Source organism: Arachis hypogaea, chromosome 16 (genome assembly GCF_003086295.3).
Source record: "Arachis hypogaea cultivar Tifrunner chromosome 16, arahy.Tifrunner.gnm2.J5K5, whole genome shotgun sequence".
NCBI classification, from domain to species: Eukaryota; Viridiplantae; Streptophyta; class Magnoliopsida; order Fabales; family Fabaceae; genus Arachis; species Arachis hypogaea.
In genome coordinates this window covers 128,191,491-128,263,579 of record NC_092051.1, presented here as the reverse complement: position 1 = coordinate 128,263,579, position 72,089 = coordinate 128,191,491, and the positions used below count along the sequence as shown (strand labels likewise).

General features: G+C 36.7%; 2 protein-coding genes and 1 non-coding gene across 3 annotated transcripts; all 3 read left to right on the top strand.

Annotated features, from left to right (window-relative positions):
- The first annotated feature begins 10,348 nt into the window (after window positions 1-10,348).
- Window positions 10,349-12,119, top strand: LOC112754948 (small ribosomal subunit protein mL103 (rPPR7)-like). Its single transcript, XM_025802782.3, has one exon. The coding sequence runs from the start codon at window positions 10,483-10,485 to the stop codon at window positions 11,701-11,703; it is 1,221 nt and encodes a 406-aa protein (XP_025658567.1). The 5' UTR covers window positions 10,349-10,482; the 3' UTR covers window positions 11,704-12,119.
- Window positions 12,120-30,291: 18,172 nt separating this feature from the next.
- Window positions 30,292-41,393, top strand: LOC112754947 (uncharacterized). Its single transcript, XM_025802781.3, has 13 exons — window positions 30,292-30,781; window positions 31,216-31,365; window positions 31,717-31,887; window positions 32,234-32,377; window positions 33,076-33,181; window positions 33,304-33,452; window positions 33,681-33,806; window positions 35,040-35,183; window positions 35,471-35,558; window positions 36,317-36,690; window positions 37,022-37,345; window positions 39,317-39,547; window positions 40,884-41,393. The coding sequence occupies exons 1-13, from the start codon at window positions 30,497-30,499 to the stop codon at window positions 41,016-41,018; spliced, it is 2,427 nt and encodes an 808-aa protein (XP_025658566.1). The 5' UTR covers window positions 30,292-30,496; the 3' UTR covers window positions 41,019-41,393.
- A 12,384-nt stretch (window positions 41,394-53,777) lies between these two features.
- On the top strand, window positions 53,778-53,885 carry LOC112761040 (small nucleolar RNA R71). Its single transcript, XR_003181447.1, has one exon. It is a non-coding gene; the product is annotated as a small nucleolar RNA R71 (small nucleolar RNA).
- The last annotated feature ends 18,204 nt before the right edge of the window (window positions 53,886-72,089 follow it).

The window sequence follows — 72,089 nt, the reverse complement described above, 5'->3', positions numbered from 1 at the left end:
ATAGAGGTGGATCAAGCTAAAGTGGAAGTAATTGAAAAATTACCACTACCTGCTAATGTTAAGGCAATCAGAAGCTTTCTGGGGCATGCAGAATTCTACAGAAGGTTTATAAAGGATTTTTCAAAAATTGCAAAACCCCTGAGCAATCTGCTAGCTGCTGACACACCATTCGTGTTTGACACAGAGTGTCTGCAGGCGTTTGAGACTCTGAAAGCTAAGCTGGTCACAGCACTAATTATTTTTGCACCAGACTGGACTTTACCATTTGAACTAATGTGTGATGCCAGTGACCACGCCATTGGTGCAGTACTGGGGCAGAGGCATGACAAGCTTCTGCATGTCATTTATTATGCTAGCCGTGTTTTAAATGATGCCCAAAAAAATTACACAACCACAGAAAAAGAATTGCTTGCAGTGGTTTATGCCATTGACAAGTTTAGATCATACTTAGTAGGATCAAAAGTGATTGTGTACACTGACCATGCTGCTCTTAAATATCTACTCACAAAGCAGGATTCAAAACCCAGGCTCATAAGATGGGTGTTGCTTCTGCAAGAGTTTGATATAGAAATAAGAGATAGAAAAGGGACAGAGAACCAAGTGGCTGATCATCTGTCCCGGATAGAACCAGCAGAAGGGGAGTTTCCCCCCTCTATTGAGATCTCTGAGACCTTTCCGGATGAGCATTTGTTTGCCATTCAGGAAACACCATGGTTTGCAGACATTGCAAACTATAAAGCTGCAAGGTTCATACCCAAAGAGTACAGCAGGCAACAAAAGAAAAACTTAATTACTTATGCAAAGTACTACTTGTGGGATGAACCCTATCTCTTTAAGAGATGTGCAGACGGAATAATCCATAGGTGTGTGCCTAGAGAAGAAGCACAGAGGATCTTATGGCATTGCCATGGATCACAATATGGAGGCCATTTCGGAGGTGAGCGAACAGCCACCAAGGTCCTCCAATGTGGCTTCTACTGGCCTACACTCTATAGGGATTTCCGAGAGTTTGTACGTAACTGTGATAGTTGCCAAAGAGCTGGTAATCTGCCTCATGGTTACGCCATGCCTCAACAGGAAATCTTAGAGATTGAGTTGTTTGATGTATGGGGAATTGACTTCATGGGACCTTTCCCACTATCATACTCAAACACTTATATTCTGGTGGCAGTCGACTATGTATCAAAATGGGTAGAGGCCGTTGCCACACCCACCAATGATACTAAAACAGTGTTGAAGTTCCTCCAGAAACACATCTTCAGCAGGTTTGGTGTCCCTAGAGTACTAATCAGTGATGGGGGAACTTACTTCTGCAACAAACAACTTTACTTTGCCATGGTCCGGTATGGGATTCGCCACAAGGTGGCGACTCCATATCATCCACAGACAAATGGGCAAGCTGAAGTTTCTAACAGAGAACTAAAAAGAATCCTGGAACGGACTGTAAGTACCCATAGAAAGGATTGGGCAAGAAGCTTGGATGATGCTCTGTGGGCTTACAGAACAGCATTCAAGACTCCTATAGGGACCTCTCCATACCAGCTTGTGCATGGTAAGGCCTGTCATCTGCCCGTGGAACTGGAACATAAGGTCTACTGGGCAACCAGATTCCTAAACTTTGATGCCAAATTAATTGGAGAAAAAAGATTGCTCCAGCTGAATGAGCTAGAGGAATTCAGATTCACTCCTTTCGAAAATGCCAAGCTTTATAAAGAGAAATAAAAAAGGTGGCATGACAGAAAGCTGTCATCTAGAATCTTTGAATCAGGACAAAAGGTTCTATTGTTTAACTCTAGGCTCAGGCTATTCTCCGGGAAACTGAAATCCTGGTGGAGGGGACTATATGTGATTACAAGTGTATCATCATATGGTTATGTGGAGCTTCAAGACATTGATTCTGATAAGAAGTTCATTGTTAATGGACAGAGAATCAAGCACTATCTTGAAGGCAATGTTGAGCAAGAGTGCTCAAGGCTGAGGCTAGATTAAAAGCTCAGCAAGGTCCAGCTAAAGACAATAAAGAAGCGCTTGCTGGGAGGCAACCCAGCCATTAGCAAAACTTTTTCTGTTATTTTATTTTATTTTATTCTTTATTTTATTTATTTTTAAATATATGAGTTTAATATTAACAAGGTAAAGAATCAATTGCATAAGACCACAGGGTTACAGAAGAATTCAGAGCACAAAACAGGAAAAAGAAGCTCACTGGTAAGAAAACGCCAGTAAGAGGCACAATTGGGCGTTAAACACCCAAAAGGAGCATCTACTGGGCATTTAACGCCAGTAAAGATAGCCATCTGGGCGTTAAACGCCAGAAAGAAGCAGCTTCTGGGTGTTTAACGCCAGATTTACAGTATCCTAGGCGTTCAGAAAAACGCCCAGTGACAAAGGGGTTTCTGGCGTTTAACGCCAGCTAGAAGCAACAGCTGGGCGTTAAACGCCCAAAACAAGCACCAACTAGGCGTTAAACGCCCAAAACATGCAGCAGTTGGGCGTTTAACGCCAGGATTGTGGGGAGTAGGCAATTTCGTTTTCAATTCAAAATTTTTCCATTTTTTATGTTTCAATTCATGATTTCTTGCACAAACATGTTACAAATCCTAATTTTTCAAATCCTTTTTCAAAAGATATCAAATGTATCTTAATTCATAAACTCTTTTTCTTAATCCTCTTCAAATTATTTTCAAATCCTTTTCACAACAAATCTATCTCTTTTCCTTCTAAAATCTTTTCAACTCATAAATATCTTTTTCAAATCTTCACATTTTTTTTAAATCCAGATTTATCTTTTTTCAAATATCTTTCATATCTTTTCAATTTTAAATCACATCTTCTCCTATCATACTTATCTTTTCCAAATCACTTTTTCTATCATATCTTTTTCAAATAATTTTCGAAACCCACCCCCCTTCCCTTTAAATATTGGTTCGGCCTCTCCCCCTCTCCTCCACAAGTTGCGCTTGGCTCTCCCTCTTTTCCTTTCCTTTCCTTTCTTTTGCTTGAGGACAAGCAAACCTCTAAGTTTGGTGTGTTTATCCGTGATCACCAAACCAATACCCACTAAGATCATGGCTCCAAAGGGTGCCCCAAACCAACTCAAAAGAGGAGATCTCAAACCAGTCGCCAGAGGCTGGCTGGACTTCATTGGGCGCTCTATACTGCCCACTAGCAACCGCTCTGAAGTCACCATCAGAAGATCAGTGATGATTCATTGCATTATGCTGGAAAAAGAAGTGGAAGTTCATCAGCTGATTGCTTGTGAGCTTTACAAAATTGCAAACAAGAACTCCAAAGATGCCAAATTGGCCTATCCAAGCTTAGTTTCTCTGTTATGTAAAGATGCTAGGATAAAGATGGGAGTAGATAAGTATATCTCAGTTAAGCAATCAATCACCAAAAAGTCTATGGAAAGACAACAAGTGCAGGACGACCCCATCAAGAGAAAAGCAGAGGAGTTCCTCCCGGAAATCCCTCAAATTGAATACTGGGAACGCCTAGAAGCATCTGTCACCAAGTTGCAAGAAGCTATGGATCAACTGAAGGAAGAACAGCAAAATCAAAACAGCATGCTCTGCAAATTGCTTAGAGAACAAGAAGAGCAAGGGCGTGAACTGAAGGAATTAAAGCGTCAGAAACTATCTCTTGAAGGGCCAAGTACTCCACAGGCTAAAGAGGCATCCACCTCCCAAATTCAAGGTTGTTGAGTTCTAATCTTAACCTTAACTCTGTGATAATTGTTCTTATTTGAGTTTTACCTTAGAAGTTATATATGAGTAGTAGTAATTAGTATCTATATTTTGATTTTATCTCCAATTAAGCTATAATTTATTTTTCTCATCGTCATTAAATATGAATAAAATAGCAGATTTTCTTTAGAATAAGGAGGCAATATTTTTCGAGTTTTTAATAAGAAAAATTCTAATTATTTACATGTGGTGGCAATGCTTTTTGTCTTCTGAATGAATGCTTAAACAGTGCATATGTCTTCTGAATTTGATGTTTATGAATGTTATGTTGGCTCTTGAAAGAATGATGAAAAAGGAGAAATATTATTTGATAATCTGAAAAATCATAAAAAATAATTCTTGAAGCAAGAAAAAGCAGTGAATACAAAAGCTTGCAGAAAAAAATGGCGAAAATAAAAGAAAAAGAAAAAGAGAAAGCAAGCAGAAAAAGCCAATAGCCCTTAAAACCAAAAGGCAAGGGTAATAAAAAGGATCCAAGGCTTTGAGCATCAGTGGATAGGAGGGCCTAAAGGAATCAAATCCTGGCCTAAGCGGCTAAACCAAGCTGTCCCTAACCATGTGCTTGTGGCGTGAAGGTGTCAAGTGAAAACTTGAGACTGAGCGGTTGAAGTCAAGGTCCAAACCAAAAAGAAGAGAGTGCTTAAGAACCCTGGACACCTCTAACTGGAGACTTTAGCAAAGCTGAGTCACAATCTGAAAAGGTTCACCCAATTATGTGTCTGTGGCATTTATGTATCCGGTGGTAATACTGGAAAACAAAGTGCTTAGGGCCACGGCCAAGTCTTATAAAGTAGCTGTGTTCAAGAATCAACATACTGAACTAGGAGAATCAATAACACTATCTAAATTCTAAGTTCCTATAGATGCCAATCATTCTGAGCTTCAATGGATAAAGTGAGATGCCAAAACTGTTCGGAAGCAAAAAGCTACTAGTCCCGCTCATCTAATTAGAATCTAAGCTGCACTCAAAAAACTCTGAGATATTATTGCTTCTTGACTTATTTATATTCTATTTTATTTGTCTAGTTTCTTGGGGACAAGCAACAGTTTAAGTTTGGTGTTGTGATGAGCGGATATTTTATACGCTTTTTGGGGATAATTTCATGTAGTTTTTAGTATGTTTTAGTTAGTTTTTAGTATATTTTCATTAGTTTCTAGGAAAAATTCATATTTCTGGACTTTACTATGAGTTTGTGTATTTTTCTGTAATTTCAGGTATTTTCTGGCTGAAATTGAGGGAGCTGAGCAAAAATCTGATTCAGGCTGAAAAAGGACTGCTGATGCTATTGGATTCTGACCTTTCTACACTTGGAATGGATTTTCTTGAGCTACAAAAGTCCAATTGGTGCGCTCTCAATTGCGTTGGAAAGTAGACATCCAGGGCTTTCCAGAAATATATAATAGTCCATACTTTGCTCAAGGATAGATGACGTAAACTGGCGTTCAACACCAGTTCCATGTTGCAGTCTGGCGTTAAACGCCAGAAACAGGTTACAAGTTGGAGTTAAACGCCCAAAACAGGTTACAACCTGGTGTTTAACTCCAGAAACAGCCTAAGCACGTGTAAAGCTTAAGTCTTAGCCCCAGCACACACCAAGTGGGCCCCAGAAGTGGATTTATGCACTATCTATCATAGTTTACTCATTCTCTGCAAACCTAGATTACTAGCTTACTATTTAAACAACTTTTAGATGATTATTTTGTACCTCATGACATTTTAGATCTGAACTTTGTACTCTTTGACGGCATGAGTCTCTAAACTCCATTGTTGGGGGTGAGGAGCTCTGCTGTGTCTCGATGAATTAATACAAGTATTTCTGTTTTCTATTCAAACACGCTTGTTTCTATCTAAGATGTTCATTCGCACTTCAATATGATGGATGTGATGATCCGTGACACTCATCACCATTCTCAACCTATGAATGCGTGTCTGACAACCACCTCCGTTCTACCTTCGATTGAATGAGTATCTCTTGGATTCTTTAATCAGAATCTTCGTGGTATAAGCTAGAATCCATTGGCAGCATTCTTGAGAATCCGGAAAGTCTAAACCTTGTCTGTGGTATTCCGAGTAGGATTCAGGGATTGAATGACTGTGACGAGCTTCAAACTCACAAGGGTTGGGCGTAGTGACAGACGCAAAAGGATTAATGGATCCTATTCCAGCATGAGTGAGAACCCACAGATGATTAGCCGTCCGGTGACAGCACACCTAGACCATTTTCACTGAGAGGACGGATGGTAGCCATTGACAACGGTGATCCACCAACACACAGCTTGCCATAGGAAGAACCTTGCGTGCGTGAAGAAGAAGACAGGGAGAAAGTAGAGATTCAGAAGACAAAGCATCTCCAAAACTCCAACAAATTCTCCATTACTGCATAACAAGTATTTAATTCATGCTCTTTTATTTTTCGCAATCCAAACTGATAATCATAATTAATCTCCTGACTAAGATTTACAAGGTAACCATAGATTGCTTCAAGCCAACAATCTCCGTGGGATCGACCCTTACTCACATAAGGTATTACTTGGACGACCTAGTGCACTTGCTGGTTAGTTGTGTGGAGTTGTGAAAAGTGTGAATTACAATTTCGTGCACCAGGCCATCACCAGTAAAGATTAGATTTGAATCCCCTGAATTCCTAGAAAGGATTTAAGGTGATATACGTGGACCTATTCATCCACCATGTGGATCTTTTAGATATTTTATGGTCGTGATAGACGTATTTTCAAGATTGTCACATGTGTGCTTATTGTCTTCTCGCAACCTGGCATTTGCGAGATTACTGGCTCAAATTATTCGATTAAAAGCACAATTTCCAGAAAATCCAATCAAAGCAATTCGTCTTGATAATGCTGGTGAATTTACTTCTCAAGCTTTTGATGCATATTGTATGGCTAATGGAATAAGTGTTGAACATCCCGTAGCTCATGTTCACACACAAAATGGGTTAGCAGAATCACTTATTAAACGCCTCCAATTAATTGTTAGACCCTTACTTATGAGAACAAATCTCCCAACTTCGGTTTGGGGCATACTATTTTACATGCCGCAACACTTATTCGTTTGAGGCCAACGAGTTACCATCAGTTCTCTCCTATGCAATTAACCTTTGGCCAGCAGCTAAATGTTTCTCATTTAAGAATATTTGGGTGTGCGATATATGTTCCCATCGCACCACCTAATCGCACCAAAATGGGACCCCAAAGAAAATTGGAGATATATGTTGGATATGATTCTCCCTCTATAGTGAGGTATCTTGAGATACAAACTGGAGATGTATTTAAAGCCCGGTTTGCAGATTATCATTTTGATGAATCAAAATTTCCAACATTAGGAGGAGAGAATAAGCTTCCTGAAAAGGAACTTAACTGGAATGCATCATCCTTGATGCATTTAGATCCTCGATCAGGGCAATGTAAACTAGAAGTTCAAAAGATTATATATTTGCAAAGAATAGCAAATGAATTGCCTGATGCATTTTCTGATACAAAGAGGATAACCAAATCTTATATACCAGTGGAAAATTCCCCAATTCGAATTGATGTCCTAGTTGGACAAATTGCCACCGAAGCAAATACACGCCAGAAGCGTGGCAGGCCTGTCAGTTCCAAATACAAAAATCCTTGAAAGCGAAAAGAGGTAAATATTATTCCTGTTGAAAAAGACATAGTAGAGACACCTGCAGTTGTCCAAAATTCTGATATAGTTTTAACGCCAGAAGACGTTCAAGTACCTGAAAATTGTGAAAATGACGATATCTCGATAAATTATGTCTTTACAGGAGAGAAATGGGACCGAAATAAGACAATTGTCAATGAAATATTTGCATATAATTTGGCATTAAATATCATGCATGAAAGTAAAGATCTTGGGCCAAGATCATTCGAAGAATGTCGACAAAAGAATGATTGGCCAAAATGGAAAAAAGCCATGAAGGCTGAATTAGACTCACTTGCAAAACGTGAAGTCTTTGGACCTGTAGTCCGTACACCAGAAGATGTAAAACCTGTTGGATACAGGTGGGTATTTGTGAGAAAATGAAATGAGAAAAATGATGTTGTGTGCTACAAAGCCCGACTTGTGGCACAAGATTTTTCACAAAGGCCCGGTATAGATTATGAAGAAACGTATTCCCCTGTAGTGGATGCGATAACATTGTGTTATTTGGTCAGTTTATCTGCATATCATAAAATGCATATGCATTTAATGGATGTGGTAACAGCCTATTTATATGGCTCATTAGATCGTGATATCTATATGAAAGTTCCTGAAGAACTGAAGATATCTAAACCATCTAATGAATATTCACAGGGGTTATACTCAGTTAAATTGCAAAGATCTTTATATGGTCTAAAGCAATCTGGATGAATGTGGTATAATCGTCTTACTGAGTATTTGGCCAAAAACGGATTCAAGAATGATGATATATGTCCGTGTGTTTTCATAAAGAAAACTGCATATAGATTCATTATAATTGCTGTGTACGTTGATGATTTAAATATCATTGGAACTCCTGAAGAGATTCCAACAATTATAAAAACTCTAAAAGAAGAGTTTGAGATGAAAGATCTTGGAAGGACTAAATTTTGTATCGGCCTGCAGATCGAGCATATAAAAAATGGGATCTTTATTCATCAAACAACATACACAGAGAAGATCTTGAAAAGATTTTATATGGATAAGTCACATTCCATGAGTACCCCAATGATTGTAAGATCTTTGGATGTGGAGAAGGATCAATTCCGTCCTAAAGAAGAGAATGAAGATATCCTTGGTCCTGAAGTACCATATCTTAGTGCCATTGGAGCGCTAATATATCTTGCTAATAATACACGACCTGATATATCATTTGATCTAAATTTACTAGCAAGACATAGTTCCTCTCCAACCAGAAGACATTGGAGTGAAGTCAAACAAATCTTTCGATATCTTCATGGAACGGTTGATATGGGATTGTTTTATCCCTATGGATCCAAGTCACAATTAGTTGGCTATGCAAATGCTGGATATTTGTCTGATCCACATAAAGGGAGATCTCAAACAGGATATCTGTTCACATATGGTGGTATAGCTATATCATGGAGGTCCACAAAACAGACGATAGCAGCAACATCCTCTAATCATGCTGAAATACTCGCGATACATGAAGCTAGTCGCGAGTGTTTTGGGCTCAGGAGTTTGATTCAATATATTCTGTCATCATGTGGACTGATTTATCATAAGATAGCTCCAACTGTCCTGTTTGAAGATAATACAACATGTATTGCTCAACTTAAAGACGGATATATCAAAGGTGATAGAACAAAGCATATTTCTCCAAAATTCTTCTTCACTCATGATCTTCAAAATCAAGGGACAATTGATGTCCAACAGATCCGCTCAAGTGACAATCTGGCAGATTTATTTACAAAGTCACTCCTAAAATCCTCCTTTGAAAGATTGGTACATGAGATTGGGATGCACCGATTTCGAGACATCAACTGATGACGACAAGAGGGGGAGACTGTACTCTTTTTTCTTTGGTCAGGTTTTTTTCCATTGAATTTTTCTCGACAAGGTTTTTAATGAAGCAGTACCCATCACCAAAGGATATTGTACTCTTTTTCCTTCACTAAGGTTTTTTCCCACTGAGTTTTTCTTTAGTAATGTTTTAACGAGGCAATAATCCTAAATGGTTATCCAAAGGGGAGTGTTGTGATAAGATCTTATGTGGATGCCCATTTCCAATGAAACTTAATTTATCAAGGATGACTCCATTTATTGTAGTTTGAAAAGATGCCATCACGTGCACATATAAATAGAGGCTTAAATCTCTGAATAAAGACACAAGCAATAGAAACAGAAACACTCTTATCTCTCGTACAAACTCTCTTTTTTCTCTCTTTTGAGTATACGTTACTACATATATAATACTAGTAAATATATTAATTACTTTTATTATTATAGTGAGATAATTATATTGGTAAATATCAATATTAGATCTTCTATTTATATTTTATATTATCTTTCTTTTTTATTCTATAACAATAACAAAAAATTGACGTTTAATTGTATTCACAATAAAAGAATTATTCAATTTTTTTAAAATATAAAACTTAAAAGAATAAAATTCTAAGTTATATGTTATTACTTAAATTACTATATAAATATTTTAATTTATTAGTTAAATAATTAAAAGATTAATTATATTCTATAATAATAAAATATAATTATAAAATTATTATCATATTATATATATTTTATTCCATCAATAAATTTTTTAGATTTGTCACTAGGAAAAGTCTAGGGGCTAACAATTTTGTGTTTTTTGGTCAGCACTTAACCATAAAAAAAAAGTGAATGATTTCTCACTATTAGATATAATCTCACACCATTAAAAACACTATTGATGACCAATTAATGGTTACAAAATACCAAAGTTGTTGGCTCCCTAACATTACTCTTGTCACTATATTATCTTATAAAGAGCACAAAAATATATACCAATTTATATATAAAACTTTATTAAAATTTCCGTAACTATGAATATAAATTATTTTTGGTGCTAACAAAAAATAATAATATTTACCAACCAAGTAAAAAAAAAAAATATTAATCATGGCTTCATGGACATGTTCACCACCATTTGCATGCCCGGGGCGGTGTAAGATTGCGAGGTTGCAAGCTTGCAATGCACTGGTGAGAATTACTACTTACTAGGGATAAAACTGTAATTCTGTGTTGGTCAGAATGCCACCTAATGCCGCTGCCGCACTCGCAGGCCTCCGCCGACTCTGCACCACCACGGACGCCGCCACAATCACAATCTCGAGAGCAAAATCCCAACTCCGAAGCGAGTTTGACCCGGACAAGGCCCTGCAGATCTACTCCTCCGTGTCGAAGCACTACTCCTCCCCAGTAACCTCCCGCTACGCCCTCGACCTCACTATCCGCCGCCTCGCCAAGTGCCGCCGCCACTCCGACATTGTGGACCTCATCGAGTCCCAAAAGTCTGACCCCAAGGTGGCCTCGGAGCCCTTCCTCTCCACCCTCATCCGCTCCTATGGCATCGCCGGCATGTTCGACCGTGCCCTTCAGACCTACCACCAAATGGACACCTTCGGCACCCCTCGAACCTCCGTCTCCTTCAACGCCCTACTCACTGCCTGCGTCAACTGCGCCCTCTACCACAACGCCCCCCACCTGTTCGACGAAATTCCCAAGCAGTACGGCGTCGTTCCAGACAAGGTCTCCTATGGCATTCTTGCCAAGTCCTTTTGCCGAATTGGTGACCCTGCAAAGGCCCTCCAGGTCTTGAAGGACGCTCAGGGAAACGGCGTCGAGATCACGGCGGTTACTTATACCACAATCTTGGATGTTCTGTTCAGGAAGGGGAAGATTGATGAGGCTGAGAAGCTGTGGAGGCTGATGGAGGAGAAGGGTTGTGTGGATGTAACTGCCTATAACATGAAGCTTAAGTTTCTGACTGCCGGCGGTGGCGGCTTGCCGGAGAAGGTGAATGGTTTAATTGATGAAATGGTGAAGGCACGGTTTATGCCTGATACAATCAGTTATAATTACTTGATGACTTGTTATTTCAAGAATGGGATGGTGGAGGAAGCCAAGGAGGTTTATGGTGGACTACGTGGGAAGCAATGTCGTCCGAATGCTGCGATGTTTAGGACCGTGGTGTATTTTTTGTGCAGGAATGAGGATTTTGAGGGTGGGTACAGGGTTTTTAAGGAGAGTGCCAAGGTGAACAAGATTCCGGATTTCAACACCATGAAGATTTTGGTTGAAGGGTTGGTGAAGAAAGGGAAGAAGGAGGAGGCGAAGAAGCTGATTGGAACAGTTAAGAAGAGGTTTCCTTGTAACATGTTGAAAGCATGGGCTAAGGTCGAGAGGAACCTCAACTTGGTTTCTGATGATGGTGCTGATAGTGTTGAGTCTAAAAAGGATTCGGAGTCATAGGTAACAACCAAGGTCTATTGTGGAAATTATTTTTGGTTGTTCATGGCTTGGGTTGTATTGTGGTTAAAAGGAGCATTTCAAGGTCATCCATGCTTCATTTCATACTCTGGCTGCAGTAATTAATATTTGATATTACATGGAGCTTAATCTTGACTTTCATAGTTGGAGTTTAAATGTTTAATAGCTGCAAACAAGGTAACTTCTTCGGGGAGGGGCCTTGACAATTGACATTTGATTTTCTGATGAATTAATTTCACTTTGCTTCTTCCAATAGGTTTGTTTTTTGCTCTTCTGGCATTGAGTTATTATGACTTCTGACAATGTACTCAAATCTAGCATAATTTCTGGAGATTGTATATGTAAGGCAGCAATTTTCATGATAAATATTCGACAAAAGCCAGTTCTATTTTTAGCTACACACTATTTGCTGTAGAACTTTAAGTTTACCTATTGTTCATGTTCATAAAAATTGGAGGGCATGTTATTTTCCGAGTTTCAAACCTGATCAAAGTGTCTTCATCAATATGGGGTGGAATGGTGCTCTTTTAATATTATTTAAAATTGATAACAATGTCCCTCATTTATTGCTTCTATTGTATTAGTTGATAGGTTTTGTAGAAGGCAATAAAGAAGATAGTAAATGATGAAACACTAATTTGATAGCAAAAGTTAAGGTTCTTGATTGTTTTTGCATTTATCGCATCAAAAATGCTATTTGCACACTAAAATCAGCCACTAAAATCAATCATCGTGTATTTGTGTATATATACATGTATAATTTAACTAATTTTTAATATGTATTTTGTATTTTTATGTGTATTTTATTTTGGTGGCTGATTTTAGTAGTTGATTTTGGTGTAAACTTAACATGTTGTTATCGCATATATCATCTTGCTTTAAAAATTCTACAATTCAGGTTTCCCCTTTAGCTTTCCTTTTCTTACCTTTGTCTATGCAATTATCTCAGCATCTTTTTAACTATATTTTACTTGGTTATTATTCTAATTTGCTTCCAGTAGTATCTGACTGTCTGATTGACTTACAGTTTCTTCTAGTGAAAAATTTGAAGAATCCAATAGATGTTTGGAATGGAACTTCAAAGTTTAGTTGTTGGGAATGTCTCTGGTGGGGGAAAGAATAATCTGGTTTTTAAAGGACTATACAAAAATATTCCAAATGAATGGTTTAGATTGCATTCGTACTGAATTTGTTAGAAATACTAGTTTTGATCCAAAATTAAATGTATTTGCAGATTGGCTCCAACATGGTCTGATTGGATCAACCCTGTAATGACCTTGTTTTTTTTTGGACAAATTGATGAATGGTTTTTTCTTTTGTTTTTGCACTTTGCAACATGGACACACCCACAACCCACCCAAATAGAAAGTTCTGGTTCAATTACTACCCACTATCCAATTATTATCTATGTCCTCTACAATTTCATCTTTTACCTTTTCATATGTATAAATTCTGGGGAAGTTAAGACCAAAAAAAATAAAAAAAAAATTCTGAAAAAGCTTCAAAGACATAAAAATGTTAATAACAAAGGAGATTGATTTGAAAAATTAAATTATTTTTATTATTATTATTATTATTATAATAATAATAATAATAATATGCGTAATAATAATAATAACAAAAATAATAATGAGGGCGACATCTAATAATAATAATAATAATAATAATACCTGTTACGGTAGGTAATTGGAGATTAATGGGCTGGATTCGTTGGGTTGGCCCAATCGCAATCGTCTGAAGGAGGAAGTCTCTGACTAGGTTTGTGTCTGGGAGCCTCCGTCCGACTTGTATGTGTGAAGGAATGGGGGTGGTACCTGCAAAGACACTCCGATACCTAAGTCAGCAAGAGTCTAAGCAAGTTTTGAGGAGTTAAGTCCCATTTTGGTCCCTGAGATTGGCGAGTTGCACTGATTTAGTCCTCCAGATCCCGATTACACTAAATTAGTCCCCCAGATTTGAAAAAATGCACCACGTTAGTCCTTAGGCTATTTTCCGTCACTGGAGGACTGACGCCGTTAGTGACGTGGCCAAATATTGCCACGCTAGACACTAGGAAACGGCGTCGTTTCTAATTTGGCGCTAAAAAAACCCCTTTGAGCGACGTCGTTTGTATGCGATGGAAAACAAAACATTTGCTTCCCTCTTTTGTCTCCACTCTTCGTCTTCAACTCCTCCATGAGTGACTCAAAATAGGAACGAGTAACTGCAATAGGATTCCCGGAGACTGCTGGATCACGAGTGAACACCGTACAGTTGTCTGAGGAGGTACTTTGCCGCTACAAGGAGCTTTTGTTCCGTCACCAAGGTTAGTGAAGAGATTAAAATTTTATTTTTTCAAATTTTAGGGAATGCGTTGATGGTTGTTGATCATAGTTTATTGCTTTGTATATTATTTTTCCCTAAGGTTTGTAGTGAAATTTGGGCTAGGGTTTTATTTCGATATTGTCTGCCACTGTTTTTTTGGGGTTTGTCTTCATGCTCTGTTCCGATGGTGGATAAATGTGTTTTATTTTGATATATCTCTCTGTCATGTATAATGTAGTTGATGAAAACTATCTTAAAGGGATCATTATGTGGACCTGGTGCTGAAAAGAAATTTTTTTGAATCATGCAGATGGATGTGCACTTAGATATTATGTTCCACCATGGGAGAAAGTTTCAGAAAGATGAAAATGGGATGACTATATATTCTCCTGATAAGAAGGCATGCGTTTGTGACATTGATGTAGATACTTTAGATGTTTTTTGGGTTAGAAATTATTATAAAAAACTAGGATATGATAGGATAGGAGAATGTTGGTGGCATGTTCCCGGGAGGAGTTTAGACAGTGGGTTAAGAGCTCTGAATTGTGATGATGAGTTGAGAGAGATGTGTTTCATGGGTGAAAAGAATGATGGGCTGGTTGATGTTTACTTTGAGCATACAGTTTCAACACCAGAAATTCTTGAGGGAAATGAGATTGTGGTGTATGTTAAGGGTGACTATGATGATTTGAGAGAGGTTAGTGATGAACCTGACAATGAACCCCTACAAGACAAGATCCCAAACCAAACTAATATACCCACTGCCCGTGCTGATGAGACTCTATTCACCAACAACAATGAACCAATGCATAATACCTCACCACCCAAGAGCACAGAACCAACAGATCCTGGTGCTAATAACCCAACACCCCAAAAATATAATCCCACTACCACATCCAACTCTAATCCTAGCCAAGCTACTACTGCAAAGCCTGTTAGCAAGACTCCTCCAGTTATCCCAAAAACTAAACCCAATTCAAATGCCAACCCAAATCTGAAATCCAATAATACATCATCCTCCAAGGCCAATGCCAACCCGAAGAATGCCTCCAAGCCCAAGCCCAAGCCCAACCGGAATTCTGTGTCTAAGCCCAAACTAAATCCAAAGCCCAAAATCACTACTAAAGCCTATTGCACAAGGTCTGCTTCAAAAGTGAGGAAGGTACAGCAACATGACAAGAAAAAATAAGTGCTGAGGTTGTCTTCTTCTGAAGATGAACACACCACGGAGGACAGTTCATATGATCCTGGGATAGATGATAGCTCAAGTGATGATGATGTCGTTGGAAAAAAATGTGAGCCCAAGAGAAGAGAGTCTGGGTTGAAGCATGCACCTGCTGAGGGACTAGCAAAGTCTAAGAGAAAGTTTCTTAACGATGATGATGCATTGGTGGTGGATGATGAGGAGTGTGAGGTGGACTTAAGTTTCTTAGAAGTCCTTGTCACAGGAGATAAAAACTTGGACAATGCTTTGGATCCTGGAGCAGAGTCTGATGGGGCCAACTTTTGGCACTCGAAGGAAATGAAGACTCCTCCTCCTTCGGAAGATGAATTTTCTGAAGAAGAGCCAGATGATGTATTCCTGGTATTTAGAGATGGTATTCGGTTCGGTGATTTAAAACTTGAGGTGGGATGAAATTTAATACAAAGTCTGAGTTCAGAGAGGCAGTGAGAGAGTTTACAATTCAAGAAGGTAGGCGGATTCAATTTATTAAGAACGATGCTGTGAGATGCGGGGCTGTCTGTAAGGCTGAGGAGTGCAAGTGGGTGGTATATGCCTCACGGGATCATGAGGAGACATGTTGGCAGATAAAAACTTTCAATGACGACCACACATGTGCTAGAGAAGCCACCAACCGAGCTGCAAATAGGAACTGGTTGACTAACAAGTTAGTGAAGAAGGTTAGGAAATATCCTAACTTCAGACAATGTGAGGCAGCTGTCTACTTCAAGTCTAAGTGTGATCTAGTGTTAAATAGGAATTTAATTTCTAGAGCCTTGGCAGACGCTAGGTGTATGGAGATGAGAAGGCCCAGAATGCAATGGTCAGGGACTACGGAGAAACACTCTTGAAGTGTAATCCGGGTTCAACAGTTAGAATTGGAACCATCCCACAACCAGATGGAGAGGTGATCTTTCAGAGGATGTATGTATGTCTTAGTGGGTGCAAGAATGGTTTTAAGGCATGGTGTAGGCGACTGATTGGTTTAGATGGGGCATTCCTTAAAACACAAACTGGAGGCCAGATTTTATCCGCAGTGGGTCAGGATGCAAATCATCACATCTATGTTATAGCATGGGCAATTGTGGATGTCGAGAACACGGAGAATTGGAGGTGGTTTCTAGAGCTACTCCATGAGGACCTCGGAGACTATAAAGAAAACAAATAGTGCTTCGTGAGCGACATGCAAAAGGTAAACCCTACCCTTTCATAGTATACTCTATTATTACAACAGTTCTTAAGGTGTAGCCTATTGCTAGTTAAGGTAAATTGTTCGTTAAGGTGTTGACATGTTGGTCTGAATACCTGTGTACTGACTGAGGGAAATATTTGTGTACAGTATTCTTTATTGGTAATATGACATAGGGACAGAAATAGGGAACGATTTCAATGTAGGGGACCACTTCAGGTTCATTAAACAAATGTTAGGGACTATTATGGGTTAATATTTGTATCTCAGGGACTATTATGTGTCACGAATTGAATCTCAGGGACTATTATGTATCACGAATTGTAGTGGTTTCCCGCGAAGAAGATATGATAATAATCAGCTGAATCTTGATTATATATACCCAAATTTTTAGTGGTTTTTATTGAACATCTGCTGTGCAGTGCAGTTTTGCAGCTGTTGCCGAACCGCTGCTGCCGAACCGCAGCTCACCTCCACCACGATTCTATCAATTTGCGGCGAGTTCGACCATGGATGCTACTTTACCGCCGCAATCCTCCGCCTGTGTTGTAGTGAAAGGAGTTGACCCAATCACCACTGGATCATGGCGCCAACATTGTTCTCATAAGGAATTGCTCTCAGTAGAGACCAATCATTTCTGAATAGCAAGGGTGAATTTGACCTGGCTCAGGATTATCATGCAATTTCCTTAGTTGGTACCTTTTCCTTCCAATAGTTGGTGATCCATGGCTCCGATCTTCAGATTGTCGACTTTCGTGATCGTTAGATTGCACCTCTTAGTATCTCTAAGGTAGAGGACCATTCCTTTAACTCACAGACAATTATCTCTCCAAGCTCTGAATGCAATGCCACATCTCCTATACCATCTTAGAATTATAGTTACAAATGTCTATGAAGTGTTGTCTATTACCATGATTTGTAACACATCGCTCCCACTCCTTGTGTAATGCAATTTTGTTAAGAATCTTTATAGGATTTGTTTGGTGTGACATCAATCATTCACACACTACCACGACTCAACCTACCATGACTCTGAATAGATGACTCACTTCAACATGAGATGAATGATAAGATATCCACTCTATCTTCATGTACTTCCTGAACAGGTTCCGACATGAGTATTGCAACAAGTCCTTGTAGACATGCCAAATAATGTTTGGAGTATTTTTCATCTTCCGAAAAAATGATAACCACATTCTTAGAATTATATCCAATCAGTGACCTATTGCTAACGATATACAAATTGTACTTTAATTTTTGACAAATATCTTAATCATGGCTATACATATATGAGATAAAATAAATGTCAAGATAATAAAATTAACCGCAAAGTCGGCTGTAGTGCCATATCGCGTTCAGCCTATTGATGTCCGGATCACGTGCATCTGCAAGTGTCATATTCGTCTTACTCAATAATATGGTCAGAAAGAGATAAAAGAGATGAGAAAGTGGTGAAAAAATTGGAAATGAGATTCAAAAAGTCGTTGTAAATGACATCTATATACATGCGTTACCTAATCTTATCTCATTTACAGTGTAAACGATATAAGCTTGCATTGTAAACGACATACATACAAGCTACTGTAAATAGATATGTGCAAGCTTATATCGTTTACACTGTAAACGAAATTAGTAATTCTATGCATTTTCATAATAATTTTTAAAATTATTTATTTCAGTAAATAAAAAATTTATTTAATTTATTTAAATAAAAAATTCTGATAAGTTCTTAATAATAAATAAAAATTAATAAAGATAAAAATATTAGTTAAAAATAGAATAAATAAAATAAAAGAAAAATAGTGTATTTTATGGATTTCAATTGTTTACTAACTCTTTTCTTTTCTCTTCTTTTTGATACTAATTTTTTTTAAGAAAAGAAGTTGTATAGATAATTTTTATATATACTTTTTACTTTTTGATAAAAATAATTAATAATAAATAATTTTTTATATTTAAAAAGAATAAATATGAGTGGACTACTTTTTAATTACTTAATTTAGTATTTTTATTACTTTTCTTTTTACTTAAAAAGAAAAGCTTTGCATACAAGTTATTAGTGCTTGTAAGCATTACAAGTTTATTAACCACTAACCTCCCAAAATGCGCTGCAAGTGTTACGTCACTTACACGCGCTATATAAAGATCCCGCGTATATATAACTACCAAATTTAAAAGATTTGTTTCCTTCTTCGTTCTCCTTATTTCCAGATTTGCTCGTTCTTCTTCTCGCGCGTCTTTCCCTGCTTTTTTCGATCGTTCTTTTCCCCTCCTTTCTCACTGGTTTGTTCTTCGTCATTTACGTTAGTTCCTCTCTCTGTAACTCCATCTTCATTTTCTATTCGATTTTTTTGTTTTCTGAAATCAAAGTTTGAACTCGTTTTGAAGATAATGGATGATTCAACCTCAGATTGTCAGCTGAATCAGGGCGAAGTGGATTATGAATTTGAATCTAACGAAGTTCCTGAGGTTTGAATTACATACGATTACTCTAAATTTTATTGCAGTAATTTGTATAGCATTGTGTAGCTGAATAATTCGTGAACATTGACTGTGAAACTAACGTGTGAACATAAATCTGTGGATTGAATCTAATGTATTAGTTTTGATTAATTATCTGGAATTTATAGCAGACGCTCGAGTGTAGATCAGAACTTTTTGGGTGTATTTTTGTGGGAAGTGTGGGTGTATTTACAGTTTATGGCTTTTTCTGTTATTTTAGCTGAGTTGTCGTTCGGGTGTATTATATTAGACATGATTGAGTGTGTTTTTAGTTTTTGACATGGTGTATTCTGCAGCCTGTGTATTTACAGTTTATGATTTTTTTGTTATTTTAACCGAGTTGTTGTCGTTCGCGTGTATTATATCAGACATGATTGGGTGTATTTTTATTTTTTGACATGGTGTATTCTGCAGCCTGTGTATTTACAGTTTATGGCTTTTATTGTCATTTTAGTTGAGTTGTTGCTGTTCGGATGTATTATATCAGCAATGATTGGGTGTATTTTTAGTTTTTGACATGGTGTATTCTGCAGCCTCTCTCTGTTGTTGATGACCAGTTTGTTCTGAAGGTTAGAATGACCTTTACCACCCTTGAAGATGCTGGAAAATTTTACAGGAACTACGTCAAGGCTGCAGGTTTTTCTACAAGAGTTCAGAGCACAAATAGAAAGGAAAACGAGATTAAGAATCAATTGATTACATGTAGCAGTGAGGGAAAATGGAAATCTAAAATATCTCCGACCGAGAAGACAAATCCGACAGCCGGTTTAAACTGTCCTGCAAGAATTTATATACACACATTGAAGGATGTTGGTACTTGGATCATTTTAAAGGTTGTGCTGGATCATTCACACCTTTGCTGTCCAAGTAAAGCAGAGATGCTCAAACAGCACAGGGAACTAAGCATGTCCATTCGTCGTACAATAGAGAATAACGAGGAGGCTGGTATCAGACCAAGCAAAACTTACCAATCATTTGTTGCGGCTGCCGGGGGTCACTGCGAGTTAAATTTTATTGAAAAGGATGTGAGAAATTACATTACCAGAGAAGTGCGAAATGTTTCCGAACAAGAAGATTCAAAGGAATTCGGGAAATATTTGTTAAGAATGAAAGAGAAGAATTAGAATTTCTTTTTTGAGCTTGAACTCGAGGAGGATCAATCAATTAACCTGGCTTTTTGGGTCGATGCAAGAAGTAGAGCTGTCTTTGAGTATTTCGGAGATGTTATTTCATTTGACGCCACCTACAATACAAACAGGTAACAAACTGTCCCTGTTTATGATGCTAAATTAATGTATTTTTATGAATCCGCAGCAGAGGTGTATATTGGGTGTTTTTGGGTGTATACAAAGCATTTGTTGGGTGTACCTAATGATTTTCCATTCTGCACTATGGTAATTTGTTTCAGGTATAATTTGGTTTGTGGTTCTTTTGTCGGGGTGAATCACCACGGTCAGTCAACACTTCTCTGATGCTCTTTGATAAAAAACGAAGAAATTGAATCATTCAAATGGTTATTTCAATGTTGGCTTCGTTGCATGGGAGGAAATGCTCCGAAAGGGTTTCTGATAAGAGCTGGAAGATTGATGATTTAGAAGTTATAGTAAACTCTCGTTGCAAGTATAGTTACTAAACCAAGCAATCAACCTTTCTTACAAACGTTTTGGTTGTCACAAGTAACAAACCCCTAAATAAATTGATAACCGAAGTATTTAAACCTCGGGTCATCTTCTCAAGGAACTGCAGGGAAGTATGTTTTTATTAGTGGTTATGAAGATTGTAAATTGGGATTTTTAAGATGAGGAACAAGTAACTTAAATTGCAATTGAATTAAGTAAAAGACTGTAAAATAAATAAATAACTGTAAAATAAACTTTTGGCAATGTATGAGAAATTAGAAGTCCTATCCTAGTTACCCTTATCAATGATGATTAAAGTTGAATCTTAATTCCACTCAGTTAGTATTTACTTAAAGTGAAGAAAAGTCAAGTGACTAATTAGTTAGATCCTCAAATCCTAGTTAATCCCTAAGGAAAGATTGGGATTGTTGAAGTTCAATTCAATTAGCAAAGATAACAATTATCAATCATATTTGAGTTTGATAACTCCTGAGTTACTGATTTCTTAACCAAGACCAAAAGGGAAAAGTAAATCTACCGGAATAAAAATGTCTTCAGATGGAAAGCAACAGCGATATAAATAAAAGAAACAATTGTAAACTGAAATACCTCAAATAACATTAATTCAAAAGAGTAATCTGTAACATAGAAGAATTCATAAATTAGATTGAAAAGATTAATAAGAAGGAATTTTGAACCTGATAGAAAGAGATAATCCTGGAAGCGAATAAAATCCTAAATATAAATCCTAAAAGAGAGAGGAGAGAGCCTCCCCCTCAAAACTACATCTAAATCATGAATACTAACTAATTGGAGACTCCCTTCTGAATGGATACATTCTCCCACTTCATAACCTCTGATCTGTGCCTTCTGGACTTGGATTTAGGCCGAAAAAGGCTTCAAAAATCGCTGGGAGCATTTTCTGTAATTTCTGGTGCGTGGCCTCTGTCACGCGTCCGCGTGGGTCACGCGGTCGCGTCATTGGGAGTTTTTCCTTGTCACGCGGTCGCGTCAGTCATGCGTCCGCGTCATATGCGTTTCGCTCAAGGCGCGCGATCGCGTCAATCACGCGGTCGCGTCGCTGTTGATTCGCGCTGGCATGCGGCCGCGTCGTCCATGCGATCGCGTCGTTGCCAGTTTCTTCAAAAACTCCGTTTTATGCTTTCCTTCCAATTTTGTATGTTTCCTTTCCATCCATTAAGTCATTCCTGCCTTAGAAGATCTGAAACTACTCAACACACGAATCACGGCATCGAATGGAAATAAAGGGTAATCAAAATAATTATTTGTAAGCATAGGAAACATGTTTTTCACATACATCACATAATAAGGGAGGGAAAGTAAAACCATGCAATTAATATGAATAAGTGGGTGAAGGATTGAATAAATCACTCAAATTAAGCACAAAATATATCATAAAATATGGGTTTATCAGTTTCTCACTGATCAATGTGCATCAATGAAAAGGGCTTTAGAGGCTTGTATGCCAACAACAATTCACCGTTGGTGTATTTGGCACATCATGAAGAAGATTCCAAGCAAATTAAATGGGTACAAGGGACATGCAGAAATTGAACAAGAAATGAGCCAAGTTGTTTGGAACTCTCATAGTAAAGACTCATTTGATAGTAATTGGAATGATTTTCTGCTGAATTTCGGTCTTATGGACAACAAGTGGCTTTCAGGTAATGTTTGTTTAAAATCTGCAGCAGAGGTGTAAATTGAATTTTTTTTCGGGTGTATTTATAGTCTGTGTTTGGGTGTATTCTGCAGATCTCTATGAAGACCGTCATATATGGGTTCCAATCTATCTGGATCACCACTTCTGGGCAGGGATGAGAAGCACACAAAGGAGCGAGAGCATGCATTCATTTTTTAACAAGTTTATTACCCGGAACAGCTCGCTTATTCAATTCGTCAAACAATACGATAATTGCCTCGGAAGCAGGGAGCAAGCAGAGAGAGAATTAGATGCTGCAGATTTTTATACGGTCATACCGTGTGCAACTAAATCCTCCATTGAAGCTCAGTTTCAAGATGTGTACACTCATCAAAAGTTTAGGGAAGTCCAAGCACAATTCAGAGGAAAGGCGAATTGCATCACTAGATTAACAAATTCCGCTCTAGGCTATTCAGTATACGAAGTCGGAGAACAAGTTTCCAGCTCAATATTCAACAAGTTTGTGGTTACTTACGACTCAGTAGCAGCCGAGGTAAAATGCCAATGCTTATTATTCAAGTCGAGAGGGATAATGTGCCGTCACGCACTAAGCGTGTTAAGCTTTGAACGAGTAAGCCAAGTGTCACCTAGATATATACTGGAACGATGGAGCAAGAAGGTAAAGAGGCGACACACACACATCAAGAGCAGCCACGACGAGCCACTGTTGGAGCCAAGAAGCAAGAGGTTTGACCAATTGGTTTTTCGTTCGCAAAATATTTGCGAATTTGCATCCGAATCGGAGGAGCTGACTGCAATTCTGCACCGTACGTACGATAATGTCATGGTTGAGATGGAATCATTGAAAGCCAAAAGGAAGGGCACATCTTCTTTATCTCACGAAGATGCCAACTTGGAATCCGTTAACGAGCTTCAAAGCCCTCCAAGGATTCGAACAAGAGGACGTCCCAAAAATAGGCTAGGTTCAAAGTTGGACAAAGAGATTGCAAATGCCTCAAAGAAGAAGAAAACGAAAGCTTTAAACGAGGTAAAAGTGATGTTCTTTAAATATGTGGCGATTGAGTTTAATTTTATCATTAACAGTTTAGCTAATATGTGAGTTTGTTATATTTAGATAAACCTGTTTGATGCTGCATCAGTGGTGCATTCAAATTCCAGCCAATATCAAGGACATGTTATGAATTATCAGTTCAGGGTACCAGCAGCAGTGGATAATTCTTTGGGTGTATAGTTAAAGAATATGGGTGTAAAAGCACTGTTCTTTTGAGTGTATTTTTGTGAATTTTTTTGTGTTTCACATTTTACATATATATACATATATATACTTCAGAACCTTATTTTTATGTTATAAAATATTGTTTGTTTGTTTTTTATTACGGTTTAAGGGTTTAGGGTTTTAGGGGTTAGGGTTTAAGTTTTAGGGTTTATGGTTTAATGGATTTAGGGTTTAGGTTTTAAGTGTTTAGGGTTCAGGGTTTTAGGGATAAAGCATCAGATGGATAAATTTTTGGGTGTATATTCAACTTTCTTTAGGTGTAAAAAATGGCAGGTTATGTGTGTAAAAAATGGCAGGTTATGGGTGTATATTTGGTTTGATGTTTTCCTTTATATTATAGTACCTGTAATTCATACATTTTGAATACAGCAGACAGAGTTTAATTATTGAAAGAAATTTCACCATAAACTGGATTATAATTGGGAAATTTTTACAGCATGTGTTCAATTTGTTACAGGACTATATAACATTTACATTAAGTAGTGTCAACATCCTCAGAATCTATCTGACAATATGGACTCAATAACAACGAGGATGACTTGGACAGTCTTATTGCATTACTTCCCCTAATGGCTTCAGCTATGTCTAGATTCATGTCATGGAATAGAATTCGGGAAGCATATTCTACTCTAGAGTGGTCCACCTCGTCCTACAGTAAAAAAGAATATTCTGTTTAATCAACCATGTTAATTGAGTAATGTAATACAGAGTTATTTAGTTTTAAACATATTTACTTGGGTCCAATTGTCCCACTCATACTTCCGCCTTTTAATGTTTGCGGGCTCAAATATCTCAAGCCACTTCATTACGTAGATAGCACAGTCATAGCTGAAAACAGAAAAATAAATTATAAATTACATATAGGAAAGTTTAATTTTCAGAGTGAAAGATTTATACCTTGTCTTTTGGCCCGAGATGTGAAGGTATGGTGCTACAATTTCTCTGTCCTTGTCCCTTGATTTCAGAGGTGCCCCCCAGCATATACTTTAATTCGTGAAATTACGTATCCCTTAAAACACAAAACAAATCAGTAATACATGAATAATTTTAATAAAGGGATACGCCCAAAGGAGCACATAGTTACATCTTATATTGAACAGAAATACGCCCAACTATATATACAGAACACAGAACCAACTTACAACAAATGTATTCAGCGCAGTTCTCTCATCGGAAGGAGATTTTGTGTGATATGGGTCGACTATATAAAATTTCCTCTTTCTTGTATCAGCAAACCATAACCACCAATGTTGTGAATGGCAAAGAGGTGCAAATATCTGAAATATGTTCAGATTAAACACTGTTTTAGTTTATTTGGCACATAAGTAAAAAATGGTAATAAGTAGTTTTAGAAATGAAAACTTACATAACAATGTGATTTTAATTTTTGAAGGTCCAAGAAGGGTATAAACATTGGGTAGTCTTCCACCCTGAAATGCTTATTGTTTTTAGGCTGTAAGAATATCCCTTGTGGATGATTTTCAAGGGCCATGTTCTGCAAAAATTGTGAACAACCAAATGAATACAGAAAATACACCCAAACGAATCCAGAAAATACACCCAAATGAATAAACAACTAACACCTAATTGAACACATAAAATACACCCAAATGAATAAATAGAATACACCCAATATAAGACAAAAAAAATACACCCTAAGGAATGCAGAAAATACACCCAAAACTCGTTGAAGCAACCCTTACCACAATATCAGGGGGGAGACAGTATACTTCTTCTTGAAACCTTTGAATATTTTGTTGGTTTAGTATGAAGCACATGACAGAGACAATCTAGAAATGATGCCGAAATCAATTTTACATCAATCAGGATTGTAGTTAATTTTGGTGATAAAAACATTAATGTTGTTGTAATATTACCTTAGCTTCTATATGCGTTTTAGGCGCGAGTGATGCAAGGTGGAGTTTTGACAGAGTGTATATATCTTGCAATTTTTTGTACCAGATCCCCTAATTGTTCTAGCAGTTTTGGAGTTTCTGGAGTTTTTGCCCTGTGTTCATCTTGCGTTGACGCTCCCTCCTGCGTTGCTGTTTCTTCTTGGCTTGAATCAGTGAAGCCAAGGCTGAATGATGGCATCGGATCTGTTTTAGGAACATACGATGCTGTCCGTGCCATCATCATCAGCGCAGCAGCGTCTTCTGGGGCTGGATTACTGCGTAATCATGTATAATGTATTATAAGAATAAGAATATACGGATGATAACCAAAACATTGATTTTACTCTGATGAACTTACATTTTAGATGGAGTTGGGGGAAGTGTGGGTGTGCTTTTTTCAAGTTGTTGGGGGGGGGGGGAGGGGTTCAGGAGTGCTGCACGGTTACATAAAATTAATCATGATGTAAAAAAACTAGTCAGGGACAATATACACTCAATCTGTAACCAAATATACACCCAAACTGTAACTAAATATACACCCAAGACTATTTCTTACGTTTTTGTAGTTCCTTCAATTTGTAGCAGAGGGGTTGGTTCATTTTCTGTCTCAGGTGTTTCTTCAATTTTCGGCTCAGTGGTTGTTTGGGACAGTGGTAGACAAACTTGAATCGGAACTCTAAACAAGAAGAAAAATAAAAGGTTAACAATGCCTTTGAAAATAAAAAGGTTATAAGGTTGAAATATTCTTGAAAAACTCACATTGCAAGCCCTTCGGACGGTGTCTCTTCTCTCACAACCATCATATTCGAATTAGTCGGCTCACTGGCTGACTCTTCAACCAGACTCAACCTAAAATACACCCTAAGAAAGTCAAAAATACACCCGAATAATTCAAAAGAAAGACAAGCTTTGTTTTTTGAGAACTTACATACTTGCAGTTTTTGCTTTTTTTCCTGCCTTTTTTTTCTCGAATAAAACAATAAAGGGCTTTTTTTTCTAAAAAAATATATATACAGAATCAGAAGTAGAAGGTAATAAAAGGACAAAAGGAACAGTTATTTGAAAGAGAAATTACATGCTCTCTGCCGGTTTGTTTACGCTACTTTGTTCTGTGTGTCATTGAGAAGAAGGATCATCACTTCCCAAGTTTACGTCCGGTATTCTAAACATAATAGAGTTCATGTTATTCACACAAAATACCATACTGTTAAATCATGATAACAAGATTTTATCAAATAAAACTTCTTACGTTTCAGATGAGACATAGTGACCTTCCGTCGATCGCAGGTCAGCTTCCTTCTCCCTGCGAAATAAGAAACAATTATTAGCAAAGAAAACACCCTAAAATCTGAAATATACACCCCAACAAGACATATCCCTATGCAGCAGAATTTTCATTGTTTTCCCTTAACAATTCATTTAGATCTTCACTTCCTATTTCAGATCTGACAGTACATTCATAAAAGAACATGTTAACAAATATAATCTTGATGATAGACAGTAATATAGCTTACAAAGTACTGTACCCATGATAGGATTGAGCTTGCTCAGGAGATGAATCCTCAACAATGACCTTTTTCTTTTTGAATTGTGTCCTGGGTGGAAAAAACAAGTATGAATCAGAAATAAAAAATTAATTTTATCACAAAATACTATCCAAAGAAGTGCTTACTTTTTTGGTGTTTTCTGTGTCTTTTTCTTTGTTTTTTGCTTATTCACTGGTGATGATTGTTCGCTTCTATAAATTAATAAGAGACACTTTGTTAATACATGAAATCTTGATAATAAACCCAAAGGAAATGAGTAATAATTTCAGAACATTACTCATCAGTTGATTCGGATTCTGAATCAAAATCCTCCTGATTCTTCTTTCTTTTTTTGGACTCCATTCTGGAAGGCAAACAATCATTATTTAAAAATACACTAAAAGGGATAAAATACACCCAAATGAATGCACAAAATACACCCAACTTAATTAACAAAATACACCCAACTTGATAAAGAAAATACACCCAAGTATGTTGCCTACTTTTTGACTTTTTTGCTGGGTTGTTTTTTTTGTGAATCCTCTGAGTCTTCTTGAGTCTCAGACTCAGAGGTAGAATTATCACTATCAGTTGTTTCTGTCTCCGATGATGATGTTGAACTTGCCTTCCTTTTTTGTTTTTTTTTTTTATTTCTTGTTTTTTTTTCTTTTTTCTCTATTTTTTCATTTTTCTCTTGTTTCCGCCATTTTTACAATCCCCTGAAACATTAAAAATTTTAGTTAGTAGCATTCAGGTAAATAAAATACACCCAACATATTATGTTCACTTACCATATTTTTCTCTATTTCCGCCCTCATTCTTTCGACCAACTGCTCTTTACTCCAGTTGGCAATCTAGGATTTTGGAGGTCTTTCTGCCTTCTTCTTGTCTTTATTTTTTGAAAGATGAAAGTAAATTATCATCAGGGCAAATAGGCAGCCATCAATTGCCTTTTTCTTTTTCAGCTTGTAATCGGTTATGCCCTTGATGATAAAACTCAAAACATGTCCTCCCCAATTCCATTCTGTTATTGTGTCCATCTCAAAAATTGGGGCCAGGTGCACAGGTGAGATTTATTTATTGTCGTTGGTAACAGGAACGCCATCTGTATATAGAGGATGAAAATTCTCTTGAACATGAGGCGATCCTGTTCATTACCAATGCCAATATCCATCATCTCATCTGTAAGATTTTTGAAGGTCTTACCCTGGAATCTTCTAAAAATTTCTTTATCATCTTCAGAAAGATCCTTATAATTAACTTTTTGAGGAAATAGATCTCATACAAAAAGGAAAACAACATAGTATGAAAATCAGTTCAAATACACCCAAGCATCAATTGAAATACACCTGAATATAGTCATATACACCTATAATTTTTAGTGAGTTACCTGATGCATTGATGCCAAGCGCAGCACCTATTGTTTTTGGTCTTACTTTAAAAGAACCGTAGCTGGTTTCCAGTCTGTTTTCCTCTAATTTGAAGGAGTTAGCCAACTCCCTTAATATTTGGTGATGCACCCTTAGCGGTGGGATGTGCATCAGGCCACCAAATCCCAAATCTCTAACAATCGTTTTCTTCTCCTCACTCATGTTTCTGAATTTCTCACTTAACAAATGTGTTGCACACTTAAGGTCTTTGGTTTGCTGTAAACAAAGCAAAATTATAGTCAGATATATTTCTATTATATAAAACTGATTTCATCTAAGATATATATTTGTTCTTACATTTTTTCCAGCTTGGTTTCTCGCTGCCATTTTTTCTGAAATGAAAAATACACCCATAGATATCAGTAAGATACACCCATAGATATGAGTCAGTTACACCCATAGATATGAGTCAGATACACCAATATATATCAATCAGATATCATTTAAACATGCATTAATATACAAGGTGAAGTAACATTACAAGGTCAAGCAATATACACCCATGGACAAGCAAATATAAGAACAGTTGCAACTGTTAACTATATTACAGTATATCAGTTCAGAAATATACACCCAACAAATTATGCCATATACACCCAACAAATTCTCCATATACACCCACCAAATTACGCAATATACCCCTAAAAATCAGTTACCAGAAGAACTAGAACAACAAGAACAGTAACACCTAGAACAACTAAGAAGAACAGTATACCTAGAACCAAGAATAACAGTAAAACCTAGAACAAGTAGAACATTATAAACTGTAAAATGAGACGTAGAACAAGAAGAACAGTAAAACCTACAACAACGTAGAACAGTAAAACCTAGTTCTTCGATTTCGAAATGTGAAAAATATACAGGATAAGTAAAATAGTAACGTAACGTACCTTGAGTATTATAACTTCGTTTTTTCTGGAGATTCTTGGTGGAGAGTTCTATGTTGTGTTGATGGAGAGTTCTATGTTGTGTTGATGGAGAGTTCGAATCTTCGCGATGATTGCTATCTCTGTAGTTTGTAATGTTGCTCGAAAATGGACGGTTTGTGTATTCTTCGAATGGCTTGGAGAAGTGGAAGAGTGCGCCATCAAGGAGCGGTTTCCGCGAAGCGCAACTGTTGAGTGGAGCGCGTGAATTTTACTCTCCATTCAAAGTGAGTCGCTGCGCGCGTGCAAGAAGTGTGGGCTGGAAACTTGTATAACTTGTAGGGTCTTTTTGCTTGTATGTGTAGCAAGCCCGTATTTTTTATCTTTAAATTTTTAAAAATTTAAGAAACTTAGGATACGAAATTTAAAATTAAAAACTAATTAAAAAAATTAATTGACTAAAAAAATTGGCTTTAATTAAATTTAAAAGAAAAAAATTAGTACAATTTCTATTTTTCTTTGGCTCATTGTATATACATTTTCTTTCCTTCCTTTATACTATGTTTGATTTGATAGAAAATGAATGAAAAAATAAAAATAAAAAATAAATAAAAAATAATATTTTTTTATTTAGTTATCAAAAAAATTAATTTTTTTTGTGAGTCTCACTAAAAAAATGTTCTTTCCATTACAAACAAAAAAAACAAAAAAAAAATACTATATTTTTGTATTTCTAATTATATCTTTATTTATATTATTATTAACAGTTATTAATATAAATTTAGTTTTAATATATTATTATAATAAAAATTCATATTAAAACATTATATATATTAAATAAATAATTTAAATTAAATATATAAAATTATAATATTTTATAATATTTATAAATATAATAAAATATAAATAAAAAATATTAATATAATTTTATATTATTATAATTTTTTTTATATTTTTTTATCCAAATATTTTTTTAATTTTTTTACCATCTATTTTTTTATTCACACAAATAATTCAACTTTTTTTTTTTATTTTCTTTCCTCTTGTTCTCTTTCCTCTCGTATTCTTTCCAACATCCACATAAAGTGTTAGTGGTTCGTACACTAAGTCACTAACTAAGAGGGTACAATTACAACACATCACTTCAAACTTCGCCAAACACCACCACCACCACCAGTTTGGCCCGCATTGCTCCAAATTCTCTACATTTTCTCTCTCTCTCTCTCTCTCTCTCTGTCTCTCTCCACAAGGGGAGACGGACCGCCATGGACGCCGCATCGACGCTCGTCTCCTGCCGAATCGATTCCTTCCCTCGCCGTCGCTCACTCTCACACCACCACCATTCGCCATCATGGAGCAGTAAGCTCCGTCCGCTTCGCCTCCACTCCAACCGTGTTTTCATCGTCTCCGCGGAGGCTAAACAGGCTATAACCGCTCAATCAACCACCATCAACGATTCGTCGTCCAGGTCTCCCCCACTGAGCAGTGCAGTCAATGGTTCGTCATCTAGGTTTACTCCGACTGGCAGCACCGTCAACGGCGGATCAACGGTGACACTTTTGATCCTGATCCTGATTTTCGTTTTTGTTTTTATTAATGTTCCATTTCTGTTTTTTTTTTTTTCTGAAGATTTTGTCAAAGAAATAGTGAGATAAAGAACTTTGGATTGAAATCAGGATTTTTTAGGGGAAAAAGTTTGAAAATAGTGAAAATAATAAACTAAAATTCTGTTTTCTGTTTTATCTCTTCCTTAACAAAATACTGAAAGTAGAAAAATACTAAAAATGAAATAATTTTTTCGTTTTTGTTATTTAGTTCACAAAACCATGAAATCATGAACCAGGAGAAGTAATGCAGGAAATAAAAACACGAAAGCATGATTCAGTTATCTTTCTTTTTGCATGTCTTTTATTTCGATTGTTTGTTGAGTTGATGGAACACGTGAGTTAACGACTTTGAGTGTGTGGGTTTTGTTGGATGGCAGAGAATTGGAGATGTTTCAAAGGAGATAAAGCGAATGAGAGCACAAATGGAAGAAGACGAACAGTTAGCGACTCTGATGAGAGGCCTTCGTGGACAGAACCTGAAGGACTCGTTGTTTGCTGCGGATGATGTTGAGCTACGTCTTGTTGAGGTATTCAAAATTATCTGAATCTTATAGTATTTAATTTTATTATTATTATTGTTATTATTATTTAAAATTTAGTGAACTTGTTTGTGATTACTAGTTGACAGCAGTTATGGACTTATGGTGCATTAACATTAATACATTAGCATCAAACTGATATGTATTTGCTTTAAAAATTGTTTTATGATATATTTGGAGTTTATCTCTATGTTGGCTGTCATTCCTTTATGCTCATTTTCATTTTAGTGTTTAATTTTTCCGTTTTTCCCTTTTTGGATAAAGTGTGTGCCTTTTGTTTTTTATAAACGAGTATCAGATTTGATTGTAATTGGAACTTTGTATTCTATATTGGTGTAGGTGGATGAAAGTAGTGAGTTTTTGCCTTTAGTGTATGATCCCCCAAGTATTTCTGCATATTGGGGAAAACGTCCACGTGCTGTTGCTACACGCATTGTGCAGTTACTTTCTGTTGCTGGAGGTTTCCTTTCGCGCATTGCTTCGGATGTGATTAAGAAGAAGGTTAAGGAGGTAATTCCTTAATATCCAGAAAGGCTTCATAGCTTACTCTTCATTCCAGAGTGTTTTATTCCACTCTCTTTTATTTTTTTTTATGTTTAGTTTTTTAAATAATAAAAACTAAGAAGTGTTTGCTTTTATGAAATGACTGAATGAGTTATTTTATAATTATTTTAACTTCATACAAAAGTAGTTTACTAGTTGGTACTGTAGAACCTAGGGCTTGAACATGTATCTCTGTATGGGTATACGTGTCGCTTTCCATATATTCCTATCTACTTTTTACAATGCAACTTTTGAGTTTACATTGTGAATTTGTGATTATTCATTTTTGCTCTTTCCAATTTTCTATAACCAGAACGAAGTTGCTAGAGCAATTGAATTGCGTGAAATTGTTACATCTTTGGGTCCAGCGTACATAAAACTTGGGCAAGCGTTGAGCATTAGACCTGATATACTATCACCTGTAGCAATGACAGAACTGCAGAAACTTTGTGATAAAGTAAGCTTGTTGCTCTTGCTCCCTTTGCTTTATTTCACCATTCTGCATAATCCATCTCTATGTGAGTCTGAGAAAAGTTCATAATTTGATATGCAGACAAGTGTGATTTATTGATTAATATATGTTTTTTCTCCATATACATAGTGTTCATTTTTCAATTTTGTTCAATATAAAAGCAAAATTTAATGTGGTCCATGTACACGCAATTGTTTATTAGTAATTCTTGTTGTGTGGTGCTGCTTTGAAGTTTTCAGCTTGGCATGAAGCTACTGTAAAGTGTTGGGACCAAATTAAAATTAGTGTTGGGTTCAAAATAAATAAATAAATAAATTTGGTCTGTCCCTGTAAGTGACACTCATTTTTTCTTAGTTGCTCCTTATATTTCACAATAAAGAAGTTTCACATTATCACAAATAGGAATCAAAATTATATTTCCTATTTATTTTAGAAAAATGAAACAGTTGTGCTGGTTGCATCTAATATTTATGTTCTATTTTCATAAGCAGTTTACTGGGCCGTTTTCTTTGTCTAAATTAGAATCATGATCCAACATACAAGAATTAATTTTGAAATTGTAAATAGTGAAAATTATTAGCAGTTACACCATGACATTATGATTTCTAATACTGAATTATTCCTTTTGCTAAGGTTTGTTTTCTTTTTTGATGGGGTTGTGGGGGAATTCTGTAAATGTCAAGGTTCCTTCATTTCCAGATGATATAGCTATGGCTCTAATTGAGGAGGAGCTTGGTCAACCATGGCAAAATATCTATTCTGAACTATCAACATCTCCCATTGCTGCTGGTAGCTCTCCAGACAACCAATTAGCTATAGTAATTTCATTGTAGAAAAAGTATAGTCTCTCTTTGCTAGTTTTTTAAGTTTATTTATCAGGAGGTATTAATCCTTTTGTTAAATCTTTGCAGCTTCTCTTGGACAGGTATATAAGGGCCGCCTGAAGGAAAACGGGGACTTGGTGGCTGTTAAAGTACAAAGACCTTTTGTTCTTGAGACAGTCACAATTGATTTATTCATTATTAGGAAGCTAGGTTTGGCTCTTCGAAAGTTTCCACAGGTAAGTTTAATTATTGTGAGGAGAGACTTGAAGTTGTATTTGTCAATTGAAATTGAATTAATTTGAACATTTAAATAGTGATGTTGGTAATGCAAGCTAATTGCTTATTACAGATGTCCTCCATACCCAAAATAAACTTTTTTATAAGGACCAAAACCAAAACACGGGTATTTTATAGAGAACAAAAATTTTATTTAAGCCTTTATTTTATTATTTTGTACATTATAGGTCTCAATAGACGTTGTTGGGTTGGTTGATGAGTGGGCTGCTCGATTCTTTGAAGAGCTAGACTATGTGAATGAAGGTGAAAATGGAAATCGTTTTGCTGAAATGATGAGGAAAGACCTACCACAGGTAAGGATGATTACTTAAAGTTAATTTTCGCCCACTCTCTATATTTTCCTCTTGTTTTTTATATATTAAAGAAAAATGAATTGCATATAAAACATGGTTGGTATTTCCACAATCTAAGTTTGGTTTTGATTCAAGTATGATATATGGGTAAATCAGATGGTTGAATGAGAGGTAACCATTCTTTTTTAATACAACAATTATCCTAGCTCATGAGACAAGATTGTCTCACGGAATGTAACACACTGCAGACCAAATGAAGTTTTATAGGTCCCCAAGGACCAAGTAACACCCACTGAAACAACAAAAGCAAGGGGAATAAATATATTTAGATAGAAGACAATGCATTAGATTAATATGACTTGAAGACTGAATAAAAGAAACCCTTCCTGCCATCTAAGTTTCTAGTAAGTTTCTTACACTAGGGAAGAAACTTAAAGTTGTCTCCCAGAATGAGACCAAAGAGTACAAGGAGGTTATTTAAAATCTTAACTTTCCATTCTAGTAAAATATGAATGCATGTACTACAGAGTTTTGCTTTTATTTCCAAGTGACACTGTGCAATTAACTAAATGATAAAATAGCTATAAGAAAAGCATTCATGTGTATGCTTGATGGGGAGAATATTTAATTATTTCCTATGTTTTCCTAGAGATGTTTGAACTGTCTATGGATATGAAATGTGGATATAGCTATACATGCATACATGGTGGAATGCTGTAGTGGGTACATGATTCTTTTGGAGTTTTAGTCTGTTATTGTTTTCTCTGTGTGTAGTCTGCCATCTGAATTGAAGTTGTCTTTTATGTGGTGGCATAAAAGTTAACGATAGAAAGTAAGGCTGAGTTTTATCATATATCATAATAAATTCATAATGTGATTTTATTTGAGGATGTAATCCAAAACACTACCCTAATCACCAAAGCCCTAGATAGTGGATACATATATGCCTAACAAATGGGTGATCAAACTGAGAATGTAAGGTTAGATTTTTAGTTCATTAAGTCAAGATTTTTTATAACTAAGATATTATGGTACATTGTTTATATGTAGAATGTTTTCGTCAATATTTATTTACAGTATAATGTTTCATAAATTTGAAGAAACACAATAAACGTGCCTATCTTCATAACATGCTTGTCAAAGGTTTTATCATACGTGGGAGTTCTATCCGAATACTTTTTACATGAATGGTCACTAGATCTCGGCTACTTCTTCTGATAGTTCTAGTTTCAGGTTGTGATACCAAGAACCTACAGTAAATATACATCAAGGAGGGTTCTTACTACAGAGTGGATTGACGGAGAGAAGTTGTCACAAAGCACGGAAAGCGATGTTGGAGAGCTAGTTAATGTTGGAGTCATCTGTTATCTAAAGCAGGTAGTTTCACTTTTTTTTTTTTTTTTTTTTATATCTTTTTGGTTTAAAAAGAATTATAGAATGTTTTATTTTATTGTTTTTGATGTCAATTCCAATCATATTGTTTTATCTCTGAACCCTTTACTGAATAAAATATTTAATGTAAAAATTATGCATTAATGAACATGTGATTGTATAATAAAATGATGATAAAAATGTATGTGGTATAGTATTAGAAGAGTTCTTCTAGGAATCATTGATGTAAGTAATTACTACATATTTATCTCTTCATTTTTATTTTATTTCAGCTGCTTGATACTGGATTTTTTCATGCTGATCCACACCCGGGAAATTTGATCCGCACTCCAGATGGAAAGCTCGCTATACTTGACTTTGGTAAGAATATTTTTTTTTGGGTATCTGAATATTGTATAGTTGTAGATTATTTTTCTCAGACGATGCCAATATTATAGACATAGGTGTGGCTTTTACTTTATGAAATATATGTTGAAAATGTGAACTAATTTTGCTTTTAAGAACCACCACCGCAACAACAAGGCCTTGTTCCACACTAGGAGAGATTGAGTACATGGATCAAACAATGCCATTGTGTCTTGTCATGAATTATTTATAAACTAAACATATTTATGCTTAATTCTCTTTGATAAGCTCATTATGGAGTTATATTTCTCATATTACTGTTGCAGAACCAATTCTCCTCAGACCTCCATGTTATAGGACACTATGTTATCATTTGATTTACGTAACTAATTCAAGATGGAAAAATATCATTTTGAGAATTTAAAGATGGAATAGTGAGAATAGTATTTTTCCGTATCATACATATTAATATTATTTTTTTTTGGAGAAAGGGGGGTGGTCGATGTTCTTGTTAAGGGTATGTTTGGGTGGGGAGGTAAGTGGAGCCACTAATGTGGCAATGAAGCTTTCTTTTCTTAATCATAGCTTTTTTTGGTTTCTCACCTGAATATTATAGCTATGATGTAATTGGAATAATTTTTAAACATGTGTATCTCTTGTTCCATGGTTCATTATATTGCCTTAATCCTTCATGCTACTCTTTATATATGCAAGTAGATGTTTCAATATGTGAATCATTGTGGTAAATGATCAAATTATTTTCTTGTACCTAGGGCTTGTTACAAAATTGACTGATGATCAAAAGTATGGAATGATTGAAGCAATTTCTCATCTCATCCATCGGGATTACCCAGCTATAGTTAAAGACTTTGTTAAACTCGGTTTCATTCCTGATGGCGTCAATTTAGAGCCAATCTTGCCAGTTTTAGCCAAGGTCTTCGATCAGGCCTTAGAAGGTGGAGGAGCAAAGAACATCAATTTTCAAGAGCTTGCATCAGATTTGGCTCAGATTACCTTTGATTATCCATTTAGGATACCCCCATACTTTGCCCTGATAATTAGGGCTATTGGGGTGCTAGAGGGGATTGCCTTAGTAGGAAATTCGGATTTTGCCATTGTTGATGAGGCCTACCCTTATATTGCTCAGGTATAATCTTCTGCTTAGTGACTGTTTTGAAATAAAGGGTGGATATCTTTTCCATTTGCATGTGTCCTAGTTCTAGAGCACGCACAAATTTCGAGTGGAGCACATTGAAGGAATGATTATGTTAATTTTATGGAATTCATCGAATTTGATTTCGTTACACCCATCATGCATGGAAGTTATTTACTGAAACAAAATTGGAATTTGACAGTTTAGTTCATAGCTTTGAATGCTAAACCAATAGGATTTTCTGTTACTGGTGACTTAGCTTGTCCTACTGCTACACTAGATTCTTCTGATTAATCTATACTAATGTCCATCGTTTCATTGATAGAGGCTCCTTACGGATGAATCCCCTCGGCTAAGGAATGCTTTACGTTACACTATATATGGTAAATCTGGAGTTTTTGATGCTGAAAGATTTATTGATGTCATGCAAGCCTTTGAGAATTTTATTACTGCTGCCAAAAGTGGAGGTGGAGAGAGTCTGAATGGGGAAATGGCTGAACTTGGGGTGCTTACTAGTCAATCACAGTTTCTCTTGCCCGGTTTCCAGTCTGCAATTCCTCAATCACAGCAGCCACTGCAAACAAGGGCAGCTTTGGCCTTTTTGCTGTCTGATAGGGGAAACTTTTTCCGAGAATTTCTTCTGGATGAGGTACTCTCTCTATAAGTATTTAAGAAGCTTTTGTTATAACTTCTATCTTATAACTTCTTATAACTTCAAATGACTTTTTAAGATGCAAATTGATTTAATTATTCTTTGCATTTTAGAGCCGAGTACCAAATATCTCTCGACCATGTTTATTAAACAAGTACGCTAAATGGCGTGATATACAAATTACTTGAAATTAATAGTATTGGATGTATTAAGTTGTTGCATATCTTTGTATAACTGGCGGAAATCAAGGGAGCTAAATGGTAGAAATCATCCGACGATTTTGCGGATAGGTTTCATGTTATTTCTCTATGCTTAAAAAATATTTCTCCTGGGGAAGAAATAATTATTTCCAAACATATGATTCCTTAGGCCATTTGATAAATGAATTCAAAACAAATGAAACTAGATTAATAGGCTCGTTGACTTTTAGCAAGTTCAGCTAACCCGTCGTATATCAATGTCTTGCCAAGCCTCTTGTGGTCTTTCAGTATGTTACAAGTTTTAGATTAGTAATGACAAGGGTCCATCTGGTGCCCAGTTGCCTCATTATAATTTTCATCAGGGGAACGAACCTCTGTTGTTTAAATAGATACAGTTTCTATCCAAAATTTAATAAAAAAGAAAAATAAAATACCAATTACATGGATAGTTACTTGGAAAAAGGGGCATGTTAGAATATGTGTGAATAAATGAGTTATGATATTATATCCTTATAGGATCCGTTATGATATGGTAGTTAATTGTGTATATCCTGTGATTATGTATTGAATCCCCGTTTCTCTCATCTCACATTAAACAGGACAAAATGTCAACACTTGAATGCATTGAATCTGTAAATATTTCAAAATATATAATTTGATTGTGCAAAGCTTATGCTTGCTTAGTTAAATCTAATTAGCATTTTAATTGATGATGACAAATTTATGTTTAATGAAACATTAGCAGGGCTCTTAATCCCGTGATGTAATCTCATGTAGTCGTAACTATCTATTATAATATATAAAAGGAGAGACCAAAGTAGTGTTTAAGAAGCTAATGATACCAAAGATTTTACATTTTCTATGAATTTGCCATGTCAACACTAAACTTAGTTTGTTGCAACATAGAGAACAGAATCTATCTATATAATCACATTTAGAATATCATAGTAAAAAGCATTTATGCAACTAACCTATCATCAATTTTATAATTTCTCACATTAATTTCTTCAATTATATAGAAGATATTAGTTCATATCAAAGGTCTAAATTCTAATATTGCATGTTCTATTTGTTGAGTAAATTTGATATACATATGAAAATTATATGAAAGAAGAAATCAAAGTAGTACTAAAGTAAGCAAATGATACTTAAGCTTTATGTAACCAACCTATCATCAATTTCATAATTTCTCACATTAAATTCTTCAGATAAGAGGAAATCAACAAATGTTTAAATAGTTGACCTGAAACTCTGCAAATAGCTGAACTTGAAAATGAAATAAAAATAATTAGTTATGACTTTATTTTTTTATTATGCTTGAAATATTGTTTTATTGATGTTCCTCTCCTCCTGCTCAATTTGATTTGTCATTGTTAGACCCTTTTCTGTAACTATTCTGGTTCATTGGCTGCAATGCATCCAGGTGATTGATTTTTGCTCGGCAGTGGCTAGTGTTGAATAACATCCCTTATACATAATAAATACTTGATAGGAGTCAAGTAGCCAACTTGGATCATCAATTCCTCTTACCCTGAACTAAAAGAGGCTTCTTGTTGTCCAAAAGGCTTATATAGTGTTTTCATCTCATTTACATTTATTTTTCATATCATACTGTTTTTTAGATGATTCATTGCATATTGTTTGTCAGTGCCATGATGAACTATTTTCTATATTTTGTGAAATTTGTCATATTTATGGGTAGTTTGAATCAGTGCTACTTTCTGACTTCTGTGCATTTGGTGATCCACGTTATTGCCTGTGAATGCAGATTGTCAAAGGCATTGATGCACTTACAAGAGAACAACTCGTAAGAATAATATCCCCACTCGGATTTCAGAATGCGGCCCCGGTTTTCAGTATGGTACCTACCATTGGACCCTTTAAGACGACAGCACTTATACCCACCATAACCGAAGAGGATGAAGTCATACTGAATAATGTCCAGAAAGTGGTGGAGTTCTTGACTGCTGGAAGCTCACTATCAAGGACGTCTGGTCAGGTAATGAATAACGAATTTCACTATCGAGAACTTTGTTGTGTGCCTTTTTTTTTTTCTCTCTTAATAGACAAGTATATTGTTTTTCAAAAATGTTATCAACACTATAAATCAGCCACCAAATAAGTCATTACGTATTTGTGTATATTTAGGGTCTCATTCACATTTTTCTAACAGTGATTTTGACCAAAATAATCAAACTTCTCACCGGAAAAATCAACTTTTTTGTAGCTGAATATTCAAACTTCTTTCATAATAGCATAATCAAACTTTTTATGAACACTAATCAGCAACCATTATACTTTTATACTTTTTATTCATATGTTGATTATGAATATGTAGTCACTTCGTATTTCTTATGTATTCCTATACGGGTGGGTGGATGGCTGATTGATGGTTGATTTTTTGTTTATAGATAGCATTGATTTTTCCCTCAACTAAAAATGGTCCAAAGCATGGATTACCAATTGAATGCGCCCATATTCCATTATGATGAATCAAAATCTAAATCAATTATGTAGTTTTTTAGATGATTGGTTTTACCCCTAACCAAGACTTCATAATTGATTATGGGTCCAAATCAATTATATGACACAATTTTTCACTTTTCCAATTTAGTTATTGATTATGGGTGTCAATATATTTAAAAAAGAAAATTATCAAATAGATTTAGTTACCAATTCGGTACTTAAAAGATTCGGACACTGACAAAAAAGTTCCTGAAAGATGTTATTGACAAAATAGCCTCTGAATGATTTGAAAATGCGACAAAAATAACCAATAAATATGATATTTTTTATAAGTGATAAAAAAAACTTCCATTATTTGGCAAATGATTTATCCATTTGATCCAAATTTTTGTGGCAACATTTTGAATAAATATGTAGAAGGTGCACAAAAAATTCGAAGCGAAAAAATTCGATCTTTAGATTTTTGTTTTTATTTTTCAAAGAAGGTCATTCACAATGAACTTTTTTTTAAAAAATTCACTTAACACATAAAATTACCAAATTTTAAGGATGAAAAGATTTTATTTTTCTAATAATATCTGCAAAACATTACATCAAAATCTGATCTCTAAAGTCGTTTTTTAGAATATATATTGAATTTCTAGGTTTTTGTCCCGAGAACTTATCATTAGCATCTTTTGGGGTTATTTTTGTCAGTGTAGTAAACTTTCGGCTACCATTTTGATAGTTTACTCTTGTTAAATATAAATCACTTTACTTCAAAATCAATTCTCAAAAAGTTAAATGAAACAATTTTTTTTCTCTTTTGGTGTCTAACACAATCAATTTAATTATTCATTGTCTTTGTTGTTTTGGGGGAATGGCAACAGGTACTCAATGTCCCTCAGATTATCCAAGACCTGCTCCCTGTGTTGCCCGGCATCTCGGCTAAAGTGCTTCCTGAAATTGTTAGCAGATTATCTTCTCGGGTATTAGCACGAGTGATACGTGATTCCTTTTTGTAAGAGAACTCTATCAACCTCACCTTAAGGCCCCACAATTGTGTATATTATGACAGAATGTACAAACAACTATACGTGTGTATAAGTAACCCAATATTTCATATATCTCTTGCTCTTGGTTGCTGAAAGCTATTTGTAAGACACTCACCAAATCTTCTATACTGAATCATTTTTAATATATAGATAGGGGAAGCATCCCACATAGTTCTCATGATAGAAATCATAGAATGATATGATGCAAGATTTATTACTCTGTATCGAAGTACCCACAATTAGAATCAAATTTGAAAGGGTACTATCTATCTGTAATTATTCGTTTGTATCTTCTATTCTGTATCATATTGTACTCCTTCATTAGTGGAAAGTGTTTCATCTCTAGCTGCACAGGTGTCGATGATAAATTAGCTTTTCAATCACTTTTAGACTTGTAAATCTAATATCGTATTGCAGTTGAATTTATTTAAATGCATTAATAATTTTGGAGCTGCTAAATAATATCCAAATTCAAAAATGCTAAGTATATATCAAAATTAGTTGTCATGTATTTGTGTATAAGTATATCTGTAATTACATTTATTTTAAATATGTATTTATATTTTATTGTATATTTTATATTAGTAATTGATTTTGGTGTATATTAATGCATGATTGATCCCAATTATGGTAAAATTCCTAGTGAACTTATATCAGAAGCTGGGATGGAATCGTCTAATATTAATATTAAGTTGTTTAGATTATTGAGTTAATTTCTAAAGGAGTAATCAAATCGAGTTCATTTGATTGTAGATTTAACCTTTCACGATTTTTCTCATCTTCATCTCCTTCACAATTATTTTTCGATTTTTATCCTGGTGCTCCATCATTCTTCTTGCTGCGATAATTCTATCTCTTCACTTGATGAGAACGCGTTTGCTTCTTCACTTTTGTTCTCGTTAGAAGCATGCAGTTCTAATCACGAGTTCTGAGAAGCTGTCTAGAATTGCTTTCATTCTTCAAAGATTCATAGCGAATTCAGTTACTTCATCTTTCTTTTTCACGATTCCAAATCTGTTTTTCCTTTTTTCATCTAATTAACCTGGTTTGATACTCGTCACTCAGCAACTCGCTGAAAACAATTACCATTCATGGAGTTATGTAATGTGAAAGGCTCTCAATGCCAAGTGAAAACTTGGATTCATCACCGGTTCGATTCCGAACCAGATTCGGACATTGAGCTAGAGAAATTTGAGAATTGCCAATGTGTCAACGATGTGATAAGTACGTGGATTCTTAATTCGGTTTCCAAAAAAGAGATTGCAACATCTCTAGGTTACACGGATTCTGCTCAAGAACTGTGGAATGACCTCAAAGGATGATTTCAACAGGGTAATGACTTCCTCAAAGAATGAATTCAACATGGTAATGACCTGCGTGTGTTCGAGTTGAAGCGCGAATTAATGAATCTTCACCAAGAAGCTCTATCAATTTCTCGGTACTTTACCAAGATTAAAGTTCTTTGGGAAGAACTGAACTCATATCGACCAGTACAGTGTAATTGTGAAGATGCTCATGCATTGGAAGAGTTCCTCCGAGCTGAGTATGCGCACTGTTTCTTGATAGGTTTTAGATGAATCCTACTCTCAAATCCGTGGCCAGATCCTTCTCATGGATCCTCTACGCAATTAACATCACAAGAAGAAAAGCATCGAGCTATTGGAGCTTCCTCCTCTCAAAACCAGGTAGCTTTCTTTGCCAGATACCCACAATCTCTTCAGACTCAAGGCAGAGGCAGAGGTTTAATGCGAAAAGATAAGCCTTTTTGCTTTCATTGTGGACTCTATGGACATTTGGATTTCCACCAAACTATGGCAAAGGAAGAGGAGTGAAACCTTTTGTACATCATGTTTCAACACCTCAGAGTCAAGATCAAAATATCAATTCAGCCACACAACTTTCTCCTACACAGAACCAACAACTCCTTAGTTTGTGGAATAATCCGAATATTCAAGAGATTTCATTAAATGCCGTTATAGAGATCAGCACCCCATCAGGTATTGTTCTCAACACCTCAATATCAAGGTCAAATTTATCCAAAGATGCCTGGATTCTAGACAGTTGAGATATAACACCCTAATATTCGAATCCTTATACTCGAGTCATAAGTCAATGATATTATGGTAGTACAACTCTCAGGTGGATTATAATACATACATAAATATAGAATTGAAGGGAAGTATAAATCGAGAAGCCTGAAAATAGTGAAAATAAAATCGCATAGTCGTATCACTCACGTATCGACAAAAGAAGATAAATCGTGAAGTCAAAAACGTTATACAGATAAAGCCGTAGGAAAGAATAAGATAAAACAAAATATAGATATATATGATATAAATAAATAGTCTCTAGTCGCGACCCGTGAAGTTTAGGCCGACTAGGTTACAAAATAAAAACAGTTTGACAACATTAAGTCCTATCTCTCCCAAAATATATATAAGGCCTCTATAGGCAAGTACCAAGTATAAAATATAAGTTTTTTAAAATAAAAGGGGAGAGATTCTAAGCAAAATGTAAAGCAGAGAATACAAAGGTCTTCGCCATCTCTCAGATGAACCACAGCTCACTGCTGAGCATCTGGACTTGCATCTGAAAAACAAGATATATATATACGGAATGAGACCCCCCGATCCATGGGTTCCCAGTATGGTAAAAGTGCCAAATAAATACAATGCGCTATAATAAAAACTCACTAAGCATCCTAAACTTCCTTTCATCAATTACTCACCCTAGTTTCTCACTAATCCACGAATTAGGTAACTATTCTAAGGGATACCAAGTCTAGCCAATTCCCCATCTTTCCAAACCTCTTAACACTCAATTCAGAACAAACTATAACCAGTAATTCGAACTTGATACCTCAATACTAATAGTCTCATTCTCTACCTAGAGCAAGTGAAATCACTTCACTGCGTCTACCTAGGGAGCTTAAATTATCTCATTTAATAGCCATTATCATTATTCAATTATATCATCAACTCATCTTATCAAGAACATCCCTCAGCGTCAACTGACACCAGCATAAGGGACATCTCAGTTGTACAAACACAAGAAATGCAGACAAGTAAAACACAAGTAGATTCAAGTAAGGCAAATAGCATATAAGCACATAGTATGTCATATTCAATTAGGCAAACCAAGTACAAACAAGCAAACCTAAACAAATCAAACATATACAAATGATGAATGCTTACCCTATGGCCGATGATATCATCTGTCGGTTACATAGCTAACCCGACATGTCCGGTAGCTAACTCGGACATAGTCCTCTCTGTTGTCTACTCGCTATATATAGCATAGCCTCGCAGGGTGAGTGCCCTGTATACCTCGCAAAATTAATACTCTGTATATCTTGCAGGGTGAGTGTCATGTACACCTCGCAGCCAGAGGGAAAGTCTTGTAGGGTTGAGTGCCCTACACACCTCGCAAAGTTAAGTGCTCCGTACACCTCGCAGAGTCAAGTGCTCTGTACACCTCGCAGGCTTTAAACTTGTATCTGTTCTTAAACTCATTACTCGTCTCGCAGGGTGAGTGCACTGTACACCTCACAGGCTTTAAACTTTATCTCTTTATTTATAACCACAATAATTAGGGAAAATTCTCAACCACGACTCATCTATTTATCCCGGGATATAGTGCCCGTCACACTTCTGAAACCTCATCTCATCAGAACCTCTACTTATGCCATTCTCGACATAATTTCAATCCACACTTAGTGCGTTCATCATAAGTTCAAGCCACACTTAGTTCCCTTTCACTTCGATTCATTAATTCACTCTTTAGGTCTTGTTCTTAGCTCCTCTATACTTAATTTTACCGGCTCTATAATCTTGTCAACATTTATAAAAGTTTGGGAGGCTAAAAGAATGGTTAAAATACTTAAAAATACACTTTTCAAAAATCTATGAATCTCGCGTACACATGCAGGTAGCTCGCGTATGCAAGCAATGAAAATTGCGGGTGTCACGTATGCGAGATTTGGTCGTGTACGCGAGGCTTCAATTTCGGCACTCTCGCGTACGCATGCCTCCTTCCGCGTGCACGAGGCCATGTGACAGATCCCAATGCTCGCGTCGCGTGGCACCCTCGCGTACCCGAGTCTTGCAGAAAGGGTAAAAAGTTGCTAAGTATTAAAAACCTGTTTTTGACCCCAATTTTCAAAGCTTCATAACTTTTTCCACAAAATTTTTTTTTTCAACCATTCTTGAACCATTGGAAAGATCGTTGAATGAACTTTCATAAAAATCTAGTTTTGAAGAATTTCCAACTCTGAGGATTGAGTTACGGACTGTCGAAGTTGGTCAAAAATGAATTTTTACCTAAAAACAGAAATCACCAATTTTTCCAAGGTTCACAAGCCAAATTCATTTTTCATCTATCAAACTAACCCCAAACCAATCAAATTCACCAATTTACACTCAACCAAGTTTCAAACCGATCTCATCTACATAATCCAACCCAATTTCATCACATTCCACTGCTAAATTCCTAAATCCTCAATATTCAACAACCCTTCCATTTATTTACACATTCAATATTCAATATCCATTCAATCTCATATGACATCACACAATACACACATCAACTCACCTTTCTTACCTCTTCCGGCCTCTGGCCCAAAATTCACGGCCTCCAGCCCAAAATTCATCAATCAATATATATATATATATAAACATACATGTATAACTCACAATCCACACAATTCACTATCCAACATTAACTCCAACAACATACAAATTATGCACTATTACACTAACATCATCCAAGCCTTCAAATACCACAACATATCATCTACGCTTATCAAACTCATCCAAATACATGATTCAAACATAATCCTAAGGGCATTTAACCTAGGAATCCTCATCACATCACACAGTACTTAAATGAAACTTAAACCGTACCTCTTGGAAATCAAATTTAAGCTCTCACTTGGGAGTTTCCACTAAAACTCATCTCCAAGATCCACCAAAAACTTTCACAAGCAAGATTCAAGTTCCAAAAGTGTACCCAATACTATAATATACACATTACATACATACATCAACTTAGGGCTCACTAAATATCATAAATTACAAGGATTAGAGGGTTTCTTACCTTAACCCACAAAATTGATTGATGGATTTCACCAATGGCTCACACTATAGCACTCCTAAACAACCAAAACCACAAGATTTCCTCAAAACCCAAACCAAATTCAAAATACAGGAGGAAAAACGAAACTGGGTAGATATCATTAAGAAACTCACCACAATACCTAAATATAATTGAAGAGGAGGAGAAGAGCGACGCGTGGCCAAAAACGGCTCGTCAATCAGAGCTCCGTAGAGAAAGTTATGGTGATTTAAAGTTGGTGGTGCCTAGGGTTTCATTTCTCCACTCTCTTCTCTCTTCACTACCGAACATCTCTCTCAAAATTGGGGATAATGGTTTGTTTTGTGCTGAAATGAGTTCTTATATAGTGTGGGCTTGGGTCCATTTGGGCCCGGTTCACTCGGTTTAACCCGTTGGTCCAATTTTGGACCAAAATCTCTAAGATTGGCGTTTTAAACCGTATTTTAAATATTTCTATCTTTCCAAATTATAAATTCTCAATTCTTGACCTTATTCACTTCAATTTAATTTTCTCAGCTGCAGTACCGAACAGATCTCAGCCGGTACTACCGGTCAAATTTTTATTGCGCGTTTTTACGCAAAAAACTATGTTTTCTGACTTAGAAAAATCCACTGAGTCCAAATTTCATATTTAAATTATCAAATTTCTATTGCTAAATTTTCTAACAATATTCGCTTATATTTAATTTATATTTAATTAACTACAGCTTGACCGGGTTTTTACATCCTACCCACCGTATTTAAAATTTTGCCCTCAAAATTTGGTTCACAGAAGGAAATAAAACTTGACTAAGTCACCATTTGGAAATATCCTCAAATTCAACCAAATTCACATCATTCATCCTACCATTTAATGTCACAAATGACTACCATACTCTAATATTATGTCAAGCAGTTAGAATTTAATCATACTTACCCATCTCACTATTTCCTCAACCTTGTTGAGATCGGCCTTTTCCATGATTTTTCCTATATGGACAATCTCGAGAGATATGTCCCGACTTCCCGCACATTTATCATATGTCTAATCCAGCTGGTGCACGAAATTGTGATGTCCAGGCTCAAACTATTCCTGGCACGTGAGCAACTTGGTATACGTAATCGTGATTACACATTCATAATTTGTCACAACTTCGATACAACTAACCAGCAAGTGCACTGGGTCGTCCAAGTAATACCTTACGTGAGTAAGGGTCGAATCCCACGGAGATTGTTGGTATGAAGCAAGCTATGATCACCTTGTAAATCTCAGTCAGGCGGATATAAAGTGATAATGGTGTTTTCGAATATTATATAATAAAATAGGGATAGAGATACTTATGTAAATCATTGGTAGGAATTTCAGATAAGCGAATGGAGATGCTTTTCGTTCCTCTGAACCTCTGCTTTCCTGCTATCTTCATCCAATCAGTCTTACTCCTTTCCATGGCTGGCTTTATGCAAGGGCATCACCGTTGTCAGTGGCTACATCCCCTCCTCTCAGTGAATAATATGCTCACGCACCCTGTCACGGCACGGCTATTCATCTGTCGGTTCTCGATCATGCTGGAATAGGATTCACCCTCCTTTTGCATCTGTCACTAACGCCCAGCACTCGCGAGTTTGAAGCTCGTCACAGTCATTCAATCATTGAATCCTACTCGGAATACCACAGACAAGGTTTAGACTTTCCGGATTCTCTTGAATGCCGCCATCATTCTAGCTTACGCCACGAAGATTCTGATTAAGAGATCTAAGAGATACTCATTCAATCTAATGTAGAACGGAAGTGTTTGTCAGGCACGCGCTCATAGGGAATGATGATGATTGTCACGTTCATCACATTCAAGTTGAAGAGCGAATGAATATCTTAGAAGTGAGATAAGGTGAATTGAATAGAAAACAGTAGTACTTTGCATTAATCTTTGAGGAACAGCAGAGCTCCACACCTTAATCTATGGAGTGTAGAAACTCTACCGTTAAAAATACATAAGTGAAGGTCCAGGCATGGCCGAGATGGCCAGCCCCTAAAGTCTAAGAACAATGCGTTCAAAGATGATCCTAAGATCCTAAGATGATCAAAAGATGCCTAATACAATAGTAAAAGGTCCTATTTATAATAAACTAGCTACTAGGGTTTACATGAGTAAGTAGTTGATGCATAAATCCACTTCCGGGGCCCACTTGGTGTGTGCTTGGGCTGGGCTTTGAGTTTTGCACGTGTAGAGGTCCTTCTTGGAGTTGAACACCAGCTTTTGTGCCAGTTTGGGCGTTCAACTCTGGTTTTGGCTCCTTTTCTGGCGCTGGACGCCAGATTCGGGTAGAAAGCTGGCGTTAAACGCCAGTTTATGTCATCTATTCTTGGCCAAAATATGGACTATTATATATTGCTAGAAAGCCCTGGATGTCTACTTTCCAACGCAATTAGAAGTGCGCCATTTCGAGTTCTGTAGCTCCAGAAAATCCACTTTGAGTGCAGGGAGGTCAGAATCCAACAGCATCAGCAGTCCTTCTTCAACCTCTGAATCTGATTTCTGCCCAAGTCCCTCAATTTCAGCCAGAAAATACCTGAAATCACAGAAAAACACACAAACTCATAGTAAAGTCTAGAAATGTGAATTTAACATAAAAACTAATGAAAACATCCCTAAAAGTAACTAGATCCTACTAAAAACATACTAAAAACAATGTCAAAAAGCGTATAAATTATCTGCTCATCACAACACCAAACTTAAATTGTTGCTTGTCCCCAAGCAACTGAAAATCAAATAGGATAAAAAGAAGAGAATATACTGCAAATTCCAAACTATCAATGAAACAAAGCTTCAATCATATGAGCGGGACTTTTAGCTTTTTGCCTCTTGAATAGTTTTGGCATCTCACTTTATCCATTGAGGTTCAGAATGATTGGCATCTATAGGAACTTCAGAGTTCAGATAGTGTTATTGATTCTCCTAGTTCAGTATGATGATTCTTGAACACAGCTTCTTTATGAGTCTTGGCCGTGGCCCTAAGCACTTTGTTTTCCAGTATTACCACCAGATACATAAATGCCACAGACACATAATTGGGTGAACCTTTTCAGATTGTGACTCAGCTTTGCTAAAGTCCCCAATTAGAGGTGTCCAGGGTTCTTAAGCACACTCTTCTTTTGCTTTGGACCTTGACTTTAACCGCTCAGTCTCAAGTTTTCACTTGACACCTACACGCCATAAGCACATGGTTAGGGACAGCTTGGTTTAGCCGCTTAGGCCAAGATTTTATTCCTTTAGGCCCTCCTATCCACTGATGCTCAAAGCCTTGGGATCCTTTTTATTTGCCCTTGCCTTTTGGTTTTAAGGGTTATTGGCTTTTTCTGCTTGCTTTTTCTTTTTCTTTCTATTTTTTTTCGCCTATATTTTTTTCTTTTTTTTTTTTCTGCAAGCTTTGTTCTTTGCTGCTTTTTCTTGCTTCAAGAATCATTTTTTATGATTTTTCAGATTATCAAATAACATGTCTTCTAGTCATCATTCTTTCAAGAGCCAATATATTTAACATTCTTAAACAACAACTTCAAAAGACATATGCACTGTTCAAGCATACATTCAGAAAACAAGAAGCATTGTCACCACATCAATATAATTAAACTAAGTTCAAGGATAAATTTGAAAACTCATGTACTTCTTGTTCTTTTGAATTAAAACATTTTTCATTTAAGAGAGGTGATGGATTCATAGGACATTCATAACTTTAAGACAAAGTTACTAACTACTAATGATCATGTAATGAAGACACAAACATAGATAAGCACATAACATAGAAAATGAAGAAAAAAGAAGAAATAAGAACAAGGAATGAATCCACCTTAGTGATGGTGGCGTTTCCTTCTTGAGGAACCAATGATGTCCTTGAGCTCTTCTATGTCTCTTCCTTGTCTTTGTTGCTCCTCCCTCATTGCCTTTTGATCTTCTCTTATTTCATGAAGCATGATGGAGTGCTCTTGATGTTCCACCCTTAGTTGTCCCATATTGGAACTCAATTCTCCTAGGGAGGTGTTGATTTGCTCCCAATAGTTTTGTGGAGGAAAATGCATTTGAGGCATCTCCGGAATCTCATGGTGATGAGTTTCATACGCCTCTTGAGCTCCATGAATGGGCTCTCTTGCTTGCTCCATCTTTTTCTTAGTGATGGGCTTCTCTTCCTTAATAGGAATGTCTCCTTCTATGAAAGCTCCAGCTGAGTAACATAGATGGCAAATGAGGTGAGGGAAGGCTAACCTTTCCATAGTGGAGGACTTGTCAGCCACCTTGTAGAGTTCTTGAGATATAATCTCATGAACTTTCACCTCTTCTCCAATCATGATGCTATGGATCATGATGGCCCGGTCTATAGTAACTTCAGACCGGTTGCTAGTGGGAATGATTGAGCATTGAATGAACTCCAACCATCCTCTAGCTATAGGCTTGAGGTCCAATCTTCTTAGTTGAACCGGCTTGCCTTTGGAGTCAATCTTCCATTGAGCTCCTTCTACACATATGTCCATAAGGACTTGGTCCAACCTTTGATCAAAGTTGACTCTCCTTGTGTAGGGGCGTGCGTTCTCTTCCATGTTTGGCAAGTTGAACGCCAACCTCACATTCTCCGGACTAAAATCTAAGTATTTCCCCCGAACCATTGTAACATAGTTCTTTGGATCCGGGTTCTTACTTTGATCATAGTTCTTGGTGATCCATGCATTGGCATAGAACTCTTGAACCATTAAGATGCCGACTTGTTGGATGGGGTTTGTTAGAACTTCCCAACCTCTTCTTTGAATTTCATGTCGGATTTCTGGATACTCATTTCTTTTGAGTTTGAAAGGGACCTCAGGGATCACCTTCTTCTTGGCCACAACATCATAGAAGTGGTCTTGATGGGCTTTGGAGATGAACCTTTCCATCTCCCATGACTTGGATGTGGAAGCTTTTGTCTTCCCTTTTCCCTTTCTAGAGGATTCTCCGGTCTTAGGTGCCATCAATGGTAATGGAAAAACAAAAAGCTTATGCTTTTACCACACCAAACTTGGAATATTGCTCGCCCTCGAGCAATAAACAAAAGAATAGAAGTAGAAGAAGAAGCAATATGGAGAGGGAGAGGGAGATGTGGTTTCGGCCAAGAGGAGTGTAGAGGGATGTGTTGTGTGAATTTGATGAAAAATGGAGGTCTTTATATAGGGAAGGGAGGGGGGTATTGGTTCGGCCATATGGGTGGGTTTGGGTGGGAAATTGGTTTTGAATTTTGAAGGTAGGTGGAGTTTATGAGGTAGGTTATGGGGAAGAGTGGATGGATGTGAGTGGTGAAGAGGTGATGGAGAAGAGAGATTGAGGTGATTGGTGAAGGGTTTTTTGGGAAGAGTGTTTATGGGGTTGTGTGAAAGAGGGGTGAGAAGAAGTGAGTGGAGGTAGGTGGGGATCCTGTGGGGTTCACAGATCCTGAGTGGATCCTGTGGGGTTCACAGATCCTGAGTGGATCCTATGGGGTCCACAGATCCTGAGGTGTTCAAGGATTTACATCCCTGCACCCATTAGGCATGTAAAAATGCCTTTGTACACAACTCTGGGCGTTCAGCGCCAGGTTGGTGGCCATTTTGGGCGTTCAACGCCCATTTGTGTGCCATTTCTGGCGTTGAACGCCAGAACCATGCCTGTTCTGGCGTTCAGCGCCCAGAAGCTGCCCATTTTGGGCGTTCAGCGCCAGAACCATGCTCTGTTCTGGCGCTGAACGCCAGACAGATGCTCCTCCAGGGTGTGATTTTTCTTCTGCTGTTTTTGGTTCCGTTTTCAATTTTTATATTTATTTTGTGACTCCACATGATCATTAACCTAAGAAAATATGAAAAACAAAAATAATAGAGTTAGATAAATAAACATTGGGTTGCCTCCCAACAAGCGCTTCTTTAATGTCAATAGCTTGACAGTGGGCTCTCATGGAGCCTCACAGATGGGCAGAGCTTTGTTGAAACTCTCCAACACCAAACTTAGAGTTTGGATATGGGAGTTCAACACCAAACTTAGAGTTTGGTTGTGGCCTCCCAACACCAAACTTAGAGTATGACTGTGGGGGCTCTGGTTGACTCTGCTTTGAGAGAAGCTTTTTCTGCTTCCTCTCCATGGTTGCAGAGAGAGATCCTTGAGTTGTAAACACAAGGGAGTCCTCATTCCATTGAAGGACTATTTCACCTCTGTCAACATCAATTACAGCTCTTGCTGTGGCCAGGAAAGGTCTTCCTAGGATGATGGATTCATCTTCTTCCTTTCCAGTATCCAGGACTATGAAATCAGTAGGTATGTAAAGGCCTTCAACCTTTACTAATACATCCTCTACTTGTCCATAAGCCTGTTTTCTAGAGCTGTCTGCCATCTCTAATGAGATTTTAGCAGCTTGCACTCCATAGATTCCCAGTTTCTCTATTACAGAGAGGGGCATGAGGTTTATCCCTGAACCAAGGTCACACAGAGCCTTAAAGATCATGGTGCCTATGGTACAGGGTATTATGAACTTTCCAGGATCCTGTCTCTTCTGAGGCAATGTCAGTTGATCCAGATCACTTAGTTCATTGATGAACAAGGGAGGTTCAACTTCCCAAGTATCAATGCCAAATAATTTGGCATTCAGCTTCATGATTGCACCAAGAAACTTGGCAGTTTGCTCTTCAGTAACATCCTCATTCTCTTTAGAAGAGGAATACTTATCAGAGCTCATGAAGGGCATAAGGAGGTTCAATGGAATCTCTATGGTCTCTAGATGAGCCTCAGAGTCCTTTAGTTCCTCAGAGGGAAGCTCCTTATTGGTCACTGGACGTCCCAGGAGGTCTTCCTCCTTGGGATTCACGTCCTCCTCTCCCTCATTGGGTTCGGCCATTTTGCTTATGTCAATGGCCTTGCACTCTCCTTTTGGATTCTCTTCTGTATTGCTTGGGAGAGTACTGGGAGGGATTTCAGTGATCCTTTTACTCAGCTGGCCCACTTGTGCTTCCAAATTTCTAATGGAAGATCTTGTTTCATTCATGAAACTTACAGTGGCCTTAGACAGATCAGAGACTAAGTTTGCCAGATTAGAAGTATTTTGTTCAGAGTTCTCTGTCTGTTGCTGAGTGGGTGATGGAAAAGGCTTGCTGTTGCTAAACCTGTTTCTTCCACCATTATTAAAGCCTTGTTGAGGCTTTTGATCCTTCCATGAGAAATTTGGATGATTTCTCCATGATGAGTTATAGGTGTTTCCATAAGGTTCACCTAAGTAATTCACCTCTGCTATTGCAGGGTTCTCAGGATCATAAGCTTCTTCTTCATAAGAAGCCTCTTGAGTACTGTTGGATGCAACTTGCATTCCATGCAGACTCTGAGAGATCATATTGACTTGCTGAGTCAATATTTTGTTATGAGCCAATATGGCATTCAGAGTATCAACCTCAAGAACTCCCTTCTTCATAGGCGTCCCATTACTCACAGGATTCCTTTCAGAAGTGTACATGAACTGGTTATTAGCAACCATGTCAATGAGTTCTTGAGCTTCTGCAGGCGTTTTCTTTAGGTGAATGGATCCACCTGCAGAAGTGTCCAGTGACATCTTTGATAGCTCAGATAAACCATCATAGAATATGTCCAGGATGGTCCATTCTGAAAGCATGTCAGAAGGACACTTTTTGGTCAACTGTTTGTATCTTTCCCAAGCTTCATAGAGGGATTCACCTTCTTTCTGTCTGAAGGTTTGAACATCAGCTCTAAGCTTGCTCAGCTTTTGAGGAGGAAAGTACTTGGCTAAGAAAGTCGTGACCAGCTTATCCCAAGAGTTCAGGCTGTCTTTGGGTTGAGAATCCAACCATAATCTAGCTCTGTCTCTTACAGCAAAAGGGAAAAGCATGAGCCTGTAGACTTCAGGATCTACTCCATTAGTCTTAACAATATCACATATCTGCAAGAATTCAGTTAAGAACTGAAAAGGATCTTCAGATGGAAGTCCATGAAACTTGCAGTTCTGCTGCATCAGAGAAACTAATTGAGGTTTCAGCTCAAAATTGTTTGCTCCAATGGCAGGAATGGAGATGCTTCTTCCATGTAAATTGGAATTAGGTGCAGTAAAGTCACCAAGCATCTTCCTTACATTATTATTATTTTCGGCTGCCATCTCCTCTTCCTGTTCGAAAATTTCTGAAAGGTTATTTCTGGATTGTTGTAATTTAGCTTCTCTTAATTTTTTCTTCAGAGTCCTTTCATGTTCTGGATCTGCTTCCACAAGAATGTTCTTATCCTTGCTCCTGCTCATATGACAAAGAAGAAGGCACAGAATAATAATAATAATAATAATAATAATAATAATAATAGAGATCCTTTATACCACAATATAGGGATCCCTGTGTGAGTAGAAGAAGAGGGGGAGACAAAGAATGTAATATAATGGAAGAAACACAACTGTGAGGAGGCTAGATATGTGAGATGAGATGTTAGGATATGAATGAATAAATAGAGTAAGATGGGAGAGAGAGAATTTTCGAAAATAATTTTTGAAAAGGAGTTAGTGATTTTTGAAAATGGTTTTTGAAAAATGTTAGTATTTTTTTTTTTCGAAAAAGTTTTAAAACAAAAAATAAAAGTAATTAGTTAATAAAAAAAAGAAATTTTTGAAAAAGAGGAAGGATATTTTCGAAAATTAGAGAGAGAAAGAGTTAGTTAGGTAGTTTTGAAAAAGTTAAGAAACAAAAAAAAGTTAGTTAGTTAGTTGGAACAAATTTTGAAAAGATAAGAAGTTAGGAAGTTAGAAAAGATATTTTGAAAAGATATTTTTGATAAAGATAAGATAAGAAGATATTTTTGAAAAGATATGATAGGAATTAGTTTTTGAAAAAGATTTGATTTTTAAAATCTCAATTAATGACTTGATTCACAAGAAATCACAAGATATGATTCTAGAACTTAAAGTTTGAATCTTTCTTAACAAGTAAGTAACAAACTTGGAATTTTTGAATCAAAACATTAATTGATTATGTTATTTTCGAAAATAAAAATAAGAAAAAGATTTTTGAAAAATATTTTTGGAATTTTCGAAAATAACTAAGAATTTTGAAAAAGATTTGATTTTTGAAAAAGATTTTGAAAAAGATAAGATTTTCAAATTGAAAATTTGATTTGACTCATAAGAAACAACTTGACTTTAAAATTTTTTGAAAAAGTCAACTCAAATTTTCGAATTTGATGAGAGGAAAAAGGGAAAGATATTTTTTTGATTTTTGAAATTTTTATGATGAAAGAGAAAAACACTAAAAATGATGCAATGCATGAAATTTTTAGATTAAAGCAATGAATGTATGCAAGAATGCTATGAATGTCAAGATGAACACCAAGAACACTATGAAGATCATGATGAACATCAAGAACACATTTTTGAAAAATTTTTAATGCAAAGAAAACATGCAAGACACCAAACTTAGAATTCTTTAATGCTTAGACACTAAGAATTCAAGAATGCATATGAAAAACATGAAAAGATACAAAACAAAAAATCATCAAGATCAAACAAGAAGACTTACCAAGAACAACTTGAAGATCATGAAGAACACTATGAATGCATGATATTTTTGAAAAAATGCAAGATGCATATGCAAGTGACACCAAACTTATAATGTGACTCAAGACTCAAACAAGAAACAGAAAAATATTTTTGATTTTTTATGATTTTCTAATTTTTTTTGGATTTTTTTCGAAAATTATATGAAAAAGAAAAATAAGGATTCCAAAATTTTTAATATGAATTCCAGGAATCTTGCATTCTTAGTCTAAAGCTTCAGTCCAGGAATTAGACATGGCTCACTAGCCAGCCAAGCTTTCAATGAAAGCTCCGGTCCAAAACACTAGACATGGCCAATGGCCAGCCAAGCTTCAGCATGTAATTCAGATATGACATGCCTGACATACTCATTCCCAAAGGAATAGACATGGCTTTACAGCCAGCCAGGCTTCAACATGCTTCATGAAACACTAGAATTCATTCTTAAAAATTTTGAATAAAAATTTTTTGAAAACATTTTTATTATTTTTGAAAACAGATGAGAAAATTTTAGAAATATTTTTGAAAAATTTTTGAAAATAAAATAAAAAGAAAATTACCTAATCTGAGCAACAAGATGAACCGTCAGTTGTCCAAACTCAAACAATCCCCGGCAACGGCGCCAAAAACTTGGTGTTGTTGCCGGGATTGGGATTTCAGACGATTCTTGGCGCCAAACAGGAACAATTAAATCCTCGGCAACGGCGCCAAAAACTTGGTGCACGAAATTGTGATGTCCAGGCTCAAACTATTCCTGGCACGTGAGCAACTTGGTATGCGTAATCGTGATTACACATTCATAATTTGTCACAACTTCGATACAACTGACCAGCAAGTGCACTGGGTCGTCCAAGTAATACCTTACGTGAGTAAGGGTCGAATCCCATGGAGATTGTTGGTATGAAGCAAGCTATGGTCACCTTGTAAATCTCAGTCAGGCGGATATAAAGTGATAATGGTGTTTTCGAATATTATATAATAAAATAGGGATAGAGATACTTATGTAAATCATTGGTAGAAATTTCAGATAAGCGAATGGAGATGCTTTTCGTTCCTCTGAACCTCTGCTTTCCTGCTATCTTCATCCAATCAGTCTTACTCTTTTCCATGGCTGGCTTTATGCAAGGGCATCACCGTTGTCAGTGGCTACATCCCCTCCTCTCAGTGAATAATATGCTCACGCACCCTGTCACGGCACGGCTATTCATCTGTCGGTTCTCGATCATGCTGGAATAGGATTCACCCTCCTTTTGCGTCTTTCACTAACGCCCAGCACTCGCGAGTTTGAAGCTCGTCACAGTCATTCAATCATTGAATCCTACTCGGAATACCACAGACAAGGTTTAGACTTTCCGGATTCTCTTGAATGCCGCCATCATTCTAGCTTACGCCACGAAGATTCTGATTAAGAGATCTAAGAGATACTCATTCAATCTAATGTAGAACGGAAGTGGTTGTCAGGCACGCGTTCATAGGGAATGATGATGATTGTCACGTTCATCACATTCGGGTTGAAGAGCGAATGAATATCTTAGAAGCGAGATAAGGTGAATTGAATAGAAAACAGTAGTACTTTGCATTAATCTTTGAGGAACAGCAGAGCTCCACACCTTAATCTATGGAGTGTAGAAACTCTACCGTTAAAAATACATAAGTGAAGGTCCAGGCATGGCCGAGATGGCCAGCCCCCAAAGTCTAAGAACAATGCGTTCAAAGATGATCCTATGATCCTAAGATGATCAAAAGATGCCTAATACAATAGTAAAAGGTCCTATTTATAATAAACTAGCTACTAGGGTTTACATGAGTAAGTAGTTGATGCATAAATCCACTTTCGGGGCCCACTTGGTGTGTGCTTGGGCTGGGCTTTGAGTGTTGCACGTGTAGAGGTTCTTCTTGGAGTTGAACGCCAACTTTTGTGCCAGTTTGGGCGTTCAACTCTGGTTTTGGCTCCTTTTCTGGCGCTGGACGCCAGATTCGGGTAGAAAGCTGGAGTTGAACGCCAGTTTACGTCATCTATTCTTGGCCAAAGTATAGACTATTATATATTGCTGGAAAGCCCTGGATGTCTACTTTCCAACCCAATTGGAAGTGCGCCATTTCGAGTTCTGTAGCTCCAGAATATTCACTTTGAGTGCAGGGAGGTCAGAATCCAACAGCATCAGCAGTCCTTCTTCAACCTCTGAATCTGATTTCTGCCCAAGTCCCTCAATTTCAGCCAGAAAATACCTGAAATCACAGAAAAATACACAAACTCATAGTAAAGTATAGAAATGTGAATTTAACATAAAAACTAATGAAAACATCCCTAAAAGTAACTAGATCCTACTAAAAACATACTAAAAACAATGTCAAAAAGCGTATAAATTATCCGCTCATCACCAGCGCTGCACAGCTGATCTGGGTGGTACTTTCCACATCTTTTGCAAGTCAAGTCACCTGAATGAGTCCTTGCTTGCTTCTCTTTACCAAGTCCCAGATGATAATCATTCCTTCGAAAATCATTTCGGTTTTGGGAATATTGGGGTGGATACCCACTCCTCTTGAAGTCTAAGCTCTTCGGTGCGAAACTCTCACCTCGAACTTTTGCATGGGATTCCCTACGGTAACTCCTTGCCATGTCAATTTTTCTGGAGCACTCTTCCACCACTCAGCTCTTATTAACTAACTCAGCAAAGTTCTTAACCTCAAGAGGCGCCACAGCACTCATTATGTCATCTCTCAGACCATCTTGATACTTCATACACTTCCACTCCTCATATCCTTCAGGAGCACCCTGACAAACCCTTGAGAAATAGCACAACTCCTTAAACTTACTCGTGTAAGCATCCACTATCATTGACCCCTGCTTCAGTTGTAGTAGCTCCAACTCATTTGCTTGTCTTACAAAGTTCGGGAAGTATTTCTTGTAAAACTCTTCTCTAAACATCTCCCAGGTGGTGCCCTCATCTCCATTCCCTTATTGCAGTAAACAGTGAGCTCCTTGCCACCAATGTCGTGCTTCTTCAATTAGCTGATAAGCAGCAAACTCTACCATCTGACCCTCTGGTACGTGTTGTGCTTGCAAAGATCTCTCCATTACTCTAAACGAGTTGTCAACTTCTGTAGGATCGGTTGATCCTCTAAAGGTAGGAGGACTAACCTTCAGAAAGGTTGTCAGTGTCATTGGACCTGCAACTGAGCTTCCCCCAGCTCCATTACCATTCCCATTTTTGTTCATCCTTCCCATCGCTTGGTTGATAGCCGCTGCATTAGCTTGCATAGTGTTGATAAACTGGGTCATTGCCGCCAGAAATTCGGCTTGATTGCTGATAAATCCGAATTTTGTGGTTTATCTTGAGCTTAATTCAGGAGATTTTTTATCAACTTATCTCATATTTATTTAATGAAATAGCATTGTTTTGTAATTCTCTCTAATTTGTTCTTAATGAATGAAAACATGCTTTTTAGGCTTTAAAATAGCTAAATCTAATTCACTTTAATTCCATTCGATGCCTTGATATGTTTGTTGAGTGATTTCAGGTTTATAAGGCAAGGATTTGATGGAAAAAGTGAAGAGAAAAGCATGAAAAGTGGAGAATTCATGAAGAAATGAGAATTTGGAGGATTTATGGCCACACGCACGCATCATTTATGCGTACGCATGAGAGAGGATTTTGTCAAGCCACGCGCACGTGTCACCCACGCGTACGCGTGAGGAGGAAATTCGCCAGCGACGTGCATGCGTCGACCACGCGCATGTGTGACGCTGATCACGTAATCTCATTAAAGGCAACACTCTAGGGGCGATTTCTGAGCTTTTCAGGCCCAACTCCAACTCATTTTAAAGGCTATTTGATGCAGAATTCAAGATTGGACAAAGGGGAAGCAATTAGATTAGCTTAGAACCATGCTTTAGGTAGTTTCTAGAGAGAGAAGCTCCCTCTTCTCTCGAGAATTAGGGTAGAATTAGGTTAATTCCTCTTAGATCTAGGGTTTAATTCTTGTTTTCATCTAGTTTTTCTTACAATTTCTTGTTCCATTGTCTTGATTTTCCTATTTTTTCTTGTTAATTTCTCATTTTGGTTACTTTTATGTTCATGCACTCTTGTTAATTTTCATTCTCTTTAATACAATTTTGAGGTATTTCATGTTTAATGTGCTTTCCATAGTTGTTATTGTTAATTTCTTGCATTGGGTAATTGTAGATTTTATTATTCCTTGCAATTTATCATGCTTTCCTTTTGTGCCTTCCAAGTGTTTGACAAAATGCTTGGTTAGATTTTAGAGTAGCTTTTTTAGCATTCTTGGCTTGGAAAGAGGAATTAGGTGCTCTTGAGTCATTAATACCCAACTTATGTTGGTGATCTAGAGTTGCTAGTTAATATTGTTTCCATTGACTTTAATCTCTTGCTAATTCAATTAGTAAGTTGATTAGGACTTTTGGATTGAGATTAACTAGTCTTATTTGACTTTCTCCCTATGTTGAAGATAACATTGTACCTTCTTCCGATGTTGGAGATGACAAAATAGGATTAGCTCTTGTTAATCATGGTATGATAATTAATGACTAGGATAGAAAGCCTATAGTCTTAATCCTTGCCATGAATGTCTCTCTTTAGTATTTGCTTCTTTAGTTGTTTCCTTTAGCTCTCAGTTATCTTTATTGGGTTGGACTTGTGACAACCAAAAATTAAACTTTAATTGAGTGTTACTTGTTGGTTTAGAACAAAATTGCAACGAAGTTATTTCCTCTAACCGAGAAGAAATTCTAAGCCGGTGGATTTTGCTCTATCAAGTTTTTGGCGCCGTTGCCGGGAAATTGCAATGTGTGCTTGTTATTGGTTATTGTTCATATGTGAATATTGTAAATAGCTTGATTTTCTTTGTAAATAGTTTTTGCTAGTTTTAGGATATGATTTTCTTTGTCTCTTATTAGCATTTGTTTTCATTTACCTTTGCTACTATGAATTCTCACCACCTTGGTTATGAGTTTGGTTCTAACTATGTTGTAGGAAATGGAAGCTACAATGAGGATATGCATCAAGGATGGGACAATCAAAGGTGTGAGGAGCCTCAAGAATTTAATCAACCTTCTTAGCAATAACCTCCTCCAGTTTCTTATGGGTATAATCCAACTCCTAATGCATATCAACCTAATGGATGTGGTGACCCTCATTGTGGTTGTCAACCACAATCACCATATACCTATAACCCTCCTCCTCAACATAGCCCTCAACAACGCTACTTACAAGCCTCATACCACCATTCATATCCATATGATCCTAACCCATATCCACCATATGAACAATACCTAGAGCCACCACCATTCCAACACCAATACTCCTAAGAACTACCATTTCCTTATACGCCACCTCAAGACTTTCACCAATATGAACCACCTTCCAATTATGAATCCTTCCCTCCAAACAATGAACCCTCTCTTCTACCACCTCCTTCAATGGATGAAGCTCTCCATGCCTTCATGCTAGAACAACAAAGAGATATTAGCTCTTATATTCAAAGGTAAGAAGAGAAGTAAAATGAGCTAAAGAAGCTAGAAGTCATGGTTGCTACCATGGTGGAAGCCATTAACCACATGACCTCCCACCTAAGCTCATGCATCCCAAGTACTCCCATTGACGAATATGGAAGATCAACCAAGGAGCATAGTGAGAGAGTGAATTTGAAGCTTCAAGGTGAAAAAGAGGAGTTGAGACAAGAAGTGTAACAAGAGGAGGAAGTTGAGGTAATTGAAACGGAAGAAGTGGTTGAATATTTAGGAGATGTTGAATGCAAAGAGGAATCTAGAGTTGTAGAGCCTTCTTCCATGGAGTTTGAAAGTGATGTTAAGGAGGCTAGTTGATGAGTAGATATTTTATACGCTTTTTGGCATCATTTTCATATAGTTTTTAGCATGTTTTGTTTAAGTTTTATTATATTTTCATAGGTTTTAGTGTAAAATTCACATTTTTGAATTCTACTATGAGTTATTGTGTTTTATGGTAATTTTAGGTATTTTCTGACTAAAATCTGAGAGTTTTTTGACAAAGTCTGATTCAGAGGCAAGGAAAGCGTAGCAGATGCTGTCAGGATCTGACCTCTGTGCACTCAAGGAGGCATTTCTGAAGCTACAAATATTCAAATAGAGCGTTCTTAATGGCTATGGAAAGATAACATCCAGGGCTTTCCAGTAATATATAATAGTCCATACTTGTCTTTGGAGATGAAGGCCCAAAACTGGCGTTCAATGCCAGCCACCTACCCCCTTCCAGGTGTCCAACGCCCACAGAGAGGTAGCCAGCGTCTAACGCCCACAAAGGTGCCCCAAGCAGGCGTTCAACACCCAAGAAGCCTCCTAGTATGTGGGAGACACTTAAGCTCAGTCCAAACACTCACCAAGTGGGCTCCAGAAGTGGATTTTCGCACTACAAGCCTAAGCCTATCATATTTCTATGATCCTTAGTAATTAGATTAGTATATAGAGACAAGAGTTCACCTTTGTTAGGGACTCTTGCCAACTTTTACATTTCTTTTTGTATTTCTTCTATCAGCATGAGTCACTAAACCTCCTAAGTTAAGGTTAGGAGCTCTGCTGAGTTTCATGGATTAATAAAAGTACTACTGTTCTATTTCAATTCGTGTTTAATTCTCTCTTAAGATGTATCTTCGTTCTTCAACCTTATGAATGAGTTGAACCATCAAAAGTTATCTCTATTCTACATGGGTTCAGTGAGCGTCTTTCATCGGATATCAGTGAATCACCAGCTTGAGGATACGTCTCTTAGACAGCTAATCCATGATTTCGTTGGAGACTTCTCGAGACATCAGTTCAGCCGAGGTTGGAGAGATTAGAGTATTTATGGTAAAGGCTAGAATCAAGGTACAGCATTCTGATCTAGAAGATTTGACCTTGTCTGTGGCATTTTGAGTAGGATCACCGAGGGGATGAACTGCAGGAGTTTCACCCTCATTCAGACTGGATGCGCACTAAACCTGGTGTTCAGCCTAGAGGAAGATTGGCAGCCGCTCAAACCGGTGTTGATCACATACAGCCTGCTATAGAAGAAATCATTCACAGTTAGATTAAACAGTAAGAAAGCATTGATCCCGAAGAACAAAGTATCTCTGAAGTCTTAACCATCTTCTTATCATTTAATTCACAATTACTGAGTAACGTTATCTTTATTTTACTTTTATGAGTTTAAACAACTACACAACTTTTCTATCCGCCTAACTAAGATTTACAAGATAACCACTGTTTGATCTAAGCTGACAATCCTCGTGGGATTGACCCTGACTCATCTCAGGTATTACTTGGACAACCCAATGCACTAGCTAGTTCAGTTGTACGGAGTGTGGGAATCCGTGCACCACTAGTGCACAACCTCCAAGGCACAATGTGATTGAAGAATTGGAAAAAGTGGGGCACGCACCGAATCCCCCTATTTATGATGATTCTGCATCAACATATGATCCTTTTGAGCTTGATGAATCCTTCCCCATTGAATTTGAAGCGGATGTTGAGGTAGATTTGACTCAACCCCCAAGATATGATTTGAGTGATGAGAAAGAGCTAGAAGAAATTGGTGAAGAAGAATGTGAACTTGAGGAAGCTTGGCAAGAGGTAGAGCTTGAAGCACCTTGCCAAGTGGTGGAAGCCCCTAGAAGAGGATGGACGGGAGTCGAATGTGCTTTATCAAGGTCATTGAAAACTTCTTTACCTAAGCCGCCATCTAATTCTTTATTTGAGTGGGTAAAACTTATCACTCTTAGTTTTATTATCCCACTTGAATTTGCCTTTCCTGAAACGGATGGCCAACTTAGGGCGCTTTGCGGAATGAAGCGTAAGAGAAAGATGTTTAGTGGTTGGCGGTGTAAATCTAGGCTCATTATGGTTGAGGCTTCAAGGATTGGATGCAAAGGGTGGACTAGTGCTCAATTGAATGGGTCTAGGAGGATAGTTTGGTGCCTTAGTGAGAATTCGGCTTGCTTACCACCCGAAGGGAATTACCATGATCAACTTGAAGACGGGTGTGAAAACAAAGTGTGAAATCCTGAATCACAAAAAGAGGATCAATTTTGGGAGCTCATGGTTTGTGGAGAACTCCATCAAAGCTTGATGCAAATGACATGGAATTATGGAGCTTATTGGAGATTCAAGCATTGGTAGATGTTCAAGGATGAATTCAAGCACAAGCCACCTTGATGAGAGCTCCCCATAAGTCCAACTTAAGAACAATAAATAAAAGTGCTAGGTGGGAGATACCCCACCATGGTAACATCATTTCACTTTTCCCTTTTGTAAATATTGGTAAATAAGCTTAATTTCATGTTTATTTTGGTTTGTTGAGTTTATTTGGTAGTCTGGTATGTTAAATAAGGTTTTATGGTATTTTGGTAGCTGTTTGGATGTTTGGTGTAACGGCCTAGCCTTTAGCCTCGAACAAACGGCGCTTTTTCGGGATCAAACGGAATTTTAATGGAATTTTTAGGAATTTCAGTGCATTTAAGCACCTCCACTGCACAGGTGTTGTGTCATCAAGCTGTTGAGTCAGCAGCTTGACTACACCAGGCACCTCTCCTGATCTAAGCAGGCACGTCGCGAAAAGTTACATTTTTGAGCCACTTCGAGTCTGAATTTCAAAATTCTGATTTCCATGGTTAGTCTCTATGTGACGAGCCGGTCTTGAATTTCGAGAGAAAAATTATATTAATATAATATTCATATATTATTATTTTATTCGAAATATTATATTATTATTTCCTCTGTTGTGGTTAATGTTGATCTATGTTTAGTAATATAATAACTGAGCTAGAAATCTACCGGTAATGGATAATACCGACATTTTTAGATGAACTTAGCAATGTTAATGCTTCATCATATATCTTTTATTCTCATGATTATCATGTTACTAGTATCATTTATACTATTAACGCTCATGCTTATCCTTTAGTAGTGTAATCTGATGTATCTAGTTTTAGTAATTATCTTCAGAATGATATTTTATTATTAAACTCTGATGAGTCAACACCCTGTGACACGTGGCTCTCCTAGAGTTAGCCACCACATGTTTCCTTTCTTGCTCTCCAAGCAAATCTTTCTTAAGGAAAAAGTAAGAAACACTTGTATTCTAATACATCTAGCTTTAGTAATTATCTTTTCTTGAGATATTTTTACACCAAACTTTAGGATAATGCTTATCCTAACCCCATGGGTCCCTAAACTCATCATTATCATCACCTTTTCTTCCAAGGCATGCCAAAATTCGAAAATTTCATGAAAGGAAAATGGAAGAACTTCCATGAAAGCTTCAAGCTTCTTTCTCTGTTCTTTCTCAAACTAAAACCCCTATCAAAAATCTAATCCGACAAAAGTGTTCATCTCTTCCTCCTCTTTATTTCTATGACAATTTTCAAGGAGTAAATCAAGGTATGATGGCTGCTCCTCCTCCTTGAAGTTTCAGCCATGGTGGAGAAATCAAGCTAATGATCTTTTCTTCATGTTTTCTCTTAGGATCTCTTGTTCACTCACCATAAGCTCTAAGAAAACGTGATTTCTAGCTACTTTAAGGTGAGAATAACTTTCTTTTCATCATCATGAAGCTTCAGCCTTCATGCTTCATATGGTTCTAAAGTTGTTTTTTTTTTTTATGTTAAATCAGGCGTAAAAGTGCTTTTTGAAGCTTGTTGTTGGTTCAATTCTTGGCAGCTGCAAAGGGGTAAGGTTTGGTAAATTAATCAATGATTGGCTGTGTTCTTGAAGTGTGAAATCCAATCTTGTTGCTTAAGCTTTGATTTTGAGTGTTTGTGTGATGGTTTGATCGTGAGATCTTGTTGTTTAATGCTTGAAAATCAAGTTTATGATGGTTTTGAAGTTTCTGTTGTTGCTGCTGGAAAATGTGGCTTTTCAACCATAAAATTCATGATATTTGATGTGTATTTGATGGCTGAAATGTTGCTCTTTGGTTTGGTAAAAATCAGGTAAAAATTGGTTATCGAAAAGATTGAAAAACTAGCTGAAAATCAAGTGGAAATCTGATGAACTTTTGGAAAAAACTGTTTTTGGTTTTTGGAAGGATGTGAAAACGTTAATTTGGTAATTTTGGGGTCAAAATTCAATTATTAAAAAGTTGGGGGTTAAAAGTTAATTAATAGAAAATTGAGGGGCTAAAGTGCAAATATTAAAACTTAAGGGGTCAAAATGTAATTTTTGAAAGTTGAATAAAATATTATTATCTTAATATTAATATATTATTTATTACTAATAATATTTTATTAATAATAATAAAATATTGAAAAAAAGGCAGTTTTGAGTCCAAAATTCCTCATTTCTCTTTACTAAACACCTAAGGAAAGTTCAAGAAAAAGTATTGAGGTATGTATGGTATTGAAAAAGGATTTAGAAACTTTCATACATGTTAGAAAGAAAAGGAGTTAAAAGTTGTATGGCAGTGTGCTTGACTTTACAGAGTAAATAGAGAACTGTGGAATGAGATCACTGTGATGTTGTGATGCTTGAATTATGATTGTGGAAAGATGATAAGGATGATTGATGAGTGATGGAAAGAATGGTTATATGTGACTTATGAGCCTTCGGGCGATGCTTGTGAATATTGTGCGGGGACGCTCGTATTGTGATGTTGCTTCCCAAATAGGCTGCGGTAGAGAAGTACCAGCCCTGCAAACTGAATGCTTGGTAGAGGCCTGATTCACATACCTGCGGTATATTAAGATTTGAGCAAATACAAGTCCTGCAAGTCGAGAGTACTTGGTAAAGGGTATGCGGTACTTAATCTGGGATTAAGTTCTGGAAAGGCCTTATCTGACTTGGAGGGTCGGATTGCGTCGGGTGCGGGTTGAAACCGACAAATGAGCTCATTACCTGTAGTAGGACTAGACATGTATCATACTTATTTGTGCATATTGTACTTGGTTTGCCTATGTGAATAATTCTATTTAATTGCTAATTGCTATACTTAACGTAACTGCTCTTGATTGTGTTTGAACCTCATTACTTGTGTTTGTAACTGATTGTTTAGATTGTGGTGATTGGATGTTGATTGAATTGTTTGGGCCTAAGGCCATGGCTGGTATGTTTGAGTTCTAGTTCTGTATAAAGTATCTGACTGGTTCAGCATAGACTTAATGAACCTATGTTTGGAACAGGATGATCATTTATATTGCGTAGGTAACTTCTTTTATGTTTATGGTCTAGTAAAGTATGAAAAATCAAACTCTTACAATATAGACTTAATTGAACATATGCTTGGGACAAGTTGGTCATTCATACCATTAGGAAACTTTTAAGATTCTTATATCTGGAAAAGGAGTTTGGATTTCTGGTTAATTAACTGATTTCTATTAAAAAAGTTTTGAATATTTGATTGTTAAACCATTGATTTTCAAGGGATTTAGAAACTTGCAAACGGACATTATAAATGGACCTAACTAAAAACTCCGACCTTACTAAGAACTCCCCAGTTCTTACCCCTTACACCTCTTCAGATGGACACGAGAGTCCTGCCCTACGAGATTAATCATCTGTACATCCACGATGACCCAGTGCACAGCTGCGAGTATTACATCCGTTGTGCGGCACCTTGTGTATGTAATTATATAGTACGTGACCCTGAGATCGAGGATATCTCTTCTAGCAGTAATGAGCCAGATGAGGAACCAGCGAGCAGGCATCATCACCTGCCCAATGGTTTTCTGTGAGGGGCTTTTGGATTAGAGACGAGGAGACCTTTGAGGCGTCCACTCTAACTCCAGTACCTTAGAGTGTCTCCCTCACTTTTACTAGCATGCTCAGAGGGAATAGGCATGTCATAGAGTTAGGCTAGCCTGGGTGCCAGCTTAGGGGCTTTTGGACAGGCCAGGCCCCGGAACGTCTTATGTACATATATGTATATATTATATGAGCCACTAACTGAGAGATGCTGTATCTTATTCCTGTACTTGTTTAACTAAGCTACTCTTGTATCGTGATGTGTATTATAATGTGGTGTTTATTATATTGCCTTCTACTATTTTATGATTGCGTAAGCTTATGTTTTCTTATATATTATATGTATGCGACTCTAAACTACTCTTGTTTTAAAAAAAAATTACCCGTAAACTCGCAAGGTGTTAACAACAAACATGCTTGTATATATATATATATATATATATATATATATATATATATTAAATATTACTTAAGTTGGGGAAACAAGTTGGTAATGTTCAACTTCTAGTATGATCATGACCTAGAAGTTGGGCCATTACATTTTGAATGCTTGGTTTGGTGCAAGAAATTGGAAAATTGTGAAAAACAGAGCACCCAGCCACGCGAACGCATCACCCACGCATACGCGTGACCCCCCAAGTTTCCAACCTCCCACGCGTACGCCTCACCCACGCGTACACGTGACCCCCAAATTTCCAGGTGCACTACAAAAATCAGAGAGTTGTACGTGTAGTGTGCTGAAATTGTGCCTCTAGCACAATTCTCACCCACGCGTACGTGTCATCTTCTTCTCTCTCCCATCACGCGTGCGCGTCAACGATGCGTACGCATCGCACCCCATTTATGCCATGCATGCGTACGCGTGACCCCCTGCCCTGTTTCACCCCCTTCTTTTCTTCTCTTCTTTCCATTTCTTTTCTTCTTCCCTCTTCTCTTCTTTTCTCTCCCTTCTTCAACCATCATCCAACACTACCAATCACTATCTATCATCAACTCTTTTAATTAGTTAATTAGTTAGTTATTTAGTTAGTTTAAATTCTGTTTAATTTTCTGTTTTTTATGATAAATGTTGGATTATTAATTTTGTTTACTGTTTATTGCTGCTTATTATTAATTTGATGCTATTTTAGCATAATTGTTTTTGAAATTCATTGTTAGATCTCGTTATTGAGGCTACTTATTGTTACTTGGTTTTGAGTTCTTCATACTTAATGCTTTTGAATACTAAATGTATGACATTACCCTCGAGCATATGAAATCTTTTAAATTGCATGCTTTGGCCAGCTTGTGATATGAATTCATTATCTATGATGAGATAATTTGTGTATTATCAATGATTTTTTTTAGGTGATACTTGTTTATGATTTCCCTTTATTTACGTCACCTATTTCATGCATTGAAATTTTGGAATTGTGAAATTGGATCGTAAGCTTACCTAATTGCATATTTTTGAGCTTTTGAAGTTTTGTGGACCATGGTTTCTATGTGATTGATTTTCACTTCTATCTTCTTTTTCCTAAGTTGCATAGCACCTATGTCTTCCATTTTTATGTCACTTAGGTGTTGCAAACAAACTTCAATATGTGTCATTGTTTGATGTGTGAGCTTTATATTTCAATTGGTTCACTAAGTTTACTTACACATCAATCAATGTCCATTCATTATCCAATTCACAATTGTTTGATTAATTTCTTGAATGCTTTTATGCTTCTTTATTGCTTGTTCGTTATCTTAACTTACAAGTTTCTTTGAAGTATTTCAAGCACACTAGAATGAGTGAAGTGTATACTTCTTTTGTGTATTCGTGACATAACTTTCTATGCTAGTGTGTGTGTTCTAAACCGCGCGCAATCTTAAAACTCACACACCTATTTTTCATCAATGTCACACTAATTCACTCACTCCATTCTAGTGGTTCTTACCTCATTCCAACAATTTACGCTTCATTGCTTTTGCATTTTCTCATCTTACGGTGTTATTTTCTATTTTTCATGGATGAGTCATCATAAGCAAAAATGAAAGCGGAAGAAAGAACATGCAATAGCCAGTTGATCCACTAGCTGAAGGTGGCAATCCAGAAAGTCGCCGTACCCCCTTGCTCATCTCTGAATGGACCGAGGACGATGCAAACTTTTAAGTGTGGGGAGGTCGTCCGACCAATCAGCCATTTTTGTGTATGAATGCACTTATATGATTGAGGTCATCGTTTCAAATAGCTCACTTACTCAAATAGCCTACCCTCTTATCTTCCATTGTTAGCCAACTTTGAGCCTATGCTAAACCCATTTGTTCTTAATTTTAGCACATTACTAGCCTTAAATTGAAAAATAATAAATGTTCTTAATTTAGATCTTTGATTAGCTTAGACTAGCTTAGTGAGAGTGTTTATCATTTAATTGTGGGAGAGTTGGAAACATTGGGTGAGATAAAAGTGTATTTTGTAATTTTGTTGAAAAAATCTTGGAAATTGGGTACATACTCATGCATTAAATATTTAAACCATATGTATTGGTACCTTTGTATATAATTCATCAAAAAGAAAAAGAGGAAAACAAAAGAAAAATAAAAGAAAAAAATAATGATAAAAAAATAGAAAAAAAAAGCAATAAAAAGGGGACAAAATGCCCCCAAAGTAAAGTAATAATAGCAATGCATATGAGATGTGAAGTGAAAAGAGAATGCATGAGTATGTGAAAAAGTGAAGAATGGGTAGTTAGATCGCATTAGATTTGAATAGGTTGTCATAGGTTAGGTGGAAAGCTTAAGTTAATCAAAGATTCAAATTTCAAGCTCACTTGACCATATACAATCCTACCTTGACCCTAGCCCCATTACAACCTATGGATAAGTCCTCATGATATTTGTATGTATGCATTGAATAATTGTTGATTGTTAGATGAAAAATAAATCTTGGAAATCATGATTAGGGAAGAATTGAGTGAATCAATCCTATACACTTGAGTGACTAGAGCGTACATGTTTTCACCGGTTATCATCGCCTTTCTTGCAAGTTGTTAAAATATTTTCAATAACTAAATTCAATTGTGGATTTGATTTGATTGTGATTGCTTTAGCCCTTATATTCATATATGTATTTTTTGGGAATTGATTTATTTTGACTAAGTAGTTGCATTCATTTAGATAGATTGCATGTAGGTAGGGTGCATTTAGATAGTTTGCATTGAATAAATGTTGATACCCTTTGTTTCTTTCTTGAGTTTAGTATGAGGACATGCTTGATTTAAGTGTGGGGAGGTTTGATAAACTCCAATTTTGTAGTTTATCTTGTACTTAATTTAGGAGATTTTATCAACTTATCTCATATTTATTCAATGAAATAGCATGGTTTTGTAATTCTCCCTAATTTGTGCTTAATGAATGAAAACATGATTTTTAGGCTTTAAAATAGCTAAATCTAATTCACTTTAATTCCATTCAATTCCTTGATATGTTTGTTGAGTGATTTCAGGTTCATAAGGCAAGGATTGGATGAAAGAAGTGAAGAGGAAAGCATGCAAAGTGGAGAATTCATGAAAAAATGAGCATTTGGAGGATTTATGGCCACGCGCACGCGTCACCCACGCGTACGTGTGAGGGGGAAATTTGCCAGCGACGCGCACGCGTCGACCACGCGCATGCGTGACGCTGATCACGTGACCTCATTAAAGACAACATGCTGGGGGCAATTTCTGAGCTTTCCAGGCCCAAATCCAACTTATTTCTGAGGCTATTTGATGCAGAATTCAAGATTGGACAAAGGGGGAGCAATTATATTAGCTTAGGACCATGCTTTAGGTAGTTTCTAAAGAGAGAAGCTCCCTCTTCTCTCTAGAATTAGGGTAGAATTAGGTTAATTCCTCTTAGATCTAGGGTTTAATTCTTGTTTTCATCTAGTTTTTCTTACAATTTCTTGTTCCATTGTCTTGATTTTCCTATTTCTTCTTGTTAATTTCTCATTTTGGTTACTTTATGTTCATGCACTCTTGTTAATTTTCATTCTCTTTAATACAATTTTGAGGTATTTCATGTTTAATATGCTTTCCTTAGTTGTTGTTGTTAATTTCTTGCATTGGGTAGTTGTAGATTTTATTATTCTTTGCAATTTATCATGCTTTCCTTTTGTGCCTTCCAAGTGTTCGACAAAATGCTTGATTGGATTTTAGAGTAGCTTTTTTAGCATTCTTGGCTTGAAAAGAGGAATTAGGTGCTCTTGAGTCATTAATACCCAACTTATGTTGGTGATCTAGAGTTGTTAGTTAATATTGTTTTCATTGACTCTAATCTCTTGCTAATTCAATTAGTAAGTTGATTAGGACTTTTGGATTGAGATTAACTAGTCTTATTTGACTTTCTCCCTATGTTGAAGATAACATTGTACCTTCTTCTGATGTTAGAGATGACGAAATAGGATTAGCTCTTGTTAATCATTGTATGATAATTAATGACTAGGATAGAAAGCCTATAGTCTCAATCCTTGCCATGAATGTCTCTCTTTAGTATTTGCTTCTTTAGTTGTTTCCTTTATTTTCTTGCCATTTACTTTCTTGCCTTATCATCAACCCAACCCCCATGAAATTCATAACCAATAATTGAGCACTCGATTGTGATTCCTAGGGAGAACGACCCGAGGCTAATACTCTCGGTTATCTTTATTGGGTTGGACTTGTGACAACTAAAAATTA

Bases quoted from the DNA above. Each gene is read 5' to 3' on its own strand.
- LOC112754948 (XM_025802782.3), top strand. From the start codon at position 10,483: ATGCCACCTAATGCCGCTGCCGCACTCGCAGGCCTCCGCCGACTCTGC.
- LOC112754947 (XM_025802781.3), top strand. From the start codon at position 30,497: ATGGACGCCGCATCGACGCTCGTCTCCTGCCGAATCGATTCCTTCCCT. The intron at 30,782-31,215 runs GTGACACTTTTG...GTTGGATGGCAG, and splicing joins CCGTCAACGGCGGATCAACG to AGAATTGGAGATGTTTCAAA. The intron at 39,548-40,883 runs GTAATGAATAAC...GAATGGCAACAG, and splicing joins TATCAAGGACGTCTGGTCAG to GTACTCAATGTCCCTCAGAT.